Source organism: Cupressus sempervirens, chromosome 10 (genome assembly GCF_028749045.1).
Source record: "Cupressus sempervirens isolate cs-2001-9-10 chromosome 10, ASM2874904v1, whole genome shotgun sequence".
Classification (NCBI taxonomy): Eukaryota; Viridiplantae; Streptophyta; class Pinopsida; order Cupressales; family Cupressaceae; genus Cupressus; species Cupressus sempervirens.
In genome coordinates, this window is record NC_143127.1 from 355708654 (window position 1) to 355780742 (window position 72089).

At 33.0% G+C, this 72089-nt stretch overlaps 1 pseudogene; it reads right to left on the minus strand.

Annotated features, from left to right (window-relative positions):
* Positions 1-20054: 20054 nt before the first annotated feature.
* Positions 20055-30228, minus strand: LOC149534066 (subtilisin-like protease 4; annotated as a pseudogene).
* Positions 30229-72089: the final 41861 nt, after the last annotated feature.

A 72089-nucleotide genomic window follows, 5' to 3' on the forward strand; every position in this document is an offset into this window, starting at 1 on the left:
CCAATCATCTAAATTTTCCATATAATCTTGCAGTGCCTTAAGATTAGCACAATTGCCACATAAAGAAAACCTAACCCAATCAAATTTGGTATTATCAGTAATGATGGAGGTGATTAACCAATACATCTACATGGAAAACTATTGAGAGTGAAGCTCCCCAAAAATATTGTAGAAGAAGAAAATGCAAAATTGGATAGGTTGAATGAAAGCAAGCCAAGGAAGGGTGAATTACATTTTCCTTGTTACATCCAAAAATTTTGACCTAATTTTAAACTTTGTCATAGCCGTTGGATTTAATAGATTTTTTCTTTCATGATCATGTGAAATAGGTAGTTATTTATATCTATTGTATTAACTATTAATGTAGATGATCGTTAACCATTAACTATTATATGATGTTTATCAGTTGCTTGATTTTGGAATTATGGTTAATAATTTAATTTAAAGTCTTTTAAATGTTTATATGAAAATTATTATAAAATTGTTATTATGGTGGAAGTTTTCTCATGGGTGATTGCATGAGAAGATGAAGGGGGGCAACATTGCTAAACAGGGTCATTAGGATGAGATGTTTGCTTAGTTCAATCAAAAAGATTGATAGGCATGACCTTAAAATTCTTTGGTAAGGACCTAATGACTTGAACACATGATACATCAAATGAGTTACTAAATAAACAATTTAAGAAACATAAAATCATTGAATTAAAATATAAAATGTACCTCAAAGGATTTAAAATGATCTTTCACCATATTATTATAATATATATATGTATGTACATATAGATGTAAAAGAATGAAGTGGCAGTGATAAATTATTTTATTATAATAAAATGATGCCACCTCACTAATATATTTGCACGTACATATATAAATATAAATTATAATAAACTTTTAATTATAACCTTCCAACTCTTTTTCCATTTTTATTCTTTCCTTGTTTATAATCTATTAAACACTTGGCATAGTAAATTGATAAATATTCTTATGTTATTAAAACCAATAAGTCAAATCTTATTCCTTTTAATTGAAGTTGTGAGGAGAAAGTGGATATCTTTTTCAACACCCAACTACCCTACTTTTTCTACATTTTCCAATATTAATTTCTACCTCCCCATAATACTTGTTCTCATATTTCTTGTGCCAATTTCTTGACTAATTCCAATCTACATTTTTCTTCCTATGATTTCATACCATTTAGAAATTTTTTTGGAGTATCATGAGTACTATTTGGTGGAAGCCATGTTAAATATTGCAAGTAAGGTGTGGCAAAGTAGCTGGGTACTAGCAAGGCAATACTTTCGACTTGCCTAGGTTATGTGAAACAACCAAATTCAATTCTTCCAATTTGAATTTCTTGTTTAGAAGGTGCAATAACATTAGAATTCATAGAATCAAGTTTAGTATTTTGATATCATGTTCAATTTTATAGATTGAGATTTTTTGTAGTTCAGTTTTGTTGCATGACAAGTGAAAGACAAGCAATTGTATTATGGATTCACAAACCATCATGCCAATAGAGAATAAAATTAAACAATAAATTCAGCAATCTTTATTTTACTCAAATCATAGTTTGTTTAACCAATGGAATCATAAATTGTTTAACCAATGAAAGCTAATTTATACAATGAAATTATTTGTGCAATTCTTAATCATAGAATGTGAAACACTGGACGCAACAATTTTCCATAAATTAACATAATAGAGCCAAATTGCTCTGAGAATTTGAACACCTAGAACTCATTGGCTATATAATCATGAAAAGGTGAATAGATGAGAATGATATCTACAATAACACAAATGATGAAATTAGATATGATAAAATGAATTATATAACCATATTATTTAGCTCATGCTTGTCCTTATAAATGTAACCTATTGTCAAGTTGAGTGGTGGTGATTGGGTTGTTGTACCCATTAGAAATTCTTGGCCAAGGTAGTTTAAAGGTGTGTTTTCCATCTATTGATCACTTGATGTCTGTGGTGCTAGTTATGTAGACGTGACCATTTCATAACTGTGTGAACATTCTAAACACTAGGATGCTCATCCCAAGCCTAATCTTGAGGTAGGGGGGGCCTTTCTACTTCAATAGATTGTGTGGGAATAAGTATGGTATGAGGTTTGGAGGTTAAGCCTATGTCAATGCTTCTCCTCTTACCAAAAGCCAAGGCTTGCATAACTAGCTAAAGATCCTCTATAAGATGCTTGTATGCTTCCTTTCTTCTTTTCTTGTTAAACATTTACTTATTTGTATGTAGAAAAGATAGTTAATTGATAACTTGGTTATTTCAGTTAAATCATTAATACAATTATTTTGAGTTGATCATTAATCTAGTTATTTCAATTGATCATTAATACAATTATTTTCATTTAGTCATTAATCTAGTTATTTTAGTTGACCATTAGTATGGTTATTTTTAGATTAGTTGTTGTTCTAGTTATTTCAAATGAACATGAATACAGTTATTTTCAATTATTTTTAGATGATCATTGATATGGTTATGGTTAATTTTAGTTAATTGTTAAAAATAGATAATGTCATATGAAAAGGGATTTTAGTTAACTATTCAATTAATGTTGGGAAAATCTTTATATAATTGTCTTTGTTTTTGTCATGAAAATATGTTTGCTACATTCCCACTCTCTTTCCTTGCCTTCTTCAACCAACCACTATTGATCTGTCCTTGGACTTGATTCTAAAAAATCTTGAGTTATTTCATTTACACATCTCTTTCTAGAGCCTCAATTTGACAAACTCCAAGGACAAAAAATATTGTGTTACTATTTCCTTATCAATGGCTACAAAGGAATCACCCAAGATTTAAATGGTCAACTCTAAGAAATGGGTAGCATAGGGGAGATATCTTGTTTGCTTGATAGTGTATGCAACAATTCTCATGGCCATAATATCCCCCTAGTTCTTTCTTTCTATCAAGTTTGTATAGATTTCTCACAACTCTCTTTATTTCCTAACATCTATGTTGTGACATATCAAAAGGAGGTGTGCACCTTAGTAGGACACAAAGCCTTGTCACACTAATATTTGAGAACTAGTGGGAGCTTCTTGAATTCCTTCTCTTCCTTGGTCTTTTTGGCAAAGAGACCAAAGTCACAAGCACCCACATACTCACTTGAAGATACCATTATTTGCTGCAATTATGGGACATGAGTCAATGACTAGAATAATAAAAATATATGAAGTACAAAAGGTTTTTCACGTTTAGGATACTAGATATATCCATATTTCCATAATGATCAATGATCATACGAGAGTATCCATTAACCCAAAACCCAAAATGATATTTACATGTACTTAACAGAAGATAGGATCCATAAGACCATACCTTGCAAGAATCGATCTCTTTACCTAATGGGAGGAAAATGTTGCAAAAGAGCCCGAAGACATATTGCATTAACACATCATCTATGAAAGAGAGAAATATCAAGCCCTTTTAAAACCCTTATTACTAGCAACTAGTTTCTCCTTATCGTAAAAGAAAACCTAATGATGTTAGTCAAGATGTAAAAATTTCCTTTTTACATAGGAAGATCATCCATTTAATGCTCACATATGTGACATGGTATATTGGTAAATTATGCATGTATAGTCTAACATGACATGATGTTATACCATTTAAATTTGAACAAGTAAAATATTTGATGTGGTGATGATTATTGCTCGACCAAAGGCAGAGCAATTGTTTTAATTAGTTGTGAAAAGAAGAAAATACCACTTGACACTAACAAGGCAATGGAAGCACCATCAATAAGAGGTTGGCAAACAATCACATGCTTGCTAGAGTCGAGACCATGTAAAAGGAAACCTAAATGATTTTCTCAACTCAATAGAATTCTACCATAAAATGTAAAAATTGGACCAATAGGGAACTCATTGCAGTGTGCATTTTCCCTCAAGGAAAGCAGTGATAACTCCAACTAGTGAAATATTATTCTATATAGAACTAGGAAACTACCAAAATAGTAGCAGTGCATGAAAAATGCACCCTAACACCAGTACAAGATGCACAAAAAAAAACTCTACAGAGATCCTTCTGCGAGAAAGAGGGACACTATAGTGACAAAAGGGGTGTGCCACCCCAAAAAAAATGAAGAGAATTATTTTTGTAGAAGCCAAACTAAGGAAATTTGAACTAAAAAGGTCAATAATTATGACCTAGTTGGTGTCCACAAATTAGCTTTCTGTTTGCCTCTATAAAATGAGAGCAGAGAAAAATGCCTCTATGTTGGGAGGAACAAAAAAAAAAAGAAAAGCCAAAAGAAACAAAAAAAATCCAACACTAATAATGATGATGAAAACTAGAGAAATTGAAATGAAGGGGAAAGAAAGGGCCACCAAATTGAAAACTAGATGTTATTGTGAAGCCTCAATGGGATGGCCATGCCACCTTGAAAACCTACAATTGAATCAAATTGCCACCTTCATGAGAGTAAGAACATTGAAACACCTTGGGAAGATAAACTTTCTTAAAAATGTAGAGTACAATTATCACAAGGTAAATTTTAAAATAATAGTTTACTATCTTAAATATCCCAAAAATTATGGTAGTCATGGCACATTAATTACTTTTAACTTTTAGATGAATCCCTTCCATGGGTCAGGTTAAGGATTTCAAGGATTCCTCCCCACCATATTGACAAACATAAGAGGAAGGGGATCAATGAAGTCCAAAGTCTGATAACTTTATTTAATATTTAGGGTCATATTCATTGATAAATTGAAGATATACTTCCTTTCCACCTCAAAACAAAATCTTGCACCCCTTAGATTAGGGACATGAGAACCTAAGACCCAAAAATCAAAAACCACACACCAAAGCTTACCTTCGAAGAGCGGAGGAAAAAAGTGTAAAGAGGGGGACCCAATTTTTTGTACACAAAAAGTAGGGATGGACATGAAGGGTTTAGTTATCTTCTTGTGACCCTTTTGGTAAGGTTGTGTATACTATATATATATTTTTTCATTCATACTTTCGATAAATCTCAAGTTAAGCTTGGTATTTCACATCACTTTCCATGTAAGATGTAGTATCTCCTATTCATATGTAGATTAAACTTCCACATAATCTAGATAATTTTTCATGACTAATCATTCTCTTTATCAACCCTCATATCCTCAAGATTGTGCTATTATATTTTCGCTAGTCATCTCTCCCTCAAAAACCACTTATCCATCCTAATCATCTTTATCAAGCCTATCACTCTCTACAAAGTAGATAAGGTTTTTTATCTCAACCTTTCTAAGGTTGATCCTCCTTCAAGTGTCTTAGCTAGCCCACCTATTTCTCTACCTAACACCCCTCAACCTATATTTGTTCCCTCTTAAAATTATATATATATAGAAATACACACATGTACACACACACAAACATGCATGCACATGTACACACACACACACACACACACACACACACACACACAAACACACACACACACACACACACACACACAAACATATATACATGCATATACATACATATATATGTATGTATATATATATATATATATATATATATATATATATATATATATATATATATATATATATATATATATATATATATATATATATATATATATATATATATATATATCTATATATATTTATATACATGTGTGTGTATATATATACATATACATATATATATGTATATCTATGTATACATATATACATATATGTATATATGCCTATATAAACATGCACACATATATAGTTCTTTCTGATCTCAACACATTCCTTTCAACATGTGTATATACATATACATACACATACATACATATACATACATACATACATACATACATACATACATATATGTACATCTATGTATACATATATAGATATATGTATATATATGCCTATACACACGTGTGTGTGTACACATTTATATGTGTGTGTGTGTGTGTGTGTGTGTGTACACGGGTATGTGCAGGATCATGGTGTGGCAAAAAGTGATGATCTAAAAAATCTGTAGTTCTGAAATATCTCAAACCATTTCAAAATCTATTCCAACTTTTTTTCCACCCACCTTGAAACTAAATAAAAAAATTTAATATCTTTATAAGTTCTACTATATCATTTGATACCAAACCTATATGGTCAACTTTAAAAACATCCTAAAAATGTGCCCTTGGCCTATTTTTATGTGGTTTTTACTTCAAACATGTAGCTGACAATTTTTTTTCACCAAAAGTTGATGAAATGAAAAGGGTTTCTTAAGAATTTTCTTATCTTTCCATAAATGTAAGGTTTGTCAAATTATGAGTTTAGTAAGTAATTATTACTTATTTTCTAATGGAGTTACATATAAAATGCTAACGAACACACTACTTGAAAAACAACTATAACTTTCAAATGGTACAAAATTTTTTAAATCTAAAAGATGCACCACATTCTATGTTTCTTCTACTATAAGAGGAAAAAATGAAAAATTGAATTTTGCAGAGTTTTGAATTAGTTAAGGTGGTTAGACATGAGATTTTTTTATTCAAAAAATATTAAAGTCAAAAATGAATTATTATTTATTTATTTAGAATAAAAATAGCCAAAAATATGTGTCACATCCAGGCATGAGTCTACTACTTATATGTAGAATATTATTAAAAAATATTATCATTTTATTTTATTAAGGTGGTTAGACATATGTCTACTTCTTATTTTTGTTTTCAAATTTTTGTAATATTGCATTAAAATTCAGAATTTTGACCAATCAATTTTATTTTTTTGAGATAAGTCCTAGTAGTTTAGAAACTAGATTCAATTTGCTAGAGATTATTTTCTCTCAAATTTTTTATATAAAGTTAATAAAAAGTAGAAAATTACACATCAAGTTGATATAACCCTAATTTTTTGATTTTTTATTGCCACTTAAGAGCATAGTTTGGTTGACCATGATCCTGCACATACCCACACATATATATCTATGTATATATACATAATTATTTGTTTGTACATATGTATACATAACCATGTACACACACACACACACATATATATGTGCATATGTAGATACACACACACACACACACACACACACATACATAGACATAGACATAAACATAGACATAGACATAGACATAGACATAGACATAGACAAAGACACAAACACAGACACAGACATGGACACAAACACACACACACATGTATTTATATATGTATATGTGTCTTGACATTGTGGTGTCAAGTCTAATTATATTCTTCTTTATGATAACAATAATATTCTCTAAATATCACCCATGATGAATATGTTTGAGAAAGCATATATGTAAACAAAGCCATTTTATAGTCCATTAGATAGGATGACTAAAGCTTATGGGAAAAACTATATTTATCTGTGAAATAGATTTTTTATAGTTATGTTCAATATATTTATATATAGTATGAGGTTCAAGTAACATAAGACAAAAAATAATGTTGCAATCTTTGCACATATGACCATAAAAACTACACTTCCATTAACTAGTGGACATTTGTAACTAAAAATTAGACAAATATAATTTAATAAATGTGATATGGAATGTTAAATGGGATTGAAATTAGCCTTTCTCCCTCCATTTAATATAATTATGATTGTCTTTCTTATTATTCTCCTAATTAATACAAGAAGTCTTTTTATGCATTATCACCACAAAAAAAAGCTTTTAATTCTTCTAATCTAGTGAGTAGTTTTAGAAAAACAACATATTTTGACTTCCTTGGGACATTTAATCTATCAACTAAAATTAAATTATTTTTAAAGTATTAGATAACAACCAAAAGAGACAAGGGGCTGACCCCAAGAAATAGAAAGGCTGAAGAATCAGTTGGAGGTAACCTCCCAGTTATCTAACCTATGCCATCTTTAAACTTTAGAAAACTAAATATGTCCATAGCATAATTGACTATACTATAAGTCCTCAGTCTAATGTACATAACAAATTGTAAAAAAACTAGTAACTTCCAAACAAAACATTGCTATTAATCAACATAAACATAAAAACTAAACCACTGGGGGTACCAAGTTCAGAGTAATGAGCATAACAAAATTGGAGAAAAGGAACTTGAACCAAGGCTAGTTGCCCTCTTCCTACCCATGCTTTTCCTTCTTATTTTCCTTATGAATATCCTTATTTGCATCCTTCCCCTTCACCTTGATCGATTTATCCAAGATGGTCTTTAGCTAGTCCTCCACTAGGAACCCATAGATGGATTGTATGGTCTCAGTAGCCTTTCCTAGGTCCTTCTCCTCATTGTTAACCTAGAAGAAGTATAAAGATGTGGCCAAAAAGTGCATGACCTTGGTGGAGAAATCCACCAAAGTGTTGAATCCTTGGCATATCCTAATTTGATTATCAACTAGGTCCCTCATGGACTACTCCAGCCTTTCTAGTCTTGCCTTGTTGTGACTATGCTTCCATTTCTTCCTAGTGTCTTTATTGGTTTCTTTCATAGGGGAAGTGATATCCTTCCTCCCACTCCTAGCTAGGGTAGCCTCCAGGGTATCAGAGATGTGGGAAGGGCTAAGGGGGTGGGGGGCTAGCTTTTTGACTTGAGGAAATCTCTTTTTTCTCATAGGTTTGACATTACTATTAGAAGACTTAGAGGTGGAATCCTGCTTGGGGGGACTTGAATTTTTCTAACTAGAGACATTTAAAGTAGTTCTCTATAAACCCTTCTTAGTATCTGAATCTAGCTCTATGAGGCCAGGGGTTTTCTTGGACTTCTTATGGCTAGGACTAGGGCTTGGGTCCAAGGAGACTTGAGGGGTGACTGAGGCTAGAAGATTAACCAAAGAGGTAGGTTTTGGGCTAGGTGCTGGGTATATAGTTTGTTCATAAACCACTGGTGGATTAGGTAGAAAGTTTTACCTTCCTCATGTTTCCTTCTTTCCTTAAAAATACAATCTTCTAGTGAATGCAATAATAAATACAAGAAGGAAATGTGGTCAAGATTCCTGAAGTGATTCAAAATAAGGAATTGGTAATAAAAAATTACTTGAAAGTAGTCCTCTAGGGTGATATATCACATGATCACATAGTAGATGGTGTCCCAAGGCTTAGGGAGGGATTCTCATGAAAACCCTCCATGCATTCCCATCAATTCTTCCTTGAGTTTGAAAAACATCCACAAACTAGCCTCATCATTGACCTTGGCCTATCTTTATCATTTATTTCCTTCCATGATGAAATATTTGAACCTTGCTATGGTTTCCTTAGATATTTCAAATCCCATTCTATTGATAGTTATCTTCTTGTCCTTCCAAGTCTAGAAGAACTGCATCAAGACAATCTCATCATGCTTCCCCATACCCTCCATATATGGTAAGAGGTTTCTTTCCTGTAAGTACATCATCACCACCTCATTGCTATGGATTCCTTCCCCCATCCCCAATGGTTTAATGCAATCACTAACATCCATTCCTTCTCCAAGTTTGACCACCAATTCTTGAAATGACATAACCTTATTCTAGGTATGTCAGTTACCAAATATAAAATGAAAAGCCTCAATGATAATGAAAAGGCTTTGCATACTCATCATAGGTCCGCAATGTCTCCCAAAAAATAAACATCCACCCTCTATGGCATGTGTGAGTGATCTCTTTCAATCCGTAAATGACCAATGCAAATTGTGATTTGTGTAAGAGTTTTGTAACATGTCATTTTGATTATTAGTTTGTTCTCTATATCTTGCTAAATCCCCCTCTACATCCTTTTTTGGTAGTAATCAATACTTACGATAGTTGGAACAATAATGAATATCATCATACAATATTTCCAAACAAGCCCTTTATGAAGTGCCTTGTCCTCATGCCCACATGGAAACATGGAAACCTGCTACCTATTTTGATTATTCATGTGGCATTATTGAAAGTATGCTTCCTTTCCATCACCACTTTCATTGAAGATGGAAATAATTACACATCCTCCCATTCCACTAATCTCATGACACCATGGCCAAACTTGGCCAGCTCATCTGCCACTCCATTCCTTTCCAATATATGTGTACCACATGGATCTCATGGTAATCTTCCATAAACCTTTAGATTTCATCGATTATGATTTTAGTTGACTAGTTTCTTTGACCCTATCCCTTAGTAGCCTTAACAATAAGAATGGAGTCCCTCTTAATGGACAACTTATTGATTCCATAGGCTCTTACAATTCTCAATCCCGACAAGAGCAATAGGGCTTCAACTTCATTGTTAGAGCCTCCTCCATAGTTTCTAGAATAGGTGACCACCATATTACCCATGCTGTTATGGAGAACACCTCCTATTGAAGTGCTCCTCATCATGGCCAAGCCACGCAAATTTAGTTTGAACTAAGATAGAGTGGGTGGGTGCCACATCATCTTCTTCCTTGCAAAGAATTTTGAATTATCAAATTGTTCCATGATTGGCTCAACAATCCAATCCGAGGCCCATTTCATATCTTGACCACTCAGGGGGTTCAAAGGAGGGGGGTTTTCCAATGCCATATCCTACTAAATTCTTTTATAAGCTTGATAATCTATTAGGCCACCCCTAAATTGGTAGTGGCTTGTTCCTTTAAGATCATATTGTTCCTTTCCTTCCAAATATGCCAAGTGACATAAGGGGGATAATCAACCACAAATTTTTGAGATATAGGTGAGTAGGTGGACCTTTTTAATGAATACATTGCTTCAATTCAATCTCCATACACCATTGGACCTACCATAGTGCAAGAACTTCCTACCAAACAACCATGGAAAAAGGATAGTGCCTAAGTAGGTTTGGAATATACTCAACATCTCAAAGACATAAAATACAATAGTTAGGAAATTGACACCCTCTGCACTAGAGGTTATCAATAGTAAGGATAGAACCATGTAAAGATATCCATCAAAAGAAGTTTATCTTTGTTAGGATCCATGGGTTCCAAGCTCTTCCCTAGTCATCTTGGTCCTCCTCCTCCCCCCCCCCCCCCATACAAAAAAGGTAAGAAGACTTAACTATAAAATCTCCTGATGGTGTGAGTTTCCACACCAAGGAGTTGACCACATTGAGGGGGATCCTATAGGTATGGAGAAGGTTTTGAAGCTCCTAGGAAAGCCCCACCTCCATAGACTGAAGGTTTTGGAAAGTAACCCATTTTCTATTAGGGGTGATGGAGTTTCGAATATGAGGGCCATATAATCTAGTAAACTTCTCACATAGCGATAAGAATTTAGTATGCATGAGTGGCTTATCTTGAATCCATTTATCCTCCTAGAAGTTAACGGAATTACCATTCCCCATAATCTAGTGACACCCCTTTTTTAGGATCTTTCTAGTTTTAACCACATTGTTCCAGATCTTGGAGCCTTGGGGGAGAACCTATACCCAAGGAATTTTCGAGGAGACAAACCTCCAAGATATTTAGCCTTGAAAACATTACACTTGCTGCCCTAGGATCTCATCAAATTCCAAGATATTTTAGTTAACATGGCCTTATTCAAGTTTCCTATTCCTCTTAAATGTAGACCTCCAAGAGCTTTTGGTTGACAGCCTTTATCCTAGCTAACCAAATTCATTCTTGACTTCTCTTTAGTGCCAAACCATAGGAATTTCTACTGGATTTTATCAATAATTTCTCTAAACCTACTTAGAATTTGAAAATGGAGAGGAAATATATTGGGATGCCCTATAAGGAGGCTGAGAGGAGTTTGAGTTTCCTAGCATTACTCAAGATTTTCCCTTTCTAGCCTACCAACTTTTTATTAGAAAGGTCTGACTGCTTACCTATGTCTAAAATATTTGCAATAAATTATCCCCCCTTATGTCACTTGGCATATCTAGAAGGAAAAGAATAATAGTATCTTTAGGGAACAAGCCACTACTAGTTTAGGGGTAGCCCAATAGATTATTAGGCTTATAAAAGGAATGCGATGAGATATGGCATTGGAATCCCCCCCCACCAACAAATCCCTTGAGTGGTCTAGATAAGAAACAAAGAACTCAGGTCCAATGGTTAAAGGAGGGAGACAAAAATGAAATGTTTTTCCATAGATTGGCCTCAAGAACAAAAAAGAGAAACACTATCAATAGTCTAATGGATGATATTGGCCATGAGGTCACTAAAATGGAATAGATAGAGGATAAAGTCAATTCCTATTTCTGGGAAATGAATAAACCCCCAGTAGCCTAGGTCAATAACAATAACCAAAGTGATATTTACGGGGTCATTTCAATTGGTGGTAAATCATTAGATGAATGAGAAGATGACATGCAAGGTCAATGAAGAGGAAGTCAGAATGACTATTTTAAATATGGACCAATTTAAATCCCCCAGTCATGATTTCCTCCTTTCTTATAGGGATTTTGGGATATTATCAAGTACAACATTATCCATGCTACTTGTGACTTTTTCAAGACATGAAAGCTTCTAAAGGAACTTAACCAGACCTTCATTGTTCTCATTCCTAAGATGGAGGACCCTCAGAGACTAGAAGACTTCCAACCCATCAGCCTATGTAACACTCTTTATAAGGTGCTTGCTATGGTTATGGTGAGTCACATCAAGCCCCTGTTGGATAAATTTATTGGCCCCTTTCAAAATGGCTTCATTCCTTGGAGGCAGATTCCTGATGTGGTTATAACCATCCATGAGGTAATATACTCTATGGAAAGGTCCAAGCAACTAGGTATGCCACATAAACTAGATATTTCCAAAGCTTATGATAAGGTTAGGCATGAATTCCTCTTTGCTATTTTCACCAAACTTGGCTTTAATGAGAAGGTTAACAATATTATAATTAATGTCGTCACCACTGTTACTTTCTCGGCGATCATTAATGGTGCCCTTGGAAATTTCTTTTCTTCCTCCCAAGGTCTTCGCCAAGGTGACGCCCTATCTCCCTATCATTTTAATATTGTAGTAGAAGTGTTAAGAATGCATTTATTTTCTTTGACTAACTCTAATAGAATTAAGGGCATATAAATTTGTGTCCTAGTACCCCGCATAAATCATACAACAATTCATGGATGATACCTTCTTAATCAACATCTCCTCCATCCATGAAGCTAGAGAATGGAAAGACACCTTGAATCAATATGTGCTAGTCTTTGGTGAGTGTATAAATTACCAGAAAAGAAAAGTCTTTTTCTTTAATACCATTACTAATTTGAGGGAAAAGGTGATAGGCATTCTTAGCTACTAGGAGGCATCTCTCTTGAAACTTATCTAGGCCTACCAAAGTTCAATCATTAAAAATGAATGTTAAAAATTAATACATGTCAATGCATTTCTTCCATCCTCATTGGTTATTATTCTTAGTGCAAGGCTTATGATATGAATATTGTTCAAAAAGATTTAAGGCACTCATCAAGTAATTTTGTTTTTTTTAAGAGTTTAAAATTAAGCCTCATGACTATTTAAGCTAAATATTTCTAAATGGCTAAAGAGATAACATTAGCGAGCCATAACAAGAGTGAATACAAATATTTATAAAGAGATAATTTATATGATAATATTTTCTTCATAAAAATGTTTAAATTAGAATGGCCATGTATGATATAGCTTTACAAAATGTTCAACTTTTTATAGGTATCATACTATTGAAAATAATGGATATGTACCATACCATCTACAATCTTCAAAAATTTGTTATTCTTTGATTTATAGGATACAATAAAATATGGCTGAAGGCATCATCATGCACTAGTGCTATAGCTCTTAGTTATTAAAAAAGGTGTTGATCATTGTTTTCCTTTGAATCCTTAATACCTATTTCAAAACTCCATAGCAAAGCATGAGTTAGGTCTAACAACCATAATAATGCAATAACCCATCTTATACTTTGGGAATGAAGCTAGATCCAACTCAAGTGTCAAAAAACATGAAAGAACAATGAAAAATATGAGATAATGTAGTTTAGTCCCTTAATTAGAAATAGGTCATCCAAACACAAACTTTACAATAATTTCATGATGTGTTGGGCCAATATGTTGACATCACTCATAAGCAAGAATAATAGGAAGAAGTCTTCCAAATTTATGTACAATTGCATTTGTAAATAGGAAAAGTGAAATCTAGGCATTTTTTAGAGTTAATAGTTTTCCTAAAAAATTATTTACCTTCCTCAATTTGGGAAAAAAATTTCTTATTTGATAAGAGTGGAAAATTTGAATCTATGCTATTGTTACACCATAAACCTCGAAGAAATAGTAAGGTTTCAACCTTGAATTATACGTTATAACAACTCATAGTAGTATACATAGTCATGCAAGTTTAACCTTTTATGTGCCTATTTAGACTATGAAATCATTTAAATCTTGATAGAAACCTAAGTAACCTTGTCTTTCCACCTTTCTATTTTATGTGAGATTTTATGTTTTAGTTTATACTAGTTATTTAAGTAGATTGGGTTTATTTGATATTGGGGACTTGCATTAGCAATGAGGTGGGTGAGTTCTATTACATTCTCCAAATTTTTGTTCTAGCAAGCTACTATATATGCATTGGAAAGAAATGAATGATCTTAGTGTTGTGCAAGTTGCAACTAAATTGAGCCTAAATCTGAAGGATTAGCATTACATGCTAAAAATATTCTATAAGGATTGTTATTAAATCTAAAAAAGAATAAACTAAATGTACAAGGCTACCAAATTGGGTAAAATCCACAAACACAAACTTAGACCAAGTTAGATAGGACACCTATCCTAGATTGGTTAAGAAAACACAATAAGAGGGAAGGATGAATGCAAAGTGAGTGCAAAGTAAAGTAAAGTACTAGAGATTAAAATTAATCATAACAATGTCATCTTAGAAAAAAATGAGAAGTGCACTTTTGAGAACCTTAAAATTGTCATGTTAAGTAACATCTAGGAGGTAACCAACTAAGAAGGTAGCACACTCTTGCAGTGGTGGTGCATGTTGCTAGTGTTTCCACTACCTCGTTGATGCTTCATGTGCTTCCCAATATGTTCTCCCTAAGGGGGTTTAAGTGATATATTGGAGTTTTTATTTAATAATTAAATAATTTAAGAAACCAAATGCAGAACCACTTTTCTCTCATTTTTGTAATTTAATCTTCAAAAATCTAGATATAATATCAATCATAGATAACTAAAAATTATGATTAGAACAAAATTTAGATTATAAGGAAAAAATTGGAAGATGAAAGAAAGTGATGAAAAATATTTGTAGTGAATTCAAGGGACCTAATGTCAATGTTTACGCCATTTGGAACAATAGGGAAGTTTAAAAGAATGTTGTGAAGATTCAAGAAATTTACAATAATTTTTTGATTTATAAGTCATTACTAAATATACTAAGTCTAAACACTAAAATAAATAGTACAATTTCCACTGGCTCTTTCTTCCATGATCCTTTGAAGCAATCTTCCTTAATAGAATGGTATGGTGGTTTGCCACTTTGTTTGATAAAAATTTAAAAATTTTACAAGCACTTTGAAAATTAAATAATATATTTTCTTTCTTACGAGAGAGAGAGAGAGAGAGAGAGAGAGAGAGAGAGAGAGAGAGAGAGAGAGAGAGAGAGAGAGAGAGAGAGAGAGAGAGAGAGAGAGAGAGAGAGAGAGAGAGTCAAATCCTCATCTTATACTAGATTTAGATTACAATGGATAACTTTCACCTTAGCCACCTACACAATAAAAAATAGGAAAATAAATAGAAACAAAGTGTGTCATAGAATGAGCGTATGCATGCATGTAAGTATAGCACTAAAAGCAAGATAATTGAACTATTTTCTTTTGCATTTTTTCAAATAATTTCCACACATTATCTATCCCATTTATCTTTGCTGCATGAAGCCAATTATGGAAGCATCGACTTATTGTATTTTTTGTAGGCTATACTATTGCAATCACATTTTCTTAACTGGTGATTAACATTATTTATTTCAACCAATTAGATTTAAGAATTTGTTTTATTTTCAATTTGGATTTTTGTAAAGTAAGCATGGACATTTTTTACTTTAAAAAATTGGAAATATTATATTATTTCAACCTAATTGGCTAATAGAATTTGGGTCTTATATGACCAGATTTCTAGGAAACACTACTCGTACAAGTAGGTGATATTTTTGGATGCTAAAAATATTAGGCAAATTACTCAATTGGTTTGAAAAATTAGAAATTGAGGTTCACATGACTTGTTCTTTAATTATATTCAATTTGCATTGCTTTGTTTATATGCATTACAATCTATTTTAATCAGAGTATAAATTTGATTTTTTTTAAATGTTATAGTTGGTATTTTATTTGATTGAATGTTAAAAAGTGAAGAAATAATTTAGATTCAATTTTGTTGAACTTAAGAAACAAAATATTTGAAAAATTAAGGTAAATTATTCTTTATACTCATAGTTTGTTTACAATTTTTTAAATTTATTTCAATTAACTTCTTTTTTTTCAAAATATTATAGTTAGTATTTCAAGGATTATTTTTTATTTATTTTAATGTTAAAGTGAATAAATCATTTGATTTAAACAATTTCTTAACTTAAATAAAATATTTCAAAAGTTTCCAAGTTGTCACCCTTGTGCAGAACTAGAGATTTCTTGGATTCTTTCAAGCATTATCATGCTTAAATCCCCAGATAGAGCTAGTTGCTGCCCAAATTTTAGTTCATATATTTTTCCTTAAGGTTTTGAATCAGGTCAAGTGTCAAATTCCTGAGTCTGAGTCTAGATTGCTTATAGGATGATCTTTATTCTCATCATTCCTTGGAGTTAACCTAATGCAAGAATCATGTGAGCAATGCATCAGTCCAAAGCAAGGTGATTAGGGTTTTGGGAGGGTTTTTTCATGCTTTATCCCAATGAGAAGAAGGTTTGGATATTCTACTGATTCATATTTTCTTGTTCCTAATGTTGTTGAAGACAAAGATACATGCTATGAAGTAGTTCTTCATGAAAGCATTCCTAAAATCTTTGAGAAACCCTAACTCTATGATCAAATATTCTAATAGAGGCATTGATGCAGGTAGAATGAAGAAATCATGTTCATATACAACAAAAATGTAGAAGAAAACACTAAAGACTGAAGGTGAAGAATAATATACAGATCATGAGAACAAACCAAAAAGCAAGATCAAGTCAATTCAATACAAAACAAATACTCAAAATGTAGATATGATGAAGAAAACGATCAAAGGTGGCAAAGACCAAAGTTGGAATCAATTCAATGAATCAAGCACATCTAGTCATCCACCTCACCAAATTGACAAGTCAAATGAGTGAAATAATACATTTCATTGGTAATTTTAAAAGTCAAAGTCTTACATGTTAGTTGGGTCCCCTTTTTTTAAAATATAAGATCGTGCATGTTCCAATCCATTAGATCTTAAAAGATCAATGCACAACACTTTCCGCATTCTAGAAGTGCTCAAGAAATAAAAAATGTGAGGAAGCGACAATGAGACGCATGTCTAATGGGCCATCACTTTTCATGAACTATAATCAGAATCTAGTCATGAGTTGTCATGGAGAAAAGAGGATCAATGGTAGAGTTTCTAAGCAATAAAGTAATGTCACTTGTCTACCACATGTATGCCACAATGTACGTAGCTGGAAAGAGGGACCTATGCTGCAAAGGAGAAGCTTAACAATGATTTATTACTGCTGGTAGATCTTGGAAGATCTACAACATGCACTTTCCCACTTTCCAAAGTTGTGTGAAGTTTAGACAATGTAGGAAAGTGACCATTTGATATGTGGAATGGTGGACCCATGGAGGAAGCTATAAAGGAAAGTTATAGCATTTTAATCTTGAGTGTCAATTTGAGATCAATGATGAGAATTCAAAGTTTTGATAACCATTGAAATATGAAATATATGGATTTGGTATGAAATGATAGAAACTGAAGAATAAATGATTTTCTGAGATTGCATGAAGGTGAACAATCATGGTATGTTTTTAGGAATATCATGGATTCAGAATCATCAATGGAAGGGATGTCATGTGTTCATATGACTAGATATTTTCAGATTTATTCTCTTTTATGTTATGACTATTTCTCTCCTAGAATTAGAAAGGATAACAAATACCTATAAATGTAACCTCGTTTGATAATGCAGAGGTTAGAAAACTTGATGGTGAATTGGTCTGTAATTCCATTTACCCTATTTTCATGTCATGTTTTGTTGCCCATGCATAGATCAGTTCTACACTAAGAGTTGAAAGACAATTATATGTGATCCTATGATAATCAGGTGGATTCCATTCCATTTTGATATTTACAGTTAAGGTGATTCCATTCACTTCTTTCATATATGATTTCACTTCCTCTCTTGTTCATTTGATTTCATATTATGCTAGATAGTTCATTGGGACTTGAAGGATAGATGTGTATGAATCTATTGGTAACTTGTTGAATTCTATTTCATTCAAGTTTGTTAGTCAAAATCAATTCCATTTTCTCTCATGTGCATTTCCTCTTCCATTCAAGTCTTTTGCATTTAGATTAGTAATTTGCATTTAGGATAGAATTTAAGGTCGAGAATCTCAAGATAGTCCATTACATTCCATTGGGTGTGATAGGTTGTCCAAATCTACATCTTGCCTAAGTTGTTTGTGCCTACAAACAACTTGGTTATCCTTTACTACTCTTAGGTTAAGAGCTTATAATATCAAGAATTTTTTTATCACATAAAGACATATTCATTGCATATTATTGCACGAATCATAGGGAGCTATCCTTAATCAATTCAGAGGGCGGTGATAGAATACATAAACTGACCCATTTGTTGGTAAACATCCTTTTGTTTCTCCAAACATTGGGTATCAAAGAGTCAAGATTATAAAATCTAATCGAAGGACAAACTGTTAACCACCAGTTTACAATTTTTTTAAATTTATTTTAATTAACTTTTTTTCAAAATATTATATTTAGTATTTTTAGGGATTATTTTTTATTTTAGTTTAATATTAAAGTGAAGAAATCATTTGATTTAAAAAATTTCTTAACTTAAATAAAATATTTCAAAAGTTTCATCTAAAATATAATAATAAATTATAATATTAATTAAATTATGATTACAACCATTTTAACTTTTCTTATAATTATTAATTTTTTATCTTAAAAAATAATATACTATTCTACCTAATTAGCTTATTACAATTACGACAAATACAAGTCATTATGTGGCACTTGTTTATTTTATAAACTTCATTTGTAGATCAAAGAATGGACAGATACTGAATACATTAAGATACAAATTTACACTTAATCTCTTCTTTCCATTATATCTTATATCTTGATGACTTTTGAGTAGACTTATAAACAATATTAAAATATATACAAGCATAATTATATATTATATATAAAATTCATGTAGAGTACCAAAGATATAAAATAAAATAGTTTTTGTACTTGTAAAAACTCATAAAATGAATATAGCCATAAAGTGAAAGGAAAGTTTCTATTGGTGATAAGGAAATCACAATAATTTGTATTCATAAAAAAATATAATAACAAAAAATAATAGTGAAAAGAATGTTGCCATTTTCAATAAGAAAAGAAAAGAAAGTTCCTATTTTTTATTGGAAAATGAAGAAATCAAGTCTTATCTTTTTTGTCATTATGTATATAATTTTAACATTATATTTGTAAATTTATAACTAATAATGAATCTTTTAGAAGAAAAATTATACTATATAATATAAATTAAAATAATTGTCACTTAGTGTGTTGGTGAAGTGCTGATATTTTTATGGCCACTAAAATTCATCCCCATGCATTGTTAAAGAGATTTATGATCTTATGTTTTATAATCTAAAATTTGTGCCATAAATCTTATGTCCCAAGTTTTGTAGCATCATATGAAGTGAATCTTATGTCAACAAATAAGAAAGAAAACTACTTAATTCCTAAATTGTGATATCCCTATCAAGATTTAACTTCTAAATGTTATATAAAATATTGATATTCAGATTATACACAATTAACTTTTATAAAAAATAAATAATCAGATCAACCATATTTCTGTAAATTTTAGCCCATAACATAATTGAATCTCACACATTCAGTTATATAGATATGAATAGTAGACCTCGAATTCAAACATATATGGTCATTGAAATTACATTACATGTGATCAGCTTGTCTTCCAGGAGACTGCAACGGGGCTTCTTACACTGTAACCATTAGCGCTTGAAACCCACGTAATTGAGCCTTGGGAGAAGCCTGACTTGGAAGGATTGAAATTTTGTGATAAAAATGTAACGCTATAATTCTTCCTCTCCATCACTGCTCTGAACGATAAGTGTGAAAAATCAACTAGTGCAGTCACTAATTATTAATCTCCTATCACAAACGATTATTAAACTTCTGAAAATAAATTACCAGCTAATATCAAAAAATAACACAACTGCAACTTCACTTATAAAATACGAAAAGAAATGCGCAACACAATGAACACAATATTTTTGAACAAATTGTCCCTGGAAAAACCCCTAAGGGAAAACTAGTTCTACAAATGAGGAATTATATTAAACTTTAGCAAATCAAGAGATACAAAATTCCTTGCCTCTCACTGGCAGAACTCTGACAACCTCCTAATTTCTCCCGTTGATATTCCCCACACTAACACTGTGCCCTTGCTAACACTGCAAGATTGTTTTCTAACACTGCAAACTTTTTCTCCAAAACTTGTTGATCCAAATGACCCAATGACCCCTTTTTATACTACTCCTATTGGTAAACCAATGATCGAGATTAAATCAAACCAACAACTGAGATTAAGACAACTTGATAGCCAATAATAGAATTGGTTGCAAGGTGTCCAAAAGGGAATCTCTAAAATTAGTAAATAATAACCATTTACTACTTCTTGGCAAGTGGACAAACAACTGTCCAAACCACCCATAAATACTACTGCTATTTGTAGATAAAGATGAACAGTTGTCAAGGCTACCCATAAATACTACTACTATTTTCGGGTCAAAAATAATAGCTATTCAACTAACAATAATTAACACTCCCTCTTAGCGAGGAAGCTGTTCTGCATGACACCCATCTTATCTCTAAAGAATATAAATTTGGTCTTTCTCGAAGCCTTCGTTAGAATGTTTGCTACCTGCTCATCTGTAGGTATGCATTTTAGTCGAACAACTCCTCTTTGTACACAATCTCTGATGAAGTGATATCTGATATCTATATGTTTAGACCTATCATGAAACACTAGATTCTCAGACAACTTGATGCAACTATGATTGTCATAATGTATCACAGTAGTCTCAACCTTCTGACCAAACAAGGCTACTAACAACTTTCGAAGCCATATAGCTTCACATGTCGCCATGCTAGCTACTATGTATTTTGCTTCTGCTGAACTTAGAGCCACAGACTTTTGCTTCCTACTGAACCAAGATACAACTCTTGATCCCAAGCTGAAACAACACCCTGAAGTGCTCCTTTTTTCTGTTGTACTTCCTGCCCAATCTGCATCAGTATAGCCTATAGATCTTGGAGAGCTATGGCATAGGAGGATGGGCCATATTCATCATAGAGCACTTAGATTTCTTCGTGAGACCGTGACAAGTGTTCCAGAGGTGAGCACAGAGCATGACGATGTATGTAAGGGATGTGTGTTGGGGAAGTTTGCAAAAGAATCTTTTCCAAGGAGTGACACCAGATCTTAGGGTGTTCTTGATCTAGTACATTCAGATGTTTGTGGACCAATGTCGATGAAATCTCTCAGAGGATATGAGTACTATGTTAGTTTTATTGATGATTTCTCTAGAAAGACCTGGATATACTTCTTGAAGACTAAGGATGAGGTTTTCGGTCGATTCCAAGAGTTCAAGGCTCTTGTGGAGAACTCGACAGGAAAGAAGATAAAGGTTCTTCGGTCAGACAATGGAGGCGAGTACAAAGGAAATGACTTCCAGGAGTTCTGCACTAGATAAGGAATCAAGAGAGAATGAACTATTCCTTACAATCCACAGCAAAATGGAGTTGCTGAGAGGAAGAACCATTCTATATCGGAGGCAGCAAGAGCTATGCTACATGACCAGGACATGCCCCGTTACTTATGGGCAGAGGCATGTAATACAACAGTCTACATTCAGAATAGAGTTCCACACAAGGTGCTAGGGAAGATGACACCAGAGGAGGCTTTTACAAGGAAGAAGCCAGATGTTAGTCACTTCAGGATATTCGGGAGTTTGGCATATTGCCATATTCTTGGAGATACACGTATAAAGTTAGATCAGACTGCAGAGAGGGGGTATTTTGTTGGGTATAGTGAGACCTCAAAGGCATACATGATTTTCATTCCAGGGACTAAAAGAATTATTGTTAGACGAGATGTCAAGTTTATGGAGGACAAGGCATTCATGAGATCTAGAGATTTGCCAGCAGATGATCATAGTGAGCAGCCAACAGAAGCTCCAAGACCAAGTCCAGGGCAGCAAAGCTCAAGTATAGTTACCAGTATGAGTGTAGACTCAGTTAGTGAAGATTCACAGAGTATGGAGTAACAGGTGCAACAGGAAATGCATTTAGAAGACTTAGAGGTTGAAATTTCATCCTCTACAGTTGGCAGCAGGAACCATCTAGTTCTAGATACACAAAGGGATACTCAGGGATAGACAATGAAGACAACTAGCCAAGTTCAATGACTATGTGGCATTAGTTAGCCAGTTGGTAGATAGTGAGCCTTCTAGCTATCAGGAAGCTGTAGAACATTAGGTATGGCGAGATGCTATGGTTGAGGAATATTCTTCAATAATGCAAAATGATGTGTGGGAGGTAGTACCTAGACCAACAGATAGGGCTGTAGTTGGATCACGCTGGATCTATAAGATAAAGCACGGTGTAAATGGTAGCATCAAGAAATACAAGGCTAGGTTCGTGGCAAAGGGCTTCTCTCAGAAGGAGGGAATAGACTATGAGGAGACATTTTCTCCAGTTGCCAGGTATACTTCTATACGTGCTGTAATCTCACTTGCAGCACAGATGGGATGGCAAATCCATCAAATGGATGTCAAGACAACATTCCTCAATGGTGAGTTGAAGGAGGAGGTATACATAGAACAACCAGAAGGCTTTGTAGCACATAGCAAAGAGACCCACATGTGCAGATTGAAGAAAGTATTGTATGGACTCAAGCAGGATCCTAGAGCGTGGTATGAGCGCATTGATACATACTTGTAGAAAATGGTCTTTGTGAAGAGTGAATTAGATGCTAACCTCTACTACTTGATGGTTAGGGGTGAAATTTTCATTCTTGTTTTTTATGTGGATGACCTATTTCTTACAGATTCACTAGGGCTCATAGTGGATTGCAAGAGGAACCTTGCAGAAGAGTTTGAGATGAAGGATTTAGGACTTATGCACTACTTTCTAGGCATGGAAGTGTGGTAGAAAGATGGGGAGATTTTCCTTGGTCAAGGGAAATATTGCATTGAAATCTTGAAGAAATTTGGGATGGAGGATTGCAAAGCCATGTCTACACCCATGATCACGAATTGGAGGAAGGTAGATACTTCTAAGGAGAAAGATGTAGATCCCACTTTATATAGACAGTTGATTGGTTCGCTTATGTATTTGGCTAACACTAGGCTAGATATAGCATTTGCAGTAAACTCTCTTAGTTAGTTCATGGTTGAACCAAAGAGAATGCATTGGATAGAAGCTAAGCATGTGCTACGTTACTTGCGTGGTACAGTCAAGTATGGGATCCCAAGCTGAAACAACACCCTGAAGTGCTCCTTTTGTCTGTTGTACTTCCTACCCAATCTGCATTAGTATAGCCTATCAACCTGATACCTTCACCTTGAACATATCTGATCCCATACTCGACTATACCACACAAGTAACGTAGCACATGCTTAGCCGCTATCCAATGCATTCTCTTTGGTTCAACCATGAACTAACTAAGAGAGTTTACTGCAAATGCTATATCTAGCTTAGTGTTAGTCAAATACATAAGCGAACCAATCAATTGTCTATATAAAGTGGGATCTACATCTTTCTCCTTAGATGTATCTACCTTCCTCCAATTCGTGATCATGGGTGTAGACATGGCTTTGCAATCCTTCATCCCAAATTTCTTCAAGATTTCAATGCAATATTTCCCTTGACAAGGGAAAATCTCCCCATCTATCTTCCACACTTCCATGCCTAGAAAGTAGTGCATAAGTCCTAAATCCTTCATCTCGAACTCTTCTGCAAGGTTCCTCTTGCAATCCACTATGAGCCCTAGTGAACCTGTAAGAAATAGGTCATCCACATAAAAAAAAAGAATGAGAATCTCACCCCTAACCATCAAGTAGTAGAGGTTAGCATCTGCTTCACTCTTCACAAAGCCCATTTTCTACAAGTATGTATCAATGCGCTCATACCATGCTCTAGGAGCCTGCTTGAGTTCGTACAATACTTTCTTCAATCTGCACACGTGGGTCTCTTTGCTGTGTGCTACAAAGCCTTCTGGTTGTTCTATGTATACCTCCTCCTTCAACTCACCATTGAGGAATGTTGTCTTGACATCCATTTGATGGATTTGTCATCCCATCTGTGCTGCAAGTGAGATTACAGCATGTATAGAAGTATACCTGGCAACTGGAGCAAATGTCTCCTCATAGTCTATTCCCTCCTTCTGAGAGAAGCCCTTTGCCATGAACCTAGCCTTGTATTTCTCAATGCTACCATCTACACCGTGCTTTATCTTATAGATCAGGCGTGATCCAACTACAACCCTATCTGTTGGTCTAGGTACTACCTCCCACACATCATTCTGTATTATTGAAGAATATTCCTCAACCATAGCATCTCGCCATACCTGATGTTCTGCAGCTTCCTGATAGCTAGAAGTCTCACTATCTACCAACTGACTAACTAATGCCACATAGTCATTGAACTTGGCTGGTTGTCTTCGTTGTCTTGTACTCTTCCTAAGAGCTCCCACAAACTCCTAAGTATCCCTTTGTGTATTTGGAACTAGATGGTTCCTGCTGCCAACTGTAGAGGATGAAATGTCAACCTCTAAGTCTTCTAGATGCATTTCCTATTGCACCTATTGCTCCATACTCTGTGAATCTTCACTAACTGAGTCTACACTCATATTGGTAACTGTACTTGAGCTTTGCTGCCCTTGACTTGGTCTTGGAGCTTCTGTTGGCTGCTCACTATGATCATCTGCTGGCAAATCTTTGGATCTCATGAATGCCTTGTCCTCCATGAACTTGACATCCCGTCTGCAATAATTCTTTTAGTCCCTAGAATGAAAATCATGTATGCCTTTGAAGTCTCACTGTACCCAACAAAGTACCCCCTCTCTGCAGTCTGATCTAACTTTGTATGTGTATCTCCAGGAATATGGCAATATGCCAAACTCCCGAATATCCTGAAGTGACTAACATTTGGCTTCTTTCCTGTAAAAACCTCCTCTGGTGTCATCTTCCCTAGCACCTTGTGTGGAACTCTATTCTGAATGTAGACTACTGTATTACATGCCTCTACCCATAAGTAATGGGGCATGTCCTGGTCATGTAGCATAGCTCTTGCTGCCTCCGATATAGAATGGTTCTTCCTCTTAGCAACTCCATTCTGCTATGGATTGTAAGGAATAGTCCATTCTCTCTTGATTCCTTCTCTGGTGCAGAACTCCTGGAAGACATTTCCTTTGTACTCACCTCCATTGTCTGACCGAAGAACCTTTATCTTCTTCCCTGTCGAGTTCTCCACAAGAGCCTTGAACTCTTGGAATCAACTAAAAACCTCATCCCTCTTGGAATCAACTAAAAACCTCATCCTTAGTCTTCAAGAAGTATATCCAGGTCTTTCTAGAGAAATCATCAATAAAAGTAACGTAGTACTCATATCCTCTGAGAGATTTCGTCGACATTGGTCTACAAACATCTGAATGTACTAGATCAAGAACACCCTTAGATCTGGTGTCACTCCTTGGAAAAGATGCTTTCGCAAACTTCCCCAACACACATCCCTTACATACATCGTCATGCTCTGTGCTCACCTCTGGAACACCTGTCACGGTCTCACGAAGAAATCTAAGTGCTCTATGATGAATATGGCCCATCCTCCTATGTCATAGCTCTCCAAGATCTCTAAGATTACTGTTGCTCATAAGTGCCTTAGGAGTATCAAACTGCAATCTATAAATGCGACCACTCCGAACTACAATAGTTATGGGTGATTTCCAATCCTTGTGCTTAATCAACACATGTGTCCCTCTAAAGAGTACATTATACCCCCTATCCTGAAGAACAAATACAGAAATCAAATTGATACCTAAGCCTGGCACATAAAATACATCATGAAGTGAAATTATCTTTCCATTCTCCCTCTGAAACTGAACAGTCCCTTTCCCAACAGGGTTGAGTTTGGACAAGTTTCCCATAGAAATCTGGATGTTGGTGTCCTCCTCCTTGTAACTGGAGAAGTACTCTCTAACTCGTGTCATATGAAATGATGCCCCACTATCTATAAACCAAACACACTGTGAGGTTGAGCTAACCATACAAGCTATGAGTGCAAACTCATCTTCCATTCTACTGGAGAGTTCTTCTGCACTTGCTAAAGCTGCAACCTGCTTCTTACCCTTCTTCCTCTCTAGGCAATCACTGACATAGTGGCCAAACTCGTGACATCCAAAGCACTTGACCTTAGAAAGTTCCTTCTTCTTCTTTTCACTTTGTGAATTTGATCCTTTGCTAGATCCCTTCTTTGCTTTCCCTTTCCCCGCTAGGGCAATGTTCTCTTGTTCTACCTCATTTTTTTGACTCTTGTTGGCCCCATTGACAAGACTTAGTCTAAACTCCTCCTCAGTGAAATCAGTCCATAGTCGATCCCAACTCGGTAAAGTATCTCGTCCACTGACAACTTGAGCAAAGACATTCCATTGTTTAGTAAACCCATTTAAGGCTATTCTCACTAGCTCATTATCACTAGGGCTATCTCCAATAGCTGCTAACTCATCCTTGACAAGTCTGAGCCTAGTGAGGTAACTTGTGACGTCTTCTCCCTGATTCATCCGAGTATTCTTTAGCTTCTCTCTGAGAATCAACTTCTTTTTGGTGGCAGCATTCTGGTACAGATTTAGAATGGCGTCCCACATCTTCTTCGTTGTATCTAGCTCCGAGATATGTGGAACAATATGATCCTTGACACCATCAAGGATAATCCTCCTCGCTTTGGCATCATCCTTCCTATATGCTGCAAGCTGTGTTGCATCTGTTGGTACAGGTAAACCACTGGTAGCATAATCCTTGATACCATTCTCTTCCAACAATAAAGAAATTCTGGCCTTCCAGACACCAAAATTTGAGGCACCATCCAATCTATCCTGATCTCTCAAACCAGCTAAAGCCATCTCAAGGGTTTAAAGCAATAATAAATCTAAAGAGATCAAAATTTCTTTTCTAGGGAAAAACTCTTCTACCCTTAACAATGCTCTGATACCATGTGAAAAATCAACTATTGCAGTCACTGATTATTAATCTCCTATCACAAACGATTATTAAACTGCTGAAAATAAATTCTCAACTAATATCGAAAAATAACACAACTGCAACTTCACTTATAAAATACGGAAAGAAATGCGCACCACAATGAACACAATATTTTTGAACAAATTGTCTCTGGAAAAACCCCTAAGGGAAAACCAGTTCTACAGATGAGGAATTATATTAAACTTCAGCAAATCAAGAGATACAAAATTCCTTGCCTCTCACTGGCAGAACTCCGACAACCTCCTAATTTCTCTCGCTGATATTCACCACTGCTATCCCCATGCTAACACTGCGCCCTTGCTAACACTGCAAGACTGTTTGCTAACACTGCAAACTTTTTTTCCAAAACTTGTTGATCCAAAAGACCCAATGACCCCTTTTTATACTACTCCTATTGGTAAACCAACGACTGAGATTAAATCAAACCAACGGCTGAGATTAAGACAACTCGACAGCCAATAATAGAATTGGTTGCAAGGTGTCCAAAAGGGAATCTCTAAAATTAGTAAATAATAACCATTTACTAATTCTTGGCAAGTGGACAAATAGCTGTCCAAACCACTCATAAATACTACTGCTATTCATAGATAAGGACGAACAGCTGTCCAAGCTACCCATAAATACTACTGCTATTTTCGGGTCAGAAATAACAGCTGTCCAACTAACAATAATTAACAATAAAGACGTTGGATTCATAGTCACATCCACTCCCCTGGGAGGATCAATTTTGACAGTGTACGTGGATTTCGCGGCTCCAACATTAGTCACAAGTCTTCTCCAGGTGATATAACTTGTTTCATTTAAAACAAGAGAAAAAGACGGATAATTGAGGTTACCAGGGAGAGTGCTTTCATGATTGGAAGGGCACACAACTTTCCTGTTTAGGATCAAGCGAAGTTGGGATTCTGTGTAATTCAGCCCACAGAGATAAGGAATATAATCGTTGGGGCTAAGGTCATAAACAAGGCCTGGATCGGCTGCTCTTTCGGGATGTATGCGCCCAGCGCCCGTAGCAAAAATATCTGCGGGCATGAAATTCTTTCCACCTTCAAGAATTGGCCCACCTTTCTTATCCAGGTAATCTGCAGTGGTAACAAGTGCGGACTTAATGGCCGCCGGGCTCCATTCCGGGTGAGCATTTTTAAGCAAAGCAGCCACCCCGGTCACATGTGGAGTGGCCATTGACGTGCCGTACAAGATGTTGAAACTCACTGTTCGCTTATCTTCGGGGAGGCCCGAAGGACTCTGATTTGAAGGCCAAGCTGCAATGATGGCAAACCCAGGAGCTATTACGTCGGGCTTCAGAATTTCGGGGCTTATCAGGTTGGGCCCGCGGGACGAAAAAGACGCCACCGCCGGCGCCGAAATATTGGTGGCGGCGCCGACGACAGTGCCCTCGAACTGAATAGCCGCCGTTGGGTTCTTGGTAGAATTTATATAGGCCGCCAGGGCAAGTCCTTCCTTAAAACCGAGGCATGTCGAGGGCAAAAGCTGAGGGAACAAGGTGACTTCCTCCCCGGTAAAATTATCGTTAGCGAATATCACGCCGGCACCTCCGGCCTCTCGAACAGCTTCTCCCTGCTGCAATTGTGAAGCAAGGCTGCCTGGCGTGCACAACACCAGCTTTCCTTTTATACGACGTGGATCCAGAAACCCATCCCCGCACAAATCCGTCTGAAAGAGCCCCAATTCTTTGGTTTGGCTACCCTTGCCATGGGAGAGCGACTCGCCAGGCAGAATTGTTCCGTCTCCGAGCTTCACATTCGCAACGAAATGTCTGTTCATGGAACTCGCGCCGACCGTCATCATCCAAGGCGCGCCGTTGGAGAGATCCGAGGGCTCCCCCGGCCCTTCGTTTCCTGCCGCTCAGCTCACAAAAACGCCCCTTTCCATGGCATGAAAGGCCCCTATGGCAATCTCGTCCAAATAAAAAGCACTTGGCTCGCCGCCAAGAGAGATCGAGAGCACGTCCACGCCGTCGGAAATGGCGGCGTCCATCCCCGCCAGAACATCAGATCCTAAGCAATCCAACCCCATGCAAACCTTGTAGACAGCAACATGAGCACCCGGCGCCATTCCCTACGCGGTTCCGTGAGCGTTGCCAAAGAGTCCGGCCTTTGTAACGGGGCTCTCGGCCGCAGTGGACGCAGTATGAGTGCCGTGTCCCACCGAGTCCCTCACCGTTCCTTCCCCGGTGAAATTTCTCGCCCCGATCAGTTTGTTCTTGCAACTCGACTTATTGAAATCGGGTGACGTCTGGCAGATTCCTTTCCAGCGAGAAGGCACGGCGCCGATGTTGGCGTCTGGCTTGAACGAAGGGCTCTCCGGCCACACGCCCGAGTCCACTAATCCAATTATGATTCCCTTGCCCGTGTTAGATCTTTGCCACAGGCCATGGCTTGGTTCGAGGCCCATAAACTTTGCAGAATATGTGGTCAGCAAGTGCAACGCTTTATCAGGACTTGCATGCACAAAACCTGGGATCTTTCGCATTGCCTCAAGTTGCGATCTCGTTAACCGCGCAGCGAATCCAGTCATGACATTCTCATACGCATGCACTAGATTCGCACCTCCGCCTGCTGCTTTTGCTTTGTGTAGAAACGATGAATACCACATCTTTAGCTCGTCAAGGCTCTGTGGGCTCTCTTCTGGTTGCTCCACACGGACGATATAGATCTGTGACTCTTCGGTTGCCTCTGCGAGAACATCCGGGTCGTCCATAATTATCGTGATCGCCATTGATACAAAGAATAACTTCATCACGTATTCAGAAAATGATCTCCCCGAAATGCCCATCTTTGCTAGGATCGGGAGAAATTATCTGGAAAGTATAAGATTCCAAGGTGAGCCTCTGGTATTTGTGCGCAAAACAAACTTGGTACATGGACATCGACATCCAGTTTGGGCTATGAAAATGGCTATTTCCTCAACTAATTCCTCCACCTTTCAGTTCACTAAAATTTTTCCCTTCCTTAGTTTCGTTATCTTACAGTACATATTTTGTTGCGCGAATACGTTTGATTTCACGATTTCTTTTCGATTTTGTTGAAGTATACAATTCTCCCAAATCTCAGAATCCATAAAATATCCTCTCTTTTTCTATATTTTTTCGCAGATAAAAAGCATTCGGAATGACATAAACCATTAAATTTCAGAGAACATATTTAAGAAGCTAGGAATAGATTATTATTATATTTATATTTTATAATTATAGTTTCTAAACTAGAGATAGAGATATATTAAATTTTTAAAAAAAATCTATAGTATTATAAAAAATATAAAAAGTTTATTGTGAAAAGAAGAAAACATAGTTCTTATATTTTTGGGTTTTATGATGAATGGTAGTGTGTATAGTTATGCTTCTTAATTATGAGAAAATTAATTTTTATAGGAAAAATAAGTACTTTTAAAAATTAGTTTATAAATATCATATTATTTCATTTTTATATTTTGTAAAATTAAACATGTACATTCATTTTGAATAATATAAGAGAGATATATGAAATTAATCTAACGTAATCATCTTACTTAAGATATTATATTAGTCTTATTACTAATATTATGATATGAATACTACTTTTATAATAATAATATTATTAATATATTATAATTACTGTACTATATTAATATATTCATGAGAGTATCAACAAACTCATCCTTATTAATAATGTAATAAGTCTTTAGGTTTGATATAGACTTTTTCAATTTTAGATTAAATTTTTGAAATGAGACCACTTGATAAGAGTTTGATCCGAGGGAGAACAATTTTGTAAGGGACCTTGAAATTCTTTTACAATCAAATTGTTAGGGGATTTGAAACACAATTAAAATGAATAAAGAAAATATATAAAGTGTTTCACAATAATAACTCAAATCTAGTAAATTGATAATAGCCTAAAAATAAAAGTAATTGAAAGCTTAAATTGTGCAAAAGAAGATAACACAAAAGACTCAAGCCTCACAACAAAGAACATAAGGTTTTCAAGGCTCCCTTAAACTTAAATGTTATCCATGGATTTTTTTCTTCGATAATGCCTAGTTTTGGAAAGGGTTTCATAACCTTAAAATTATCTTGTAACAAGACACAAATATACAAGCATATAAGATCAGAAAGAAGTTCCCAAATATGGGTATCCATAGGCTTTTGAAAGGCTCCCCAAATGTTAACATTTGTTTAACATTGCTTCGAAAACTATCATTACAAATTACCTCAAAATATTGATCATGAAAATGCCACCTCAAACTATGGGGTTTTGAAGGGCTCACAAAATCACCGTGAATGTTTACTTTTCTCCCACAACCACATTGGGTTTTAATGGCCCACAAAATCACTAGAAGGTGTTGAAAAGTTCATGAAACCTTAACTAATAGCCTTATGAGACCAAATTAATGAAAGACCAATTGAAATTAAGTTTGGATTTCAAATGGGATCCAAAACTATATTAGAGTTTTGAAATGTACCTGAAACCAAGGTTTTGAAGGTTTGACTTCCTTAGAATTTAAAAATAACTTAGAGACTATTGATGTGATTGCGTAAAGAATCTAATTATAGAAAAAAGGAACCTTCAATAATAATCCAAATATTAAAATAATAGAATCATGAGAAAATTAAATAAAATGAGCTTAACTACCAGCTATATCATTTCTAACTAAATTTAACTCTTCACAATAAGATAAGTTTTAAAAGCATAGGAAAACAATGAACATTTGGTTTGGTTAACAAGATCAGTGCTCTTAGGTAGGTCATTTTGGTAGAATTACAACCTTTTATTTTGAGTGCCAATCTTAGTGTGGTATTTCCCAACTAAAATGAGATGTGAATAATTTTCTTCTTTTTAAAAGAATGTTTCAAGAAGTTTCCCAATGAAAATAAAAGAGTTTTCCTTTGGATACATCCATCTTATAACCATCATATTCAACCTCACCTATCCTCCACATTGTAAATTTTTATTCATGCTCCTAGTTATTAAACAAGTTCTCTAAAGAAGATACATAGACATAAAATGTACTTTGTCAAAGATTTTATTTACAATGAGAAATTTAGTCCCTAAGTTTTAATTAAAAGGTTTCCTAATGTCTAAATTTCTTGGAATTGTATATTCTAGATACTCCAAAGACTACCTTGATGGATCATGCAATTTGTAGAGACAAATAAATTTTCACTCTTTGACCAAATACAAAAGTCAAGAACAAGATCAATGCTCTAAGGTAGGTCAGTTTGGTAGACTTTTAACCTATTATATCGAGTACCAATCTTAGTGTGGTCTTTCCAAACTAAAATGAAATGTGAATAATTTCCTTCTTCCTAAAATCATAATTCAAGAAGTTTCCCTATGAAAATAAAAGAGTTTTCCTTTGCATAGGTCCATCTTAAAACTTGATATTCAAGCTCTCCTATCCTCCACATAATAACTTTTTATTCATGCTCCTTGTAATCAAATGAATTCTCCAAGGAAGATACATAGACATAAAATGTAATTTGTTGATGATTTTATTTACAATTAAAAAAATTAGACACTAAGTTTTAATTAAAAGGTTTTCTAATGTCTAAATTTCTTACAATTGTATATCTATATATTCCAAAGACTACCTTAATTGATTATGCAATTTATAGAGATAAATAAAATTTCACTCTTGGACCAAGTACAAAAGTCAAGAAAAAGATAGTTTATATGCACTACAAAATCATCTACACTTTTTAAGATTGAACTCTATATTTTTACATAATTACTCAATGAAATCCTATAGTTTCTATTGAAACTATCAAAGTGGGCTAGTCATGCAGTTAATTGACCCTAGATAGTTTTGATTGGAACTATAGTCAGCCTTTAGGGTTTTCTTTAAAAAAATTCTCATTTATATATATATATATATATATATATATATATATATATATATATATATATATATATATATATATATATATATATATATATATATATATATATATATATATATATATATATATATATATATATATATTCAAATCAAATCAGGTAATTCACACTTCAATTGTGAGGGAGGAAATATTTTGCAACTTGTTTATTTTATAATTTTGGAAGATGAATTTATGACATGGGCAATAAAGATAAAAGAACAAGTAAATATGCATGAATAACAACTCTTGAACAAGAAGATGAAAATTGTCAAAAAACTTTAGCAGGAAACTATAGGAGGCAAGGTACACATGTACAATCTTTTCTCCAATGCATATTTAATTTATAGTGTACAATTGTATTCTAGACATTTTTTATATAGTTAGGATTGGCTTTTATCTAATTAAGAATATGGTAAATATTAAATTAGGATTACTATTATTTTAATATTAAGGGTTTATTAAATTATAATCAAATTTTTAGTTATGAATATCTCGGATTAGGGTTTATTAAATTATGGTTTTCTAAATTATGAATGTTTAGATTTATAGGGATCATTTTAATTAGGGTCTTTTAAATTATGAATTTATTTAAGACGTAGTTAACTAGGACAACTTACTGAGGTTGGAGAAGGTACATCCCAAGTTCAAATAGGTACATGTGCATCTCTCACAAGTACAATCTCTCTCTAGATCTCGAGATCTAGGTAGACTTTATCTCTTTAATTTTTAATTTGAGAGACATTTCCCCTTATAAACTTGCTTGATTTTATTTGTTATATTGTGCACGTGCAGTAGTAGATGCTAAAAATGGTGGACAAGAGGAAAATGAAGATGAAGCAATGGATATTGAAGAAGGATCATCTAAATGTTAGATAAAATTGTATAATATTGCACTTGTTATGTATATACACACATATCCCCTAAAAAGAATGTATCTTAAGTCTTTATTTTAATTTTTGTTGCAGCTCGAGATCAAACAAAAAATGAGAATGTTAATCTAGCTCAAAGATTGATGAGAAAAATTAATCATAGAAACATAGATCATTTAATTGAAATGGATGTGGAAAAATTGAGAGAATATGTTAGTCAACCTACATATACTATGAAGAGGAAATTGAATAAAAAGTCCAAAGAAATAATTACACAATCTAAGAATCTTGATATATGATCTGGTGGATAATTTTAGTGAAAATTGAAGTGTCTTCAAATCTCTAGATTTTTACACCATCAAAAAGATCTCAGCATCCTAATTCCAACACAACTTGAATGGAGCAAACAAGAGTTTGTTTGTGCAAGTTACGCTCGGTCAAAGTTTTGGTCAACAGGTAGACTAGAGGGCTAGATAAGGGGCAAAATCAAACCACCTCAAAAGTGGTCAACAATGGGTTTCAAATTGAAGATCTCGTCACAAGCTTTCTGATGGCGTTCGTTTCATCAAAAAATGGACTTAATATGTAAAAGTTATGGCAATTTGAATTTTGGAGGTAAAAACTATCATTTTGAATTTTGATGACATCATCATGATGTCATGGTGGCATTTACACATCATTGACAATTGGATGGAGGACTTGGGTTGGTGGGGTTCGAATTCCCAACCACCCTTCTACCAAAATAAGACTTTGCCATTAGGCCACGTGGAGTATTCAAAATACATTTGTCAAACTTTCTATTTGAACCATACATGCCGCCAAAGACTTTTTAAATGGTTGCCCATGGGGTTTGAAACCTCGACCCCACAAATTCTAAAATAAGCATGTGCCGACATGCCACTTATGCAAGTTAAGATATTGATAGCAAATTTTTTATTTAACCTATAACCAAATGCCGTACCCACCTTAAAATAACCTTTTTGGTTAATTATTTAACCACCAAAATTGTATGAATGCCAAAATGTAAAAATGGCAAAGGAGATTTTCGAGGGGGGGGGGGGGGGTGTTTTGTTTTATTCCCTATTATTAAATTAATTGGTTTTGAGCCAATTTAAGTAAATTATTTTGTATAAAAAGGGGGCTAGGATGTCATTTGGAGGCAACGGAAATTAAGGGAGACTTGAGAGAAATTGATCTTGGTGAAGTTTTTTTTAAAGGAATAGGGAGATTTTTCTAGGTGATTTTTTGGAGCCATTTTCGTACTTCAGAGTATTGTTATGCTATCGAAGTGCTAGAAGAAATGGTCTTTTTTGGTGCATATTTGTAATTGATTTCTAGAGATTAATCGGATCAGTCATACTCTATTGGAGTTGACCCGAAGACGTAGTCACGTTTGTGGCGAACTCCGAAATCAAACTTTGTTTGCACTTTCTATCTTCTTCTCTCTTTCAATTCTGTTTATTTCACCTCAAGTTATTGATTTTGTGATGCTTAATTTCATTTATGTTAAATGTATTAAGACTTCCGCTGAGTTGTGTTTTTAGTTAAGCATTTAATACTGCAATTAGTCTAGATCCATCCATCAAATCAATATAGTGGAGAAAACTCAACTATTATCAATTTCACTTCTTAAAGATGATTTAAAAGAGCTATTGAATATATTGGATATAGAGACAAGTATAAAAAAGAGGAAAACTTCTGAACTAAAAAAGGATATTGTTGAAAGTTTTAAGGAGGGGTCACATTCCATTGGGAAAAGAACTAGACCTATAGATAAGTCTATTACATAAAGAGTGATACTCCCATCTGTTTTAAATAAGAAATTATGGATAAAAAAAAAAAATCTTTTCACTATCATTCATATTGGGTATAGTCAAAATATGATATTACATTATCTCAAAAGGAGAAACAATATGGATGATAGTACATTAGAAGAAAATTGGGTTCTAATGTGTAGAGATACTTGATCTGACAGGATTGGGGAAACATTTAAGTGCTTAGTTATTCGATTTTGAATTGATAAAACTTGTCCTTCACCAAATAGAAGAGATATCATTAAGTAGAGGATTGGGCCTAAGGAATATTTTGAAAATGAAAAATACTGGTTGGATTTCATGCAACATGAATTTTATTTCTCATTTTCTAATTTAAATCTTGACACAAAAATTGGAAAAATAATGTTTGAAAGATTAAAACCCTATTTTGTGAAGATAAATAAATATTTTGAAATGTGTTGTTGTTGATATCATGTTGAATTTGATTTGTACTACCAAGGGTTCTGAAAGATGATAGAAGAAAGTCGTGGTTCTCAAAATTCTTTTCATCAATGACTGAGCCGATTCATGACATTAATATTATGTGACAAACCAAATGATAATGCAATAGGTGAAATAGATTGCATAAGAGGAACTTGTGAAACATGTCATAACCTGATTGAATTTCCTTTGATAGATGAAGATATTGATATGATGAGGATGGTAAAATGTAAGAGATATAAGTACATAAAGTTGGAAACAAAAGTTGGAAAAGAATCAATAAGATTGGAATATGTAGAGGATGAGATACCTACTCAAGAATTTATGTCAAATTTTCATAAATTGATTCAACCATATATACATAATGCTTTTTTTAGTAAGTGGAAAGTAGAATAGTTTTGAACACTAAGAGAAACTTTGCCTCTTAGAATAATTTTATGTATTGTTGACTTTGTAGAGAATTAGTCTTTCATTTCTCAAAAACAAGTTCAAGCGAAATACTACTTTATAGACCAGGTTACTATTATGGTTAAAGTGTCTTATCAACATGCAAAAATTGATTAGGATGGTGTGGAAAGTATAGATCAAGCATGAGTCATTAAAAAAAGGTATCACTTTTATATTAGTGATGACAAAGAACATAACACACATTTTGTGGAACATTGTTTTAAGATATTTTTTAAATATTTGAAAAACAAAGGCATAAAAATAGATTTTTCTTCTTGTATGGTCAAATGGATGTGCAACACAATTTAAATCAAATAGACCATTTTATGCATTATGTAGATATCATCAATACCTTAATATACCATACATTTGGAGTTTTTTCGAGAGTGGATATGGAAAGAGTGAACATGATGGTGTAGGAGCTTGTATAAAATGTGCTTTAAGCAAGTATCAAATGGACTATAAAGGATGTTGTATTAATAATTCTCATGATGTGGTTGAGTGGTGCAAAACACATTTTATGTACCAACAAATACTAATAACATGACTAGTGCAAGAAGTGTTAGATTTGATAAACGATCAACCCCACAGCTCCCAAGAATCACCTACATATAAACACCTATTATAGAAGAGAGAGGCAAAAAGCTATGGAGGAAGGAATTGCCAAATCCATAGATGAGACATTCTTGATGAGAAAAAAAGAGATTTCTATAATCAAAAGTGAATTCTCAAGTTAATGTTTACAATGAGAGATCGTCCTTATAAAGGAGATCGAAACCCAAAAAAAAGGGTCTAACCTAGGTTGCATCATAATAATTAATAAAAGAAATTAATTAGTAGATGCCTAAAGTTTAGCTTAAGAAAGTAGAGATAATTAGGAAATATCTAATTACTCTAACACCCCCCCTTAGGATAAACTTAGGGAGTAGCTAAAAACCTAGAAACTATTTGTAAAAGCTTGAAAAGGTAGCCAAGCACAACCAAATCTCTATAAAGAGGAGAAATAGAGAAAACCACATGGGAAAAGATCTACTCCAAAAAGAGATGGAAAACATGCTAAAAGAAACTAGTGAAGGACTGAAGAAACCTCCAAACTAGGGAATGTCCCAGAAGATAGGAACAAAGATGATCATGTAGAACACCACTGAAACATGTCGAAGCTACAAAGATCTGGCAAAAGTAACTACTAATCTAAAGAACCTCCACTGAAATAGATCTTGACTAGGTAGAGAAGACTATAATTTGCATCAAATTAGGAGGCACAAAAAGAGAAACAACTAAACTCGAAGATACAGATGGTATGAAACACCAAAGCCTGAAGAGCTAATCAATCAAACCAAGGAAGCATGAGAAACAATAGAAGAACCCCCTAATGCAGATAAGGGTTAGGTGATAGGCAACTAGAAAAGTGGGCCAAAAGAACTACATGTCAAGGAACCACGATCAAGATGCACAAAATAGTACATGTGTGTGTACTGAGGTGATCAATCTCAGACATGTCATGAGGCTAATGTCATAGAAAGGACACAAATTGGACAAAGGAAGATGGAAAACAAAGGCAAAACATCAACCCCCCATGGCACTTTATCAAAGTAGTGCATGTACAATGAGGCACAAGACATAGTGAATCCCAAGAATACAATAATCTGTACGAGTGTCCTCATATGACACTACTCAAATCAGAAGGCAAACAAAGGCAAACAATTGAAATGAAAATACAGATGTAGTATGCCACTTTATCTCAGTGTGAATGCAATAATGCATACAAATGATGTCTACAAAGATCAGAAAAGGCATAAGACTGATACAAAAGATAGTACAAGTCATGATGAATCATTTGACGCAAAAAAATCGATCCCCAGACCTAAAATAACCAGGATATCCACTAGAATGCAAAAAAGTAGAAAACTAAATAGAATGTGCCTAGAGCAGAATCTAGAACAACAAGTAGTAGCACTAGAAAGAGTGTGGAAATAGATTTCCAACAATATAAAGAAGTCTCAAATCAGAGATCGCATGCCCAAGATATGCCTTTTGGAGTGCAAAACTGTACCCTTGACTTTGACAATAGAAAAAGCTATCAAAACAACATCAAAATTGAAAACTAGCTATACCACTATGACCGGTTCAGAACCAGCTTTCTAGCAATATCTCTTTTACAAAAAATGGAGTCCATCTGCCCAAGATATGAGCAAAAAAGTGAAGGTAGGTCCAAATAGAGTCCGAGGAGGTGACAAGAGTAGTGATGCAGTGTTGATGTCAGTAGGTGACGAGCCCAAGGTTGACAGTCAAATGGCCATCAAGGAAAAAAAATTCCATAAATAACCCTATTGAAACAAAAAATTCAACTGCCAGAAACAAAATTCGAACAAAGGGCTAGTGCCAAATTAAAAATCAGAGGCTAAGTAGATCACACTATGAGTCTGAACCACTATAAAAAGTCGAGCATAGAAAAACAAAGTTGCAAGAAACCATCAATCAAGAAATCCACTGGAATATGAATGAAAATAACTCTAGCCACTGTTCTCCTTCTTTGATGACCGAGGTAGCAAGCTTTGTAACAGTATCTCAGAGATTCTTGACATCCTCCCTTTGCACACAGACTAGAGTCAAATAGTGGATGAGTAGGGACAACCTGAGTAGAGGAGGGAAAGTGGGTAGGGAAGGCTAAGCACTAATTTGTGGAGCCAACTGCCATACACAAGAGTGGCATTCGTGGCAATGAAGAAACATTCTTCTGAGAGCCATGCAAAATGCACCAAAAAAATGCACTTCCCAAGGTAGAGTCTTCCCCATAAATCATGCCTGCAACACCAAAAAAGTGGAGGTTGTAGTCAACCTCAAAACACAAACTGCCTCTTCCATCAAAAGTCATTGAAGAAGCTCCAAACAACCGCAGGGTGATGATCATTGGAAGTGGATGAAAATTGCACTATGAATGAGCCCAATCAAAAGTATGACCAATGGTCATGCAAAGATGGGACTTCCAATTTCATGAACGCATAAGCACCCAACAATAAAATGTTACTCCCATACGTGGAAGAAATTAATAAAAGAAATTAATTATTAGATGCCTAAAGTTTAGCTTAATAAAGTAGAGATAATTAGGAAATATCTAATTACTCTAACACCCCCCCCCCCCCCTTAAGATAAACTTAGGGTGTAGCTAAAAACCTAGAAACTACTGCTAAAAGTAGAAATTGGTCCCCGCAAAAAAAGCTTGAAAAGGTACCCAAGCACAACCAAATCTCTGTAAAGAGGAGAAATAGAGAAAACCACATGGACCATGGGTTTTCGAGCACTCTGAGCTCAATGGTGATATCTGTTTTTGCTCAAAGTGTCTCAAAAATCAGTGATCCCCTAGATCCATTAAAAAAACATTGAAAGCTTAGATATGAAAACCAATGTTAGATTTGATGCCAAATCTCTCATGAACAGAATAGGGGCATGAAGATCTTGAGCTCTAATGCCATGTTAGATTTGATAAACGATCAACCCCACAGCTCCCAAGAATCACCTACATGCAAACACCTATTACAGAAGAGAGAGGCAAAAAGCTATGGAGGCAAGAATTGCTAAATTCATAGATGAGACATTCTTGATGAGCAAAAAAGAGATTGCTATAATCAAAAGTGAATTCTCAAGTTAATATTTACAATGAGAGATCATCCTTATAAAGGAGATCGAAACCAAAAAAAAAAGGTCTAACCTAGGTTGCATCATAATAATTAATAAAAGAAATCAATTATTAGATACCTAAAGTTTAGCCTAAGAAAGTAGAGATAATTAGGAAATATCTAATTACTCTAACAAGAAGTTGGGTCTCACATTTTCCAAAAAGTGGAAGTGTTTATCCTGTTTTTGAAATATATTATCAATTGATGCAAAAATTTGAGCCATTTAGAGATTAACTATAAAAAGAACTTTATAAATAAAAATTGTAGTGCCTAGAATCTTCTTTTTGAATATGTAATCTATTTGTATACCCATACGATAGATTACTTTTTTGGTATGGATCTTAAAAAACCACTTTGTCAAAATATCTATTTCAGGACCATACCACACTCGTGTATGGACAACATAATTTGACACAACTGAATGAATTTTTGTGAATCCTTTTAAATAAAGTTACGTGACACACCAAATATTGATGAGAATAATTTACTTGAATTTTTTAATGAATATTTTTTAAATTAATTTTTAATTGACAATCAAGCTAATTTCTAAAACCTTTTATGTACGGATGCCATAATTTAATCAATTTTTTTTTTGGGTTTTTTTTTTCTTTTTGAACTTCAAATGAATTATGTGAAGATTGATGAAATGTAAATTAATTTATAAATATGAAAGTAAAACATTTATTAAAGTTTTATTGAATGTCACTATTTAATGTTTAAGAGATACTTTTGATTAGTAAATAATGCAAAAATAGCAAATGAACTCATAATGTACTATAAAATTGACATATTTCAAATCAAAATAGTAAGACCTATAATGGTTTTTCATTTTGTCAAACAATTCAATGGGGTCAACCATATAAAAATTACAACAATCCCTAAAATTGCAATTAAATGCCTTAGTAAAAAATTGGTTCATAAAGGCATAGGCTTGGTCCCACCAAGCCTATGCCATGTCTTTCCCCAAGGAAAAACCCAATGTGAATTCATGCCCATGAAAAATTCCCACCCATGGCACTAGAATCAGGCACTCGATTTGCAATTCACAATTTAGGTGCTCAATTTGAATCCATTAACCAAATTGGGCACCTAATTTTTAAACAATCGGGCACCCAATCATTTAATGCCTAATTGTTTAAAAATTAGGTGCTTAATTTAAAATTGGGCACCCAACTTTTAAATAATCAGGTACTCAATTTTGATGTAGGTCTGTTGAGCCCCAAAAGATTCCCCACAAAGCATTTTTCAATGACTACAATTATTGAATGATAGTGTTGAACTGCATAATCAAATTTTTGTAATAGTTATTTTATTTTCTTATCTTCTTCTACAATTTGCAAGTTGTTGATTCAAATTCAAAACTGGTGCAAAAATGGATTCAAAATAATGAAGAAAGAAGAAAATAAAATTTTTGACAAATGAGGAGATTGCAACAAATAAATAGATTGAAGCACAATGTCAATGAGAGAGAAGATAAAGAGTTAGGGAGTTGAGCAATGTTTTAGAGGAGAAAGACATTAAGGATACCATGATGGATGAAGAGGCTAAAGAAGAGAACACAATACAAGGAGATTCAGGTGCACATTCTAATCAAGCATTCAATACAAATGTGTTTCCAAACCCTCAAGTTTTTTCTCATGATGAAATTGGTGATTTTTTAGAAGCAAGTTACAATTTAAATAATTTAGATTTTCTTCATGAGAATAGATTGCCAAATGATCATGCACAACAAACTCCAATGGAAATGCATGCCTCAAAAGTTATACCAAGACAAAATGAAAATGAGATTCAAATTCCAAATAACATTAAAATTGAAATGAAAATTTAAAATGATGATGATATGAATGTAGACATGGAAACACCAAGTATTGAACAAACATGCCAAAATGATACTAAAGTGCGTGAACACAATTTTCATATTTGTAATGATGTGCTAGATAATCTTTAAGGATTGGTTTCATGGAGACAAGTTAGGACACGTGCTAATAGATTATATAGACATTTTTTTTATAATATATGAAATTTGGGTTTCATTGTTAGTTGATGCTGCAACTAATTAAAATGTCTAAAATGCAAAAAGTAATGAAAAGGTTAGGAATGTATGCAAAACCCAAGAATAAAAATGAGTCTTTAAAATAAGTTGTATCCATTGTTGCTAGAACCTTTGATGTTATCAGAAAGAGAAGTTTCTCTAAAGATAAGAATGTAGCATGATGAGAAATAATAATAGTTTTAGTACATGGTCTAACATGTCATAACATGATCTATGAAGTCAAAAAATACATATAATACAATTAATTATCCTAATACAAAGTGTATCATAATAAACAATATGTGTTATAAAAACACAACCTAAAGGTGCCAAAAAGACCTAATCTATCTGATCTGAAGTCCTCTTTACTCCACATGAAGAGGACTCAAATGAATCATCCTATGTGACATGAGGTGTGTCATCATGTGGGACACCCTATGAGGCAGATGGATCATTCTATGCAATATGAGGTGTCTCATCATGTGGGACACCCTGTGAGGCTGATGGATCATCTTGTGTAACATGAGGTGTCTCATCATGTATATGCTTAGTTGAAATGGGTTTCAAAATCTAGCTAGCAAATAAATTAAATATTCTATACATAATAAAAATAATACCACATAAGATGGGTGTCCCTCTATAATAGGAGGAGGTGCACTATGAAAGCTACCAAATGTGGCAGTGGTGAGGTCCTCTAATTTACAATACATAATTTTAAAAAATTTGATAAAGATCAGAATAAACTATGTATGTACATAAACCAAAATACTAAACTCAATGGATGATGTATGTACCTCCATCTAGCTTAGTCCTATATTCTCAGCAACACTCATGGTGACATAGTCCTAAAATTATGTATACATAAACATTGAGTTATAATTATATATACATGAATTACTAAGTATGTAAATTAGAAAGTACATATTTTACACTACATTTTTTATAAACTATAAAAACATATATATCATACCTAAGTAGTAGCCAATGTCATAGATTTTTCTAAAGATATACTACCATGATGATCATCAACATGTCTCAAATGGTCAAAAGATGTAGTAAAAAAAAATTATATTGAGGCTTATATGTATAAGTACAATCCATCTCTATTTTGAAAGACCAAAACACATAAAATTATACACAAATCAAAGTTGAAGATTATAAGTTAATAATAATATGTACATAAAAATACTACAAATTATTATTTTTGAGTCAAAAGTTTATACCATAGGTATTTGAGGCTATGCCTTAGTGGTCAATGGATTAGGACTTGTACAAACATCAAATTGTGTAGCAGATAATAATCCCTACAAAATTAGATAAAAAGAACATATGAGCACATGTTATTAAATTCAAGTTTAAATGTACATTATTTACAATGTAATTCAAAGTGCATACCATATGAGGGATGCCAACATGTGTAGGTATCGAAAAAAGACCATACTACCTCCTAGGAGGAATAGTATCATCCATCCTCTATTATTTCGAAATCGACATACATTAATATGGTTAATACAATTACACATGTATGTAGAAAGTAAATACTAATGTACTTAAAATAAACTAAAATTAAAATTTTTCGTACTGCTCTTGACTGTCTCCAGGCTCTCCATACAGAAGGTCAACAAATGATGACACATCAATATCATCACTTCCATCACCATGAGAACCATATGCATCATCATCAAAATTAGCCCCCTTAGCATAATGGTCATCATGTTTCGAATCAACATCAATCTAGGGGCCTTTGCATATATCTCCATAACTAGTACAAGTGTGTCTAGGTGGATGAATATTTGTCTCCTGCATCCACTACTCCATTGAATTGCCTAAATTAAGGGTACTCAATGAAGTAAGAATAGATGACACTGCTCTATGATGGTGTGGGACTAGGACAACTAGTGTAGGAAGAGGTACAAGAGGATGAGGCTGTATGTGATTCCTCATAGTATCGCTCAACTTTTCCCTAGGCCTATCTTGAGGCATCCCTCCACCAATCACCTAAAATGATCTAATATCAAAATAATTGGGTTTCAAACCCAATTCATATATAGTCCATAGTTTCTTAAGAAAGTACATGGGCACCTCATGCTTTGCATGTTGTGGATGGTCAAATACCATCCACCACTGCTCCCAAAAGTGTGCTGATATACACAGACACGTGCACCATCTAAACAAATTTGAGGCTTCTTCTTGCTAATCTCAAGATCTATCTTAGGGTTTAGAAAATATCTTTTAAAATTCCCTTTATTTAATTTGAGCTGATGGACCTCTCTATAGAATAGGCCATCAAAATAAAAGGCACACATGTTTTGCCTCCATAATCTAAGGCTATCGATGTCACAATCCAAATGCTCGAGAGAGTGTACAATGCCTTGCAAACTATCTACAAGACAAAGTAGGTTGGGGGGTTGGGGGTGGGACTCGTGCCTAATGGTTTGAATATGACACATGAGGTTGTGAAGGTTCCACCTCATGCTCTCCCTCAGATATTCTGTGGTAGGTGCTAGAGGAGGACTAGGTGGTTGTGGAGGTGGGGGTGGAGGTAGGGGTGGGGGAAGGAGAGGTGGTGAAAGTAGGTCCATCAAATATAATCTGCATATATATTTAAACAACATAAAAAATACAAAAATTACAATTTAAAAAAATTAATCTAAAATATCAATTATATAAATGCACATCTTTAAAACCATATCCATTATATAAATAAAGTTAAACACTTAAGTAAATTTTAATGTTAAGGCTAATTTAACATTATACCAAATTTAAGCCTAATCATAAAATAATACTCGAAAAAACTATTAATAAATAACTTAAATGTGAATTCTAAAAATATCTTATATTTATGTTTAGGATTATGCCTTAGCAAATTTACAATTAATTTTCAATATTAAAATAATTAGGATTGGCCATATAAATAAGATTGTGGTTTGGGTTAGTATTTTAGGTTATTCATTTAGAATTAGGGTAGAGTAATTAGCATTATGATTAAGTCACAAAATATAATATTTAGGATTAGCATTATGATTGGGTCACAAAATATAAGAGTAATTAGCATTTATGTTTGTGATTAAAATTAGGGTTTACAAATTTTAGGATCACATGCTCACTTTAAGGATTATGATTTTTAATTATGGTTAAGATTGAGATAATTTAGAGTTTAGTAATTTAGATTTTAGCATTTAGGGAAATTATTGAGTAATTAGGGTCTACCATTTATAATCATGGTTTGGCATTTAGAATTAGGGCAAGGGTAAATATTATGGTATGAGTTTACATCATTAAATTAGAAATATGGTTAGGATTATGGTATGCATTTTATAGAAAATTTAATATGAGTGTTTAACATTTATCTTTAAATGTTTAGGATTATGCTTTACCATTTATGATTAAGGTTTAATATTAAAACAATTAGGATTTAACATAAATAAGATTGTGGTTTCGGTTAGCATTTAAGGTTATCCATTTAGAATTAGGGTAGAGTAATTAGCATTATGATTGGGGCAAAAAATATACCATACATTAATTTAATTACCATAAAGCTCAAAATACCATAAGGTTTAATATTAAAACAATTAGGATTTAACATAAATAAGATTGTGGTTTGGGTTAGGATTTAGGGTTATCAATTTAAAATTAGGGTAGAGTAATTAACATTATGATTTAGACACAAAATATAGCATAAATTAATTTAATTAATATTATGATTTAAAGATTATGATTTTTAAGTATGGTTAAGATTGGGATAATTTAGTGTTTAGTAATTTAGATTTTAACATTTAAGGCAATTATTAAGAAATTAGGGTCCACCATTTATGATCATGGTTTGGCATTTAGAATTAGGGCTAGGGTAAAGATTATGGTATTGTTTTACACCATTAAATTAGAAATATGATTAGGATTATGGTATGTATTTTCTAGGAAATTTAATATGAGTGTTTAACATTTATATTTAAATATTTAGGATTATGCTTTAGCATTTATGATTAAGGTTCAATATTAAACCAACTAGGATTTAACATAAATAAGATTATGGTTTGGGTTAAGATTTAGGGTTATCCATTTAAAATTAGGGTAGAGTAAATTTAAACATTAAATGATTGGGGAACAAAATATAAGATTTAGGATCATAGCTACTATTTCAAGACTTATCATGTTTAAGATGAGGCATTAGAATTTAGAATTATGGTTTAGGTTTAGGATTGATGGATGATAATTTAAGATTATATAGTTTAATACTTATAATTCTAGTGTTTAAAAATTAGGATTAGAATTAGGGTTTACATTTTAGGAGCACGTACTAGCTTTAAGGATTGCAATTTTTAATTATTGTTAGGATTAAGATTACTTTCCATTGTGCATTGTTATGGTTACTTAACGAGGGATCAAGTATTAGGTTTAATATTTGAAGTTACAATTAGAAATAGGGTTTAACATTTAGGATTAATTTTATTAATGATTAGGGTTAGGTTTCTCAATTTTAATAATATAATGATTAAAATTTTAATTAGTGTTAGGGTTAGGCTTAGAATTATGGTTAGAGTGAGATTTTACATCAAGGTTAATACTATATTTATGGTTAGAGTATATTTTATTAAAAAAGATATGGTCATTAAATTAATGAAAATTTTATTGTAAAATTTATCTAACTAAATAATGAAATGATAAATGGATATGATGGTCCACATAATTTGAAGTAGGGGATTTAAAATTACATTTGATTTGGAAGGGAAACCTTATTTATTGAAAATCACAAATAGAATTTAAGAGCTCGTCTATGTTTAAATGTCATATTTAGGGCTAAGGTTGTGCTAATGAAAATGGTTATGTATGATTGTTTAGGATTAGAGATTTAGTTAATGTTAGGATTAAAGAGTTGAGCTTACAATTAGAGTTACATGAATCTAGGGTTTAGAGTTAAAATTATGGTTTTAAGGTAAGGGAGCACATGAAATGCTTAGTTTTATGTTTCTAGGATTTAGATTAAATTATTGTATGGTTATCGCTAGGTTGATGTTAGACTAAAGAATATAATTAGTTTTACTTTTTGTTATATTGTTTACAAACTATTTTATAATTAATTACTATTTAGTTGAAATAGATCTATAACATCAATGTAATTACATGTTTAACACAATCTAATTTACATCTATCTAATCATTCAACATTGTAATTTTTATTAAATACATCAAAACATCTAAAATAATAATTTTTAAATGAACATCTAAAAAAATAAAAAATGAAGAGATACGAAACTATTTAAATGAACAAATGCAATAATCTAAAGATAAAACTATTAACAATGGAAATTTATAATTTTACATATTAAAAGTGAAAATAAAAAAATAATAAATTGATGGAATTATAAAGCATAAAATTGAAAATAATGAAATAAAATGCTAGAGAACAAAGTAAAATACTTGGTACACTAAAAAAGAGTAACAGGGGATCAATAGAAATCCAGAAATGGGATCCTGTTTCTATGCTAAAATTGGGCTCCCATTCTAGACGCTAGTGAAAATGACTAAAAACCCCCAAGAAAGTGAATTTTATAGTTTTTCAAAATTTGGTACCCAATTTCTAAAACACACTTGAGGTACCCATTTTTTGAATATGGATCAAGTACCTGAAGCGCTTTTTAAAAATTGGGTACTTGATTTTGAAAACCCAATTTTTGAATATGGATCAGGCACACAAACCATAATGGGTACCTAATTTGTTAAAATCAGGTACTCATATTTGGAAAGGTCTCATCCTGTGAAATTGAATTTCATGAAATTGTGAACCAACTTTGTGCATTTACCCAATAGGTCATCCCAAGTGGATTGAGTCATACTGGATTCAAAGTGTTTTGGAAGGTATCATGTATAAGTTAATTTTAATATTTAAATTAAATCAAATTTATATTTAATACATTAGGTGATAACTAAATTATGTACACACATGTTTAAAACTCATTTTTTATATGTATGTATGGACCTTACATTCAAGTGTCAATAGAAGATATATGCATACAATTCAAAAATATATATTTTTGAAACTTATAATCATAGAAGAGGAAAAGATAGTATCGATTTTGATATAATTTCTATAATTTATGATATTTACTCATGTGAATTCTACTTAAATTATTTCCACATTATTGGTTTGCACTGTGTATGGATGATAGTATTGGAAGATTCAACCTATGAATTCCCAGATGTTACATCATTCAAGACATCCTTTGCTCATTATCATTGTCTTTCTTTTATCCCATTTATAGTACCCAAATAATATTTTTTTACTTCTCAAATATTTTCAAACTTCAAACCATATTTAAATCTTCAAATTTAGATCATACTTAATATTACTCTTTCAAGATAGAATTTCATTGTTAGTAGTCTTGTTTTCTTTAACACAGAAGTTTCTATCTCATAAAATTTCATGACTTCTTTATAACATTATCAACAATAAAAGCCATATACTAGGATAATTCCAAGACTCAAAAAATATCTTATGAAAGAACTTAAACCAAGGAGTAAGGACTTTGGAGGATAATTATTACAATTGTTATAAAATCCAAAAATTTCAAACAAGTTTAAGAGTTATAATCAATGGGAGGATTGGATTAAATAGCAATCAGACTACTTGATCTTTGGGATTAAAATTATTTTTTTACAAATATTTTTAATGATTGAAAATAGCATTATAGATTTCATTTATCACAAATACATAATTTCAAAGCCAATGAGAGTCACAGAATTAAAAATCAATTGTCAACGAGAGTATACTACTTTAGTATGAAGACATCAAATAAAATGGATTGAACATTTTAATATTTGTTTGACCTAAGGAAAATAAACCTAGATTTTGAAGTTTTTTACATAGATCAGTTTCTAGGGCATCACCCTTTTCCTACATGTATGAAGAGGATGAATATAATGAACAAACTATTTTTAAAATGATGTGATAAATCTATACAAAATTTTAAGCTTATAGTGCATATAAGAGACGGGAAAATAATGCTACACTGAAAAGAAATAGACATAGATCTTGTATAAACTAATAATAAATATTTACTTACCCAACATAAATCCAATACAAAACCAATGAGAAAAAAAATTCTCTATTAACCAAAGAGGTATTCTATGGAAAGTAGCAATTGATGAGGAAACTAAATGAAGTTGTTTGTTATCTTGCGTAACCTAGTACAGAGAAAGAGAACAAGTATTATTTAAAATTTTTACTTACCCACATTGTAAAACCAAAATAAAATATATCAGCATGCTTATATGTAGAATGAGAGACTGCTATTACTTATTTGCACTGCAGATCTAGATTTCTCTCCAACCCAATTGGAGAGTTTGCAAGTAGAATCAAAATGACTAGAGTATAGAAGTTCCAAAATATAATGTTTGTAGTATATATACCATATAGAAAATCCAAAATATAATGTTCTTGTACCTTGAACTTTGTTAAGATCCAAAAATATAATTAAACCAATCCTACCCTTGATAACTACAATTCCATGATTTTTTAGTGACTAATAACTAGTTGCATTGGAGTAGTGTAAAAGTTAAAGTTTAGATCAGAAGGAGTTGAGATTAAGTTGTTAAGAAAGGAATGAGTTGAGTGCCCGCACATGAAAGATGAGGAAATGAAAATAATATTTCTTTAAATCTGATTTTATTTTAGGTTTTTTCATTAATGTGAGCTAATTAAAAAATTAAATATAAAACAAGTATTTAATACATTAAAGACAAAATTAAAAGAATATCTTCAATGAAAATCTTTAATCATTCTAATGTGTAGTAGAGAAATCAAATTAAAAAAGGTATAATTACAAAGGCACGATATGTATACATGCTTAAATTATTAGTTCCAAACAATTGAAATTTTGATGAACAAAAAAAAGATTTTCATGTGTAGATACTGGTATCTGATAATACTTAGATTGCCTAGCAATGATCATGTCCACCAATATATATAGATTTTGTTGGGCCTCATCCAGATGCATCTCTACATCTACACTAGCATGAGTTGTGACTGACACACATCCTAATAATGATGAGCCATGTGGACTGACTAGATGAGATCACATAGAAGCAAAATCATCATGTGTCAACAAGTCCATCCATCCTATGGTTGATAAGTTGAAGTTAACATTATCAAGGTCCACATTTGAACTCAGAGCATGCCTTACATTGGTTGGAGGGTTTGTGTTAGTATGTATATGTCACTCTATAGAAAAAGAGGGGTTAATAGGTGGATCATGATGTGCATTAGCACCATAACCACTACCTGATCTATGAGATGAATATGACTGGGGATGTATCCCAATACTCCCATGAACACGATCTTGAACATTTGATATGGGTATGCTAAGATGCTCTGATATGAATCTAATAGATCCTCAGCTAGACTAGTCATTCTATCTCATGCCAAAACTCTAGTGAGACCCTCCAAGCTAGTTAGTGAAGGGATGCTTGCTGCACTGTACAAGTCTCTTGAAGATGAAGTGCCAAACAATGATTTGGAATTCTGACAAGACATCAATTACTGGTCAACCTCATCACTCAAAATAGATCTAACAACTATACCAATCTCTCCAACTCCCTGAACCACACCTTGCAACTAGGTTCTATACATGGCCTCATCTGCTGAGGGACCTAATATAAGGGAAATAGCAGGCACCTTCTCTCTGATAATTGACCTATGGGTATGTGGTGGATGACTTGGTAGCCCATCAGATAGTCTACCACACCCCTATCATAAATCTTGTGGTAAATTAGTGCAGTTCACCACCTTCCTAGGCAAACCTCAACAAAAAGTTGTGCAAATCAAAGTGGAATTTGGTCATTAATTTGATAATAGCCATGAGTAGAAAGGAAATGTGGGTATATTAATGAAACCATCAATGGATTTGTATACTTACGGGGAGAATAACCCTTCAAAAACTTTTGTGGAACATAATGAGGGAAACATTCTCTCTTTAGGACATCTTTGGGAACTAAGCCGTGTACCTATTATAGTGAGAGACCTGAAGTGATGTCTAATCTCTTACTATTAAGGAAAATCTATATAGTATGTGCAAAATATTGAGTATCACCATGAATCTCATCTCAAATATATGTAAGGCTATGTAAGATGCTCTTGCATGTACTACTATATACACTAGAGCATGCACCTCTAGCTAGGGATTCATAAATTTCTAAATCTCCTAGTTAGTGTGATAATAGAGCTCATGAGGTACGATATGTTTTTGATATGGGGGGATAGGCCAATTCTTAGAGGGGAAAAGGTACTGCATGAGGGAATAGGCTGCTACTCATTGGGGCCAAGATGCTACTCGGGTGGGATAGGTTGTTGCTCAAGGGGGTGGGGGGCAGGCTGCTACTTGGGTGGGATAGGCTACTACATATATTTAGATTTCTATAGACACATAAAAATATAGTTCAATTGATCTTAAAATGATGTCTTAAGGGTCCAGAATATCAAAATTTATATATACATATATCATAAGAGTTTATGAATTTCTAAATTGCATACATTTAAAGGGCTCATAGCCTGGACCTAGGTTCATGTTATTCATTATGGTTTAATGCAATATTTTTAAGGAGTTTCAAGTTATGTGCAAGTTTTTTATATGAATTAGAGAGCTTTATTAAAGTCGATAGGCATTTATGTGGGAGCTTTACTCCAAAGTTTTTTCTTAATTCTATTAACAAATTATTAGCCTCACCAGCTAGCGATTTTGCAAATATTGTAAATTTCTGTTTACTAATTCTCATTAAAATTAGAAGAAGAAATATTTATATTATTTTTCCTCATTCTCTATAGGATTTTCTTATTGTTTCCTTTTCCATCTCGAGCCTTTTTTCTTTCCATATTTAAAAATGGATACAACGATTTGTGGTTTTGAATATCTTCATTTTCCCATTCTAGATTACTATGGTTTGAAGGCTTCAACTCCATCTACATTCATTAATCTGTTGAGTTTTTCTCTAATATGTATGAATGTTATTTTATATTTTTTGTTTTTCTACTTTGATGTTTCCTGTTATGATTACTTCTTTTTACTCTAGAAGAAAAGATAATTATAGTGCATCCTTCGACTTTGTTTGTGAACTAATATTGGCTATCATTGCATGACTAGCAATAGAAATTATTTCATATATTCTGTGAAAGGAGATTTTAGTCTATATTGTTGAGGGAGCCTTTTCCTTCGTGATGAATGTATGAAATAAACTAAGTTGACTAGATTGGTGGAATCAATGAAACTCTATTCACCTTGTTATACTATAATAGATATTTAGAATTTTATCTCTCTGTATACAATACAATAGATAATTTAATTCTAAGGTATAAATAAGTTTTCATTACTGACTTTATAGAATTCTCTTTTGATTCATCCAATGCTGAGATGTCAATCATTTGGGTTTGACCCTCCGTAGAATATATTTGAGCATTAGAGTTAAGTTACTGAACTTACCATTCCATTCTTGTGGATGTTTGTTCTTACCAAAAACTCAAACTGCCATTTTTAGTGACATATCCATATGTCTTCTAAGTGTTTTATAGTTGTTAGTTGTTCTATTTTTCCTAAATACCACAAGCACAAACAAGGGAGTATTTTAGGTTATTCTTCTTAGTTGTGTCAAAAAAAATTCAATCAAGTTACTATTTCTATTTGATGATAGTCACAACATCCACCATTTTCCCTTAGATATAAGCAGGGTTGTAATGGGAAACTCTACTAATCAAGTGATAGTATCAATTTTCACATTAGATTTTATCAATAAGCTTCATTACATTTGAATCTTCATGTCACAAAAAAAGTAATGAAATGAAAGCATTTGAAGGGGATACAAAGAAATAAGTTTGATGTTTGAACAATCCATGTTGATGGAAACATAAATTTTATGTTACCCATAGAATCCATACTAGATTTTTCCTGAAATGTAAACATGACATGAAATGGAGACAAAGTTAACCATGAAGAAAGGTTTAGATTTTAAAGATTTTGGAAGTAAGAGATACTTTGGACTTTGTTATTAAGGGGTAATACAAAATAAGAAACCTCTCTCTAAACGACCACCTTAACTTGGCATGATTTCAATTATCAAGAAGAGATTCTTTAGCTGAAATGAAATAGGAGAGAATCTTTGAATCTCACCAATAGGAGATTGATTAAACAAAATTCTATTTCAATGAAAAGCTCAAGTTGATAGACAAAAACTGAAAAGACATAATATATATGAGGAGATTTTTTAAATCATCAATAGATGATGAATAGGGATAACTATGAAATTTTTCACATTTTTTGCTAAATTGGGCAACAATTTGTTGAATACAAAAATAAATTTAAAAATTCCATTTTATTGAGAAGTGATTATTGAAACATGAAAGACCGTACTATCTTCTATTCTTTTACATGGGCCAAAACCATCCTAATTGTCTATGATTTGAATCTTTATTTTGGTCAAGATGTTTTAGATGAATTAGATAATAAACCAAAAATTATGACCACTTTTTTTTAATATAAAATAATTTTATTATTAAATCTAATTATTCTTCTACTATTTATTTATGTGCCTAGATAATTAAACTATTTATGCAAATGTTGCCTTTTTGTTACTTGATCAGCATTGTTACTTTAATAGTCTGACTTCTATGACAACCCATTAGGTAGTTCTGTGCAAGAGCACAATTGTGTTTTTGGTTAGCTTTACTTTGTGTTGAGTACATTAAATTTATGTTTTGAATGTTAAGAAGTCTAGTATTACATAGTTATCTATTTTGAAAAGACCACGTTGTAGGTTTTTACCACTATTTTCTTTATTAATGGGGTTTTAATCAGTTGGTTGTTTTTATTTTTAAATTTTGACATACCCTAAAAATATGGGACAAATCTAATATTCTATATATCCATATAATTAGGCTTTAGATTGATATTTCAAAATATGAAATGCAAAAGCCTCCCTTCAAGGCCAATTTTTCTCACCCCACTACATAAAACCTTGCCTTGACTATCTCAACAAGGCATTTCAAGTATCAGTAGGATCATGGTTAACCAAACTATGCCCTTAAGTGGCAATGAAAAATCAAAAAATTAGGCTTATGTCAACTTGATGTACAATTTTCAACTTGTTATGAAATTTCTACCAAAAAATTTAGAGACAAGAATCTCTAGGAAATTTAATTTAGTTTCTAAAGTATGAGGCTTTATCTAAAAAAAAAAAAAAACTGATTGGTCAAAAATTTGAATTCTAATGCAATAGTAAAAAAAATTTAGGATAAAAATAAGAAGTACATGTATGTCTGACCATCCTAATCAAACTCAAATGATAATATTTTTTAATAATATTCTAGATGTAATAAGTAGACTCAAGCTTGGATGTGACACATATTTTTGGGTAGTTTATTTCTAAATAATTAATTATTTATGAATTTTCTACTATATTATTTACAGAATAAAAAAATCTCATGTCTGACCACCTTAACTAATTCAAAAATCTACAAAATTTAATTATTATTTATTTTTCCTTATAGTCGAAGAATCATAGAATGTGATGCATCTTTTGGATTTCAAAAATGTTTTACCATTGGAAAGTTATATTTGTTTTTCTATCAATGTGGCAATCAATAGTTTATATGTAACTCCATTAAAAAATAAGTAATAATTACTTATTAAACTTGCAATTTGACAAATATTACATTAGTAGAAAGTGAAGAGCATGCTTAAGAAACCCTTTACATTTCATCAAATTTGGGTGAGAAAAAAGTCGTTAGCTACATGTTTGAAGTAAAAAACACACATGAACATGCCAAAAACATGTTTTCAGGACATTTTAAAAGTTGAACCTGTAGGGTTGGTATCCAAAGATATAATCGGCCTTATAAAGGTATTTATTTTCTGTTAGTTATCATGATGGGTGGGAAAAAGGTTGGAATAGATTTGGAAATGATTTGAGGCATTTCAGAGCTACATATTTTTTAGGTCACCACTTTTTGACACACCATGATCCTACACATACTCTTTCCTTAAATTAATTCATTCATCCTATCATATATGAACATAAAAACTTAATGGTCAATTATTTTTTACCAAGAACAACCATAGAATTCTATTTAGCAATCATTACATCTTTGTATAATAATGAATATTTCCCTTGAACATCATAGAGTAGTTGGGATCCTCCAAGCTCCATGAAGACCTTTGAGAAACACTCATCCACTTAGAAATTAGTTGTCAACCTTCATGGGTAGTAGTGGATTTTCATCCCTTTCCACAAAATTATGATCAAACTCTCCAAGATGGGAGAAAACTCTATTAAAATAGCCATGAAAGTTAAAGGAAATTCCAGACATATTTAAATAATAGTAGACTTCTTGTAGATCAATGACACTTCCTTAATAATAGTGATTTTTTTTCTCCTTAATGGACCAATATAGAATATCAAATAATAAATGTTTTACACTTTTACATTGTTTGATTTAGGCAAAGTGATATAGCTTTTGTATTTGGGAACTCGATATTACATTTTTGCTGCATTTCTAGTTTTGTTTGTTTCCTATCTATGATTGTTTTATTTGAAGACTTCATTGTAGGTCATACCTTTTAGTTCTCAACCCTTTTGCACATTAAAGGGAGACAACACCCAAAGAAACAAAAGGTGCAACATGAAAATGTAGGGAGTATATAAATCTTGTCATGAAAGTGGTGGGAGTTTGGTTTGACTCATGCTCCACACCTATGAATATTACCTACTATGCATGAAATTTTGAGAACTGGAACTTAATCAATGGGGAATATCAAAGTCTATGAGGTGTAGATGGAGATCCCCTCCAAAGCTTTAATTAGCCTAATGAATACTGAGGTTTCAATTACTAGCACCACCATCTTTTCGTCATTATATGCTTGCATTGTCATTCCTTTTGACTAATCTGGTGATAGTTGACAACCCTTTGACCATCTTCTACATTTAGAAATGATTGATTCCACCAACACACATTTACAACATTCCAATTTGGGCATCTAAAGTGTCATCGGGAATATCAAATTGAAGGTCACCTATGTGCTTTGACCTTTCAAAGCTCTCCCTTTAAAATATTTAATGCCACATTTTGTGCATTCACAATATTTGGAGTTGATTATCCTTTCCTTCTCCAGGAATCTAATTTAGTTGATATTTATTTAATTTTCTATTTCATATCATTTCCACTTTATATGATGAAAACATTTACAATTAGATAAATAACCATTTATCCTCTAATGCTTGATATGTCAAGAAACACTTTCCATGTATGTTGGAATATAATGAACTAGTTTACAAAAGATTTACAAGGTAAATGACATCTTAGTCATATCAAACATTTGGAAGAAAATCACCCATATACTCATATCTCTTGAGATATAAAACCCGTTTTAATAGAAATTTCAAAAAAAAAGTATTATAAAATTCTCTCCAATAAATTAGCTACCATTATTTATAAAAGGAAAGTTCATAAAATTGTATTTGAGTACAATTAGAGTATTTCAGTTGTCTTTAATGTTGGTATAAAAATTTGGCAATAATTATACTTGGGGTTTTCCTTCTCTTTCAAAAGTGATTAGGAATTGAGTTTTTTTCCTGTATGAGGCAATTCAATTGCGCTTCTTTATTGTTATCCTCTCATAAATGAAATTGTATGATGAAATTCTACACAATTCTAGGAAATCAATGGTTTACTAAACATTTCTACATGATTTACTTATCGATGAGTTATGCATGTATTTCCAATAGTGATTGTTGTTCTAATTTTGTCTTCTATTACAATTGTGTTGGTTACTTGTTCAAATATAATGGCCTCTCCATAATCTAAACCCAACTAAACTACATGTGCATTTCTACCTTATGAGAAAAGGATATATGTCACTCCTGTAAGTTCACCTTCCTTTCAAAATTTAAATAATTTCTTTTCATCAAAGAAAATTGAAATGACTTCATAAAAGTAATAGAAATAATTATTGCTTACCTCTTTTACTACAATGTTCAATATTTCATATTTCATTTAATAGTACACACCTTCCCAATGTGTAGAATCATACCATTCATTTGGCCACTCCTCCAAACATTACAACTTGTCCAGAATCTCAAAAAGTGAGAAGTATAATGGCCACTCTAGAATTTGAACATGGACAAAGGACTTGTGCATCTCCACCCTATCAACAAATGAGATATTTAAGTTTTGTAAGTTCACCTCCCATTCAAAATTAGAACAATTATTTTTCATCAATCAAAACTAAAATGACTCCATCAAAATAATAGAAATAATTATTGCTAAAAAACCATTTATATCTCATAACTTGATATTGTGATATTATGGCACATGGATTCTCTCATTTATGTAATTCTATTCAATTTTTATAGTTGGGATTTTTTTCTCTTCTGAAGGTGATTAGGACTTGAGCTATTTTTTCTATTTGAGGTGATTCATTAAGGCTTCTTTGCTCAAATCCTCTCATAAAGAAAATTATATGATGAAATATTACATGATTCTATGTAATAAATGGGTTAGTAAACATTTCTACATAATTTACTTGTTGTTAGGTCATGCATGTATTTCCAATTATGATTGTTGTTATAATTTTGTCTTCTATTACCATTGTGTAGGTCACTTGTCCAAATATAATAACCTCTCCATAATCTAAACTTGACCAAACTACATATGCATCTCCACCCTATGAAAAAAGAACAAATGCCACTCTCAAAAGTCCAGATTCCTTTCAAAATTTAAACAATTATTTTTAATCAAAGAAAATTGTTATGAATTCATCAAAAGTAACAGAAATTATTATTGCTTACCTATTTCACTACATGTTCAATATTTCATATTTTCTTTAATAATACGTGCCTTGCCAATGTGTAGGCTCATACCATTCATTTGGCCACTTCTCCAAACATTACATCTTGTCCATAATTTGAACAAGTGGGAATTTTATTGGCCTCTCCTTACTCTAAACCTAGACAAAGTGCCTGTGCATCTCCACCCTATCACCAAAGGAGATATGCCAATTTTGTAAGTTCAATGCTCTTTCAAAATTAGAACAATTATTTTTCATCAACCAAACCTGAAATGAGCACATTACAAAATAATAGAAATCAAATGATTTATTAGCTCTTTTACTACCTACTGAATATCTTAGATTTTTCTTTATTAAAAATTACCTTGCCAATGTGTAGGCCACTCATCCAAACATTATGGCTTCTTTAGAGTCTCAAAAAGAGGGAATTAGTGACACAATTCCACCCTATCAACAAGGAGATAATGTCACTCTCATAAGTTCACCTTCCTTTATCACACTTCATTGTGTCTATATATTACTATAAAAGATATTTTGTATGATGTTATGTCTAAATAAATGATGACTACTATTAAAGACTACATTCTAATTCTCACTATTACAAATAGTGTCCTTACATCTCTACACACAAATAACCCTATGAATCTATATAAATAAATATTAGTTTATGTAATGTTAATGTAATGACATATTTGAATGATGTCTTCAATTCATATATACATAATTGACCATACTCAAAACAACTTACTCGACTACATTTTCTTTTCAGGCCATTAAAGTCAAAATTTTGTTTGCTACAAATGCCATGCAGACAATCAATATTGGAGAATATGTTATCAAACTAGTTCTTCAGATGTTATCTTTCAAAAGGTTAACCACCTTTGAAGATCAAATAGACCGATATATAAGATTGTCTTGTCTAATGGCAATTATATGCACCTAGCAATACTACCTTAGAAATGTAATCAACTTTTCTTATTAGAACAACTAAAAGTCAAATCAATAATTTTCTTGACAAACTATGTTTGTTAGCAAACAATTGATTCCTGGTAGGCCTTTATATTTGTCATCTTCAATCACACTATAGCTTCCTTATTATTAATAAAAAATATATGTCTAATTATTTCTATTTATATCAATAAAAAATAGGACCATAATCATCCTCAGTCTCAACATCATTCACCAAGATTGCTAAATTATTGGGAGGCCCAAGTACCTATACAAATCTCAAGAGGAACAAATGCAAGAAGAGAAAATAATTATTTCACCCATCAAATTCATTAAGTATAGTATCCACATACCTTGCAAGAAACTACCATTGCCTCAAAGTATAAGGATAATAATGGACCTAAGTCCTTACCAATGTAGGTGGGAAATTAAAGGGAGAGTTACAATAAAAAAAGAAATGTGATAATTTAATAACTAACATTGTAGTGGACAAGTTTTTAGGTTTGACCTTTTGGATAATGAAGGCATAGAGACTAGGATATTTTTTTATATAATGAGATAGCTGAATTACACTATGATAGAGTGAATATAAGTTTCATCTATAATGTTTCTAAGGGTTCTATGAAAGAAGCCAATATCAAATACAATAAGCTGAACAAATACATTAAAATCACTCTTGACCACATATGTATTCCAAAATGTTGCGATGATGAATTGCCTACTTGGAATGTTCACTATAACTTCAAGAAACTTAATAAAATCACAACCATCACCAACAAAAATTTAGTAGACATTATTGGAGTGGTTGTTAGTGTTGGAAACATTTCAATGATAAAATGAGGAAATTGAATATAGGTCTTGTGAAAGACTTTAAAATTAATGGACATATCATTCTTGTTTATTGATGTTAATTTATGGGGGGCCATTTGTCTTAAAGAGGGAGGTCAAATCAAAGTTTAGAAGGAATAAAAAAAAATACTTTTCATTGCTATTATAAATGGTCATGTAGTTGAATTCAAAGGAAAGGTAATAAATAGTACAACATCAACTGTATTCACCATTGAGCCATCCATGCCAGTGGCTAAATCCCTTAGATCTAAGATTATCGTAGATCATATATCATATATCTTGGTAGATTAAAAAAAATTTGTGAATCCAATTGAGGTTACAATGAAAGAAACTATCAAATTCATTAGGAATGATTCTTTCTACTACCAGCCTACTCACTTGATGTAAATGGAAAAGAATGCGAAAAAAAAAAAAAACACATTGAAATAAAGATAAAACATGGTATTGATCAAGATGTGGAAAAAATTCCTAAATGAAATTACAAGTACCTCTTTCATGTTAAACTCCAAGATCATACAAATTTGATCTAGATTGTTGCTTTTGATGAAGTAGGTACTAATCTACTACAAGTGTTAGCAAAGGATTTGTACATGTCATAGTATGACACCATAGTTGATACAAATCCTAATTTGATCCTCAAGTTAATGTGTTTCAATAGTTTTGTATTTACAATATCGCTAGCCTTTGAGATCTAAAACTCTAAAAGTAGAGTAAAAGATATTATTAGATGGCTGAAAAAATGAATTTAGAGGTGTGAACTGAATCTTTGCTATCTAAAATATCAAAATTGTGTGCCTAAAAGATTTCTTTCTCAACCTTTGTTAACCCTTTTTTAGAGTTGTTGGAAGAATATAAAAAATAAAGTATATTTGTACTATTTCCTTCAAAAATAAATGGAAAACAACACATTGTATTCCAAATTTCTATATGGGGTTCTTTTTGACAGATGAACATTGTTATATGCTAAATTTATGTATTCCAAATTTATGCTTCACTTAAATGCTATCCATAAACTTACATATTACAATTGAACAATAAACTACTTTCTATAAATGCTAGTCGTAGACATGAAACTATAAAATTAAATTCAAAGTTATTTACTTTTAATACTAAACATTAATTTTATTCAATTTTGCAAGATTTTCTTTCACTAAAAACATACCAAAACTTATGTTGTACTAAGATGTAGCTTCCAACCATTCAAAAGAGTGTATCTTTGAAAACATTTTGTATTTTAATAGGTGTTTTTGTTAGTGGATCCCTACTTCAAAGTCTGCCAATTCATGTTTAACTCTATTGTTACATGTTTAACAAACTTCTACATGTACATAGTAATTTAGGATAGTTACATCAGTCATCTCAAAAGATTTACTAATAGTGTATTTGATTTGTCAACATCACTTGTCTTATTTTATAAGAAAATAAGGTTGGTTTTTATTGTGCTTCTTACTACTATTCCAAGATTAACCTTCATGTGTGGTTTGTACAATTCATGAAAAAAATACATGTACTTTTTGTCTTCCAAACACATTTTCCTTTTACAATTTTCATTTACACCTACTAGATTTTTAGGACTAAGTTAACAATATTGGAGTTTTAAACAACAATCCCATTTCAATAATATGAACCTGAATCTTCTTATTTGTAAGACTAAGTTAAAATGCATGCTATGAAGAATACATGTGGTTATACATCAGCAATTGAACTATTCATTTATTCTTTCCTTTTAAATAATGATCTTAAAAACCATTTAAAAATATGTGTGTAGGCTTCAATTACACCAGAAAAGATACTTCACAAGAGAATAAAATCAAGCATATTACAATTGACATATGGAACAAATTTCTACAAGGTGACATATCAAAAGATTAAATCAACAATCAATTATTCACAATCTAACACCATATCAAACAATATAGACAACAATACCACAAAATCATAAAAGATGATTTACAAAAAGTTAACCAAATATACAAGAGAATACTGCAAACTTTGCAATAGGAAGCCTCAATGTTAACATTCTTAAAAAGAAAATGCAACAAGGATAACTACCATGTTCAAAAAATATAGATACTATCCAAACTTTCATCACTTCACAAGAACAAATTGTACAAATTTCTATACCAAGTACTATTTTCACAACACAATTCTTAGAATCATTAAATAAGTTTAGAGAATAAATTGACAAATTATCAAAACTAAAAACATACTATTATTTGTAACGAAAGGTACATAAGTATGTCCATATAAAAAATATTGTGAAAACCATATATTCTAGATGCATTATTAAAAAAGGAATTCATTGACTCTTAGTGTAAAATAACTTGGATCCTAGAAAACAACCATATGTGCTAAAAAAAACTTACCCAAGTTGAAGAAATGTTTATTGAAAGGGTAACCCCTATCTTAAGAGTCACCCATGCAAGAGAAGGACAATACAATATAATGGCCACACCATTAGTTTTTCAAAAAATATTTCAAGCATTGCTCATCTTCTGCCTAGAAGATTAGCAAACATTGAGCTTCTTATTATGAGGACAAACTTATGACATAATTATGACTGCTACATTAAATCAATTTACTACTCGTGATCCTTTAAACTACAAAATGAAACATGACCCATACTAAAGGATGTTGATATTGATGTTGATGCACTAAATCAATTGCTTGACATAATAATTGATATATCTTACTTGCTCCACAATTTAATAAAAAATTGTCAAGATACAACACCAGCTAATGAAACCAAGACTACTGTCAATGATGATGTAGAGTGTTACAGTACATCATCATTCATTCCAAAATTTCATAATAAAAAAATGTGAACTACAAATGGTTAAGGAAAGGTTAGGCATCAAAGCTAATGATCCACAAATCATTCCTTGGTCAGAAATCTACAAATCACCAATAAATGAATATAACACAAAAGACCTCGTAAGCATGGCTTTATCCACCCATTCCTAACTAGAAGTTCACTAGCACTACAACCGAGAAGCAAATAGTTCTACATGCATGAATATGCATTATAATTATTGAGCTACCATGATAATAGATTTGGAAAACATGTATGCTTTAGATATTTTATTTACAACTTAATCATAAGAGACCATAGCCATTAGATTGTACCAATTTTCTTTTAAACAAGCTTACATGAAAATATACCAAAAAATCCATGTCCTCCATGAAAATTTACAAAATTTGCTAGAAAATTAATTAGCAAATCAACTAGTGCATTTTGAAACTTCATTACGAGGCACAAGAGCTTATTGGAATAAAAAAGAATGGAATTATCAAACATGATACACCAACTAGGGATACCTACATTATGTTGGAATGTTCAAAATGGGAAGAGTACTTTTGAGGTGGTTGGGGGGGGGGGGGGTGGTGGGGTGGTGTTGAATAAGAAGTACCACACTTTTAAGCTTTTCAAATCCTTTAAATCAAATAACTGAAAGTAAATTACATGCATGTAAATACATCAAATAACCATAAACTAAACACATGCAATAGAAGATAACACCAAATTTGGTAACCTAGAAACCCTCCAAGAATAAGAAGGTAAAATTGGGGTGGGGATGGTACCCACAAAAATTACTACAACAATAAATGTTTGACAACTTCTGATGGTCTACCTTGTGAAAGGCCTGCCCTATTAAAGGCTTTACACTATGTCAATAGTGACCTAGTTAGAGGATTTACAAACACTTTACATTAAGTGTCACCCTGTTAAAGGATTTAAAATAGGCTATTAAACCCACCTAATATAGTAGGATTTTCAATCACCTTTTCCAAAGGTTCTCCTACCTAGATGTTAAGCTAACCTATCAATATAGGATTTCCAACTTCTAATACAATGGTAAGAAAGTATTAGAACAATGAACCTAATAGTATGCAATCTTTAATTTTTGGATTTAGGAACTTGTTCTACTCTCTCTGATGTGACCCTTGCTTGATCTGATCTCTATTCTTATCCCTTGTGTAGTTTTGATCAACTGGATGTATAATTGTTGCTCTGTTCCTCTAAGTCTTTCTTCCTTCACACTGAATTTCACTATAGTTTACCCATACACTACTTACTTCTACTTTGCAATGGGACTTTCAACCTCCTTTTAAATATTGTGAAGACTCAGGGTTAGGTATGGATCTAAGATCGATACTGAATCTTTAAATTCCTATTCATTCCTTGCATTTTTCTCATTGGTTGCATGCCTTCTCCATTTTTCTAATTTTTTGCATGCTGATTGCATAGGAAATGTAAAAGATTCATCCTTATCCTTTTTCTCCTTCAAAATCCTTCTATGTTAGCTCCAAAAATAGTTTACATCTGAGTTTGTGAGGGCACAAACTCATATGTTGATTCTATGTTACTCGGCACATATTGGACTACTAGTGCTCGACACATATACTATTCTGGATTTCTCGGCACCTATTACACTCTATCTCACTCAACACATGTATAACTCTAGCTCACTCAGCATATGAAACATTTTGACTTGATTGACATCAACTATGACTCAGACCCTATATATCACTTGACACTTATATACTGCTCGGCACTTGAAGTCATTCAACACCTATTGAAAATTTGACTTGGTACATACTATGGCTCAGCATACATAGTGTACTCAACTTCATTGTAGAAAGTGGTTAAGTGTATTGACACTCAAATGTCAAAATCATCTAAGGACCAACAATCTTCCCCTTTGACATGAGTGTCAAAACCACTTAACTAATCATTACTAATTTGTCCTTGTGAGTACCTTATCCACAAAATTTCAAAATTTGTTCAAAAACTATTCAAAATACCTTAACTCGCCCTGAGCTGATTGTGCCTTGTCATTTTTGCTACCAAAATTCTATGCTGAATGTGTCTGATACACTTTTTGCCTTTACCCTGTACCTATAATCTGTACCTCTATGTTGTTTTATTCATATCTCCCTATGAAAGAATGTAATCAAAATTTATAGTATTCTCCCCCTTTGTAATATTTTCATCAAAATACTATATCTTCCTTATATCTCCCCTAAAACATATATCTCCCCCTTTTTGACAGTAATGTCAAAGGTAACTAAGGACTAATACCATACTTAGCCAAAAAATTACTATTTACCTCCATTATTGTTTTCAGAGCTGCATCCCAATTCTCCAAAGCAATGTCAAGTGACTTTTGCTGGATGGTACTCTCTGAGCAAGGTGTACAAGTCCATTAAGTCTAGAAAGATTTGGACCTTTCTTTAAAACTATTTTAGCATACACTTGCTCCTTGTGGAGGACTTCCAAATGTGGGGTTATGGAGGATTGGATTTGCATCAATTTAGCCTTAATATTGGCTTCCTCTACTATAAGTATAGCTAACTCCCTTTGAGTGTGAAGCATTTGTGTAAAATGCTTCTCACTTTGAGTTGGATCCTTTGGTAGTTGCATGCTAGAAATTTTCAAATTTCTTTTTGAGCTCATTATTCTCTGATTGGTTTCTTGTGTAAATTGGAAAATTGCATAGCTTCCTATACAGTGAAAAAATGTTTTCAAGGACAATTTTGACTTTATCTATTTTCTTGGCCAACTCTACCTATTCAAGTGCTATTCCACTTGATATCTTTTCATTCACTTTTCCTTGAAATTTTCTTTTTGACCATTCCATGAGTTTAACATTAGTATCCCGGTCTTCATTTGTCACCTAGTCAACTATATTTGATAGTTGCTCTATAATTGGCTTTGCTTCATCTAGTGATTGCAAGCTGAAGGCATATATAAGGATGTCCTTGATCTCATGAAGTGTTTTCTTATGTTTGAACTCTTTCCTTAGTATTTCCTACCTCATCCTTCTGTCTAATGTAGTTTTCATTTTAGTCATTTGTGCCATTGTGATGGTCCTAGAATCATATGAGGGTATAACAATATCTTCATCTAGTTTAGGGTCTCCATAGTGAAGTACCCTAGCCACTCTAGTTGAAATCAAGCCTAGAGTTGAGAATTGTAAAGGAATGGCTGCAGTGCTCAACTTGTAAATGGTCTTTGTAGGAGTGCCAATCTTTGGTAGTTCTACCATTGTCTGAATGGTGACCCTCTACTTTTCTTTTAAAGTATCCTCTTTTTCATCTAACTTCCTTTCCTCTACACTTGACATCTGAATAGTATCATTTGTTGCTCTTGGTGGAGGTGGTGGTGGAAGCATCAAAATCTTAGTGCAAGTAGTTGTATATGTAAAAGGTGGTTCCTTTAGTTTCACCTTTTCCTTTTGTGGTTCTACTACTACCTTTTGTAACTCATCAACACTCACCAATACAGGGCTTGTGCATAACTGTGCCTATAGAGTGGACTGGTGAAGGATCTTGGAGAGATCCTCTATAGTAAGGGGAATTGTGTTATGAGTTGAATGGTTAGGAACATCCTTAATGATTATTGTCTCTGCAGGTGTAGTAGTTACATGAGGTGGACTAGGAGGTGGCATTTGTGTGTTTTGAACAATCTATTCTTCTTCTTGCTACTAATCAGTTGTTGCCATAGTTTCTTCCTCCTATGATTCTTTATCCTCCTCAATTTTCTTATCTTCTTCTTCTTTCTTCTTTTCTTCTTCAGCTCTTGCTATTGCTTCATTTTCCTCCTCTTGCTTCTCTTCTTCTCCTTTCTTCTCCTCTATTTTCTTTTCCTCTATCTTTTCCTTGGCACTAGTTTCTACCTTATTTGCTTCCTCTACCTTCTCATCAGTTATTTTATAATTTTTTTTCCACAATTGTGTGGATTTATTTACTACATCCTTAATCTTGTTTTGAAGGATGCTGAAGGCTCTATACTTAGGTGCAAACTTTCCATCATGTTGCTTGTTTTCCTTTGTTATTTGAGCCTTTGTCATGTCAAGCTTCACTTGAGCTAGGGTGGATTCTCTAATCTCCTTTTCCATTTTTAGACAATAATGGCATTTATTCTCAATTATTTCATACAATTCTTTAGGCATAGTATTGTCAAGCTCTAGAGGTGTGTTTTTAAATTCTACCATCATGGCATATACAGATTCCTCTACTTTATTGTACTCTTCCCTACTGAGCCTATTGAAATTTAGAGACTTTAAATCATTCAAATCTGCATTTTTAATCTTATCACAAAGTTTATCAATTGTAGTCTTAGGATGATGGCTTACCACTTTAAATTGGCCAATATCCTCTGATTCTGTTCTTTCTTCATCATCTATATTTGGCTATGCCACATACCTTCTTCTCATCTTTGGCTCTTCAATAGGTTATTTAGTCACTTTCTTCTTCTCTTTTGATGCTTCTTTAACCTTTTGTGTGGATGCCCTTGTAGTGGCCCTTGTTGCTAGAGATGGCTTAGCTTGAGCTGGCTTTGTGACCCTTTTAGACTTGGGATGAGTTTTAGGCTGAGTTTTTTACTTTCTCTTCTTTTTCTCAATAGGTGTAGGTGCTTTCTCAACTTCTTCTCCCTCAACATCTTCCTCCTTGTCTTCTCCTAAGCCTTGTGTCAGCTCTACTGGGCCTTGCCCTTGCTCTTCTTCTTCTTCACTTTCTCCTTCTACTTCTTCTACTTCTTCTTCTTCTTCACCTACTTCTCCTTCAATATTGACTCTGAATTGCTTCTTTATCTTTTTACTAACTTGTCTTTCTTCTTGATAACAGTGGTTGTCTTCAATTTGGTTTCAACTTTGGACTTAACAACATCATATGTTCCAAAGTGAGGATCTACCTTATCTATTTCTTGTTAGAGTAATTATTTGTTTGCACTTATTAATTAAATCACTTTGATTTAATTAATTAAGTTTTCTATTACTATAGTTTTCTTAAGCTATCTTGTAGGTGCATATAATTAATATTTTATTAATTATATTATGCAACCTAGTTTTTTTAGGCTTTCGGTTACCCTTTTCGGGTTTTGATCTCTTTTATAAGGATTGATCTCTTTGTATTTTTCATTATGAAGATCCATTGAATAATATTTTCTTTGTTTGAGTTTTTCAGATCAAACCCTTGCCTCTTCTTGTCTTTTTCTTCTTTATGACAAGTTTTCTACATGCAGGTTTTCTTAGGCTTCGTGGATTTGTTGTGCGCTTTTGCTGAAATCCTACATTTCTTCTGCAAGTAATGTTGTGATTACTACTGAGGCTTCATCTACATCAAGCTCATATCCCAATGGCCTTAGCTATCTTACTCTTGGTATTGTTACCTAGATGTAGGTGTAGTCAATGTTAACCAAGAAGCATATGTCATTGACATGTTTATCTACCAATGAAACTAGTATTCTCATTCTTTGCTTCATGGACTTCTTAAAGTCTTCAAAATAACTTGTCATTTGTGCCTCAAAATTGTCACCCATTTGATCAATGAACTCATTGATTTGTTTGATAGAAATTTTTTTGGGGTTCCAATTTACCTTTCCTATAGAAGGAAATTCTTCCATAACATAAAAGAATATACACATAAGAACTGATCCAAATTTGCATTGTGTACCATTTGATCTCCTTATTGCCCCTAGGTTTTCATTAATTTGCTGCAACATGAGTTTTGACAGATCATATGTGTAATCTTTCTTCACTAGTTTGTAGGTTGCATCAATTACTAAACATGGCACACTGTTTAATCTACTAGATTGATAGAATTTTTCATATATTATTCTCATAGCAAAATCTAGAAGAGGATCAGTTATTGTATCAATGGTCATTCCCCTAGTGTTCCATTTAGCTCTTGTATTTTTCTCAATGACCTCCTTTCTATCACTTCTCAAGGTCTTTAGCTGATCTAGGGTTGGGAATCTTGTAACCCTATGAACTATCCTCTTTGTAATCTTAATAGGTCTTGTCTCTAGCCATAGACAACCATCATGAATTGTACTCAAAATAACCCGTATCCTTTTAGTTTTGAATCCTATAGGGTAGACTAGGGCATTGGTCAAACCCTTTTTCTCAACTATCTCGAATTCCTTTTTTAGAATCTTGTTCTCACATAGTTTGTCATAATCTTGGAATATTTCAAAATCACCTATGGCACCAATTTTGTAGTTGTAACATTTTGTGACATCTTGTACCATGACTACTTTAGGTAGAATAATGGATAATGTGCTAGCTGGGTCATTTTTGTAGGCAACTTTAGGGATTGACCTAAATTTGGGCTGCTTAACCTTATTGCTAACTAACTGAATCTCATGACCTTCCTTTGCTTTGGGGTTTCTTGAACTAGAGACCATTTTACCAAACTAGGGTTTTAAATGTATTAAAACTCTAACTTCTACATAGCTCGGCACTTGATAAATACCTTTGAATTGATGAGTTCATGCTGAATTACTATTGGAATCCATGCAAATGGCTATTAGGTTGCTTCTTGATTGCTTCTTTTCTCTTCTTGACTTTGCTCTATGCTAGAATGGCATGAAAATGAGCAAACTTCAGCCTTATACCTATCAAAAACTAGCATTAAATTCTTAGTGCATACATTACTAAAATTAGTACTTGAAGGTTTCATCATGAATCAACTCTCATTGTATTTTGTTGACTCAACTTCCACTAGACTTCTACTTCACTCAGCTTCAACTATGAACTTAGCATCCATTGGAGCTCTACTCAGCATCTGAGTGTAACTTGACAACTTCTTTAGAATTTTTCTTGGCATCTTTTCTCATGCTAATTTCTTCTTTGCAGCACTCCTTTGTTCTTTGGGACTGATGTATGATATAACTTTGTATATCAATCCCATACAACTTTCTTTTGATTAGTTGGATGAAGTGTGATCACTTGACCTCTTGGGTGAAGTGATCCCTCCATTTGATGTGTTGCACTCATCTTTCTTCTTCCAAGTCTTGTTCATTTGCCCTCTTATTTGTTCAACATCAACCTTCTCTTTTCCTTTGTTGACTTCTATCTTGGGTGCTTTTGACTTTGTTGGGAAATTCCTACTAATATGACCAATTTTTAAGCAACTAAAAGATATAGTTTGACTTAACCATCTGCTATAACTTCCTTTTAAAATGTGTCCTTATACAATTTTTAGGAATGTGTCCATACTCTTGACAATAGTGATAGCTATACCTAGTGTTGTAATCCCAATTGTAGTGATGTGCATGGTTGGTTCCTCTTGCAGGCTGATTAGGTGATCACATAGGCTTTAATCTGCATTCAAATGCTCTATGTTCATATTTTTTTGTAGTTGTAGTAGTGACCTTCAAATCTTTGTGTCCTAATGGTCTTGGTTTTAAATTCATGTGCTTGATGTCCTTGCTTTTTGCACTTGTAATAAAAGATTTCTTTTGTAGGCTTATCGTGTTGATGACTATTCTTGCTCCTACATACATTAGAGGTATGTCTCTTTTTACCATAGAAATGACAAGTAGGTTTAGTATTCTTACCTTTGTTACTTATTTCTTTAGCAGTCTTGGATGATTCTCCTTGTTCAGTGCTAGTGTAGCCAAGTCCTGAAGTATCATTACTAGCCCTTGGTGATTTTAGTAGTTTCTCAAAGTACTTTATAGCCTCATTGGGTTTGTTGAAGCTTTCTACTATCTCCTTTTCTCTTTTCAATTCATTCTACAATTCTTCATTCTGCATCTTCAAGGTGGAAATCTCAATGTCCTTAATGTTTAGCTTATGATGAACATTCGTCATCTAACTTAAGGTGTCTAGCTGCATGTTTAAGATCCTTACAAACTCAATTGTCTTCTCTTCCAGTCTATTGATAAGATTTCTCTTGTTTTCCTCTATCATGGCCTTGTCTTCAATGGCTCTCTTCTTTTGTTCAATCACTTCACAAAGCATTATGGCTTGTGATTCTTGTTCAAGCTTGAGTAATCTAATTTCTTTAGCTTGTGCTCTATTTTTCTCCATCAGTTCTGTTATTGTTGCATCAAATTCCTTAGAATCTCCCTTTGAGAACATTTGTGTGGTATCAATCTCCTTGTATTGAATTTCATTTTCAGCTATGGCTATATCCTTCCTTCTTTGAAAGGATTTTCTCAATTCTTCTCTAGCTTCTTCCAATTTGTGTAGAGCAAGGTGCACATAAATCACTTGATTTTCTATAATCTTCCCAAGTTTGAAGACTTCCATCTTTAGATCTTTTCTCTAAGCTATTATGCTTCTCCTTGTGAGAACCTTCACTTTGATACCAATTATTGGAATTCTCAAAATGGGAAGAGTACTTCTAAGAGGAGGGGTGAATCAGAAGTACCCCACTTTTAACCTTTTCAAATATTTTAAATCAAATAATTGAAAGTAAATTACATGCATGTAAATACATCAAATAACCATAAAGTAAACACATGCAATAACACATAACACCAAATTTGGTAACCCAAAAACCCTCCAGGAATAAGAAGGTAAAACTAAGGTGGGGATGATACCCACAAAAAATACTATAGCAATAAATGTTTGACCACTTCTGATGGTTTGCCCTGTGAAAGGCCTACCCTATTAAGGGATTTACAAATTCTTTACATTAAGTGTCACCCTATTAAAGGATTTACAATAGACTATTAAACCCACCTAATACAATAGGATTTTCAATCACCTTCTCCAAAGGTTCTCCTACCTAACTGTTAAGCTAACCTATCAATATAGGATTTCCAACTTCTAATACAATGGCAAGAAAGTATTAGAACAATGAACTTGATAGTATGCAATCTTTAATTTCTACATTCAGGCACTTGATCTTCTCTCTCGGATGTGACCCTTGCTTGATCTAATCTTTGTTCTTATCTCTTGTGTAGTTCTGATCAACTGGATGTATAATTGTTGCTCTGTTCCTCTAAATCTTTCTTCCTTCACACTAAATTTCACTATAGTTTACCTATGGATCTGCAATCCATATTGAATCTTTAAGTTCTCACTCATTCCTTGCATTTTTCTCATTGGTTGCATGCCTTCTCCATTCTTCTGATTGGC